Raw genomic sequence first — 72,089 nt, 5'->3', positions numbered from 1 at the left:
TTGAGACGTTCCTAAACATTCTTTTTTTTACAATAGAAATATTTGTTTGTTTAGAGTTTAACATCCAGTTACAGCATAGGTCATATGAAAATGATGTCCAAAGATGGCAGGGCAGCCTGCTCAAGCTTGTTTTTATTGTACAATGATTAACATCTTACTGAAATGTCATGAGCCGGACAGGTTGATATGACAGCCGACCCGGTCACATTAAACTGACAGCCGACTACACCCTTTCTTACTGCTAACACTATTACAAGCTGTGATGTGTAGCAATTTGATGTATTTGGTTTAAATCCTATTAACACCCAGGGTCATTTAAGGAGGAAAGCCGAAGTACCCAGAGAAAAACCACCGACCTATGGTCAATACCAGGCAACTGCCCCACGTAGGTTTCGAACTCAAAACCCAGAAATGGAGGGCTAGTGATAAAGTGTTGGGACACCTTAACCACTCGGCCACCGATGCCCCTATGTGTAGCAAGTAGAATCGTAAAGCACTTAGTAACTAAATACATTGTACATTATAAACTGTATGAATCCGCATAGCGGATTCTTACAGAAGTTTGCAAACAAAATTTGTTTCATACCCCGATGAAACTAAAAAATAATTGACATCAACGCTTATAATTAATTTTTGAAAATGATTTTCTAATTTAAAACATGTTTTATGTACAATTTTACTGGTTTTAAATGGGATTCTTTTTCTGAAATCAATACGCAACGTCAATTATCGTATTGTGACGTCACATTTTTCGCGCCATTCTCAGAATTTCTTTCATAGAAGAATGAAAAGAATTTTTCGACCAATCACATTTGAGTATTTACCATGAAAACAAAAAAAATTAATTATTCCACCATATCAAAGAGGATTTATCCTAGAAATATATTCATTAAGGCATTATTAGCTATGAAAAATAAACATGTAAAGTTGGGAATTTTCTGTGAAGCAAATTCAACATGATGTGGGTAAATATAAGTTTGTCCAATATTTATAAAGTGAAAGTCACAAGAAGCAAATTTTATAGGAAAATCAGTGCAGTCTACGTTATTTACACTTGGAAAGTCTGACAGAACAAAATGTGTACCTGTAAGTTCGGCCACTCTTGTCATTGTTGGGTATTTCCAGATGGTCAGCTGGTTCTGTGAGTAGCCATGTCCAGAGATGAGTTCTTTGTGTTCTTTTGACCATAAGATAGAGCAAACCTGAAGCAGATTTTAGAGTACAGTTGCATAAGTTCATGACTTTTTCTCACTGGTTTGGGTTGGGGCCTTTTCGTCTCATTTTGTAAATAAAATTGGTAAACAACTGGAAAAGATTTTTTCAGGAGTAAACTGCAAATTTTGGGAATTTACCGAAAATATCAAATAATTTCAGTTTGGAATGGGGCCCACTAATTGAATGGGCCCCACAAAACCCTTAGAAAAAGCCCCAAAGTTAAGATAATTTTGATATACATTTAGATTGAATTTTTTAAAATGAATACATCTGCTTTCAAGAAAAGCCTGATAAAACAAGATGTAGTCATCAACATCCCCTGTGCCACGCTCAAGAAATGGTAATAACCCATTCTTCTCTGAATTTGGTTGTTTGCATCAAGTGCGCTTTTTAGGTCTTTAACCATTTGTTTCCTTTTTTTACAGGAAACTTGTGAGAAATGTAAATGAGTCCATACCAAATGGCACCACTAGACCACTAAAACAATGCAAGGACCTGGTTTCTGTTTAATTATCTTCAAACAGTTTTGAAATTATGCTTCGGAAATGGCAACAAACACATGGGGACCAATTTACCACCACTCTGCAAACGCATTTCATGGGCAATGACTGGATGGGTAATTGTTCAAACTTTGTTACCATATTAAGGGTGAATAGACTTATCCCAGTAAATTGTATTAATGGAATCAATCACTAGTGTGTGATGTAGACAGAAAAAAACAGCCAAAAAGTAAATTATGAATGTCAGCATGAGGCTGTGCTGATTTCTGAACCCTATAAATATTCTCCCAAGGACTGAGATTTCGCTGCTAACATTATAGAAATGTAAAGGTAAATGATGATGAATCCCAGTATGACACTGTGTGCTGAGCCTTATAAATCTTATTCCACTAATTGAGATTTTTCTGTCTGAACCAAGAAAGCTTCAATATTGATGATGTAATCCTAATGAGATCCAGCTACTCTGCATCAAATTACTTAATCATTTGAGCTGTTAAGTGGTGACATTTTTAAATAAAAGTGTAAAGCCACTTTGTATTTGATAATATGTCTGACATAGGATGTAACAATTACTCATGACATTGCTCCCCAGTAGTCTTATGGTAAAGATTTGGTGTATCAAGTAGTATTCCGTTCCTTTCCAGTTTGTAGTGTGAAAGTTGGAAGTTGAAGTGGAGTTCTACTGGACTGTCTCTTGTGTTATCTAATTTGATGTGGATGTTCACATGTATTATGCATTAGGAGCAGGTGACTAGGTAAACCAGGATTTGGAGAATGTAGCAACTTCAAAGTCAGCATATGTACAGATTTACAACAGGTTTTGCTAATGAACAGTTTATACTGTAAACTGCGAAATCAATGACTTGGGAGGTGGGGCTGGGGGGCTGGGGGGAGTGCTCAGAACAGGCTAAGGTGAGCCATAGGTCGTTTAAGTTGAATAGAGCATAGGGCATAGCACTATGATTTCAATTGATAGGCCTATGTTAAATGACTCAACTTTCAGTTTGAGTAAATCAAAAAGTATTGCAAGTGGATCAAAAGCAGACTTTTTTCTACATAGAAGAAAGCACAAGTGCAGTGTTAGTGAATGTGTTATATTTTCATTTCAGCTGTTTTTGTTTAGTTTTGGAAACAGATTTACAATTAATATAGCATGATATGATAATGGGGTTATACCGGGTTAACCAGAAGAGGTACACCAATGAAAGATACCTGAGAATTAGTGTCCACAGAGTTGTAACAGGATCCAGTGGAAACATTCCAAAAACGAATATGTCTGTCTGCTGTTCCTCCTCCACTGGCCAACAGGTCAGCTTGCCATGGACACCAACTCAGCGCCTAGAGATCAACATATACCCAAGACTTGTTTGTCAAAGAACTACAAAATATTTTCTAAGATGGTTATTTGTTTCATAGAACATACCATTCAAACCCAGATATATATGAAACTGAATGTAATACTTAGAAGGACTCAAAAAGATATCAAAGATTCATTCTTTATCATTATAAATTATCATTAATAAATTCACATTTTAAAAGCATACTGCATAACAATAATGATATGGTCCAGAACAGACTTTTGACTTAAGCAGGTATAAGGTCCAAATAGGTCACAGTGACCTAACCATATTGTCTTCCCCAGATGTAACCACACAAAAATTTGGAAAATCTTTAAGAAGTAGTTGAGCAGATACTGTGTAAATAAAGCATGGACGAACATGATGGATACTATCAAACCAGTTTTTAAAGCAAGGTATCAACATCGGATTAAAATTTTCTTTTAGGTTGTGTTTGTAATTAAACCAGCATCAATTTCTTTCTAAGATTAAATTATATGAGAGTATCCCTAGTTTACATCATGCCTGTATAGCCCAGAGTATGTATCCCTAGTTTACATCATGCCTGGTTAGCCCAGAGTATGTATCCCTAGTTTACATCATGCCTGGTTAGCCCAGAGTATGTCTCCCTAGTTTACATCATGCCTGGTTAGATCAGAGTATGTCTCCCTAGTTTACATCATGCCTGGTTAGCCCAGAGTAGGTATCCCTAGTTTACATCATGCCTGATTAGCCCAGAGTAGGTATCCCTAGTTTACATCATGCCTGATTAGCCCAGAGTAGGTATCCCTAGTTTACACCATGCCCGATTAGCCCAGAGTATGTATCCCTAGTTTACACCATGCCCGATTAGCCCAGAGTATGTATCCCTAGTTTACATCATGCCCGGTTAGCCCAGAGTATGTATCCCTAGTTTACATCATGCCTGGTTAGCCCAGAGTAGGTATCCCTAGTTTACACCATGCCTGGGTTAGCCCAGAGTATGTATCCCTAGTTTACATCATGCCCGGTTAGCCCAGAGTATGTATCCCTAGTTTACATCATGCCTGGTTAGATCAGAGTATGTATCCCTAGTTTACATCATGCCTGGTTAGCCCAGAGTATGTATCCCTAGTTTACATCATACCTGGTTAGCCCATAGTATGTCTCCCTAGTTTACACCATGCCTGGTTAGTCCAGAGTAGGTATCCCTAGTTTACACCATGCCTGGTTAGCCCAGAGTAGGTATCCCTAGTTTACACCATGCCTGGTTAGTCCAGAGTAGGTATCCCTAGTTTACACCATGCCTGGTTAGATCAGAGTATGTCTCCCTAGTTTACATCATGCCTGGTTAGATCAGAGTAGGTATCCCTAGTTTACATCATGCCTGATTACCCCAGAGTATGTCTCCCTAGTTTACACCATGCCTGGTTAGCCCAGAGTATGTATCCCTAGTTTACATCATGCCTGATTACCCCAGAGTAGGTATCCCTAGTTTACACCATGCCTGGTTAGTCCAGAGTAGGTATCCCTAGTTTACACCATGCCTGGTTAGATCAGAGTATGTCTCCCTAGTTTACATCATGCCTGGTTAGATCAGAGTATGTATCCCTAGTTTACATCATGCCTGATTACCCCAGAGTAGGTATCCCTAGTTTACACCATGCCTGGTTAGTCCAGAGTAGGTATCCCTAGTTTACACCATGCCTGGTTAGATCAGAGTATGTCTCCCTAGTTTACATCATGCCTGGTTAGATCAGAGTATGTATCCCTAGTTTACATCATGCCTGATTACCCCAGAGTATGTCTCCCTAGTTTACACCATGCCTGGTTAGCCCAGAGTATGTATCCCTAGTTTACATCATGCCTGGTTAGCCCAGAGTAGGTATCCCTAGTTTACATCATGCCTGGTTAGCCCAGAGTATATGTATGCCTAGTTGAATACCTTGACTGCTGCCTGATGGTGTGTGAAGGTGTGTACTGGCACAGACTCGTGTGACATGTTGTTATCCCAGATGTTCAGCAGGTTGTCATTACCACCGCTAGCAAGATAACGCCCATCATGCGACCAGCTGAGCCCGCAAACCTCCTGTGTGTGATTGGACATTGTGCCGACGTGATGATCAGCCACTCGTACATCATGATGACGCACTATACCAGACCGTGCTCCACTATCAAAGACACAAATTGGACAAGCACATGTCAATTTCTTTTTTCTCTAAATCACAACAGCCCCCCCCCCCCCCCCCATCCCATTTCCAACCAAAATTATATGTACTCTCCCCCCCCCCCTCCCGCCTGAATTCACAACAGCTCCCCAATCCCCACCATAGTTTCAAATTGACACAATTTTTAATGCCAATAGTGTTTAACATCGTGAGCGAACCGTGGTGTTTTTATATAAACAAACTTTCCTAGTTAACTTACCTACTGAGGATGAATGTGTTCCATGCAAGAGAACCTACACGAGATGAATGACCAGGCATGGTTCTCACCAATTTCTGTTTTTCAGCATCCCAAAGCTGAAAGAGGTTAAGTATTTCAGGCAACTCATATAAAATTAGACAAAATTTCTGACACAATCAAAATTAATAAATAAATGGAAAAAAAAAAAAAAAAAAAAAACACATTAAAAAAGAGAGAGAGAGAATTCTGGCAATTAGAAGTGAGGCAGCCATGTTTTACTTCACAGTTCAAATGAATATTCTGACATAAACAAGGGAAAAGCAGTCATTTATTTTTCTGGGTATTTCTGCAATGAGCTGACAAGCCCAACTATGCAATACATAATTCTATAGTCAATCAGGTGACATTACTCTGACCTTGAGGTGAAGGTGACACTAGTTTTTTTTTCCCTGAAGATTACTAGAGTATGTTGAGATGTCTAAAATTACCCGAGTTTGACCTGAGGACTAACTTAGTTTGATCAGAAGTTTGATCAGAAGTTTACCTGAGTGTTTCCCATATTTGTGCCTACAGCCAAAATGTTTCCTTCCTTTATCCATGACACACATGACACATAATCATCAGTACTGGTCATTTCCATCAACTGGACAATGGACCCATCTGAGGCATTCCACAAATACACAGCTCCTCCCAGTGCTACGGCTAGATGGTTACTCGACCAGTCCAGCAGGTTTAAGTCTGTTCAGACAATAAACATATTTCTAAATAGTAAACAAGTATCAATACTTTCATCTTCACACAGGTGAAAAATATCATTTTTATGAACTGAACGTTACAATACACCTCCAGAAACCTAAAGGGCTTATATTGGTGTTTAAATGACATAATCGACATACACAAATGTACCCTATTCAAAAGCAAATAATTCAATATTCTCAATTTATTTATTTTTTCCTCCTTATCTAAATTTATTCATTTTAATAGCTTTTCAGTAGATTTGTGTATTGTACATCTGGATTAAATCAGTTTTTCCTTGAATCTACCAGCTGTCCCATATCCACAAGGCTTTTGGTCTCCTGTGATAAATGTAAAATGACTCAGTCACTGTGTTACTATTTTTAGAAAGAGAAAATTAGTATAATATTCTATTTTTCACAGAATGCTTCACAGAGAAGATGTCTTGTGATTCCTACCATGTCAGACAGATGGACAATGCTGTATCCTAGCACAAATCAGGGATTTACCTCACATTTTAAAACTGGGAGTCTTTGGGACTGCCAGCCAAAAATTTTGAGGGTCCATGACGAAAAAATGGGAGTCCACATATTTAACATTGCTGGGTTTTTTTAAAGTATGCATTATGTGATCATTGATAATCACATGTTCTATTGTACTATAAAAATATTCTAATTGGAATAAATGTTGTTCCTTTTTTTCTTTTTCTACAAGTATTTTAAAATTTCTTTCCAAGAACCTTGAAAATTGTTTTGAAAGTAAAAACCATAGTTCACTTTTTAAAACCAATGATCATGAAATATAATACAATTGGTGGAATCCATTTCAGAATTTTAAATATTCATTAAGATTAATCTGTACAGTGCAGGTTATTTCATTAAAAAAAAAAAAAAAACTAGATCTGAAATATTATTTATAATTTTAAATCATATTGTTTTGCTTCCCCCAGATATACCCATGTCTACTAACTGTAGTTAAATTTGCACAATTCCTTTATCATCAATAAAAACTTGAGAAAGTCTAACTCTTATCAGAGTTATCTCCCCTGGAGGAAAAAGATGGTCGGAACCATCTTCAGCAGCATGCATTTTTTCTTTCATGGATTTTGCATTAATTTCTTGCAGGTGCCTTTGTCATTTGTCTAGCACTTGATCAAAATGTTTTGCTAACAATTTACCAAGATATAATCACAAATTTCAGCTGAGGATTTGGCTGAATATAAGATAAAAAGATCGTTTTTTGAAGTTCTCTGTGAAATAATTATCCTGATTGATTTCTCAGACTTTCACTCTGTACTTTAATCACTCCTAGGATCATTGTCATTCAAATTGTACAACATTTTGTGGTACAGCCGAGTCCTCAATTTCTTAACACAAACGAGTCAAGGTGTGCTAGATCTGGGATCCACGTGTGTTCTTGTTTATGTTAGCAAGTCCATACTCAACCCCCCCTATATGCCCCTATTGAAACGGAAATGCACTTGCTGCTATAAATAGAAACAGGTATTTCCAAACAGTCGATGTATATTTTATTTATCAAGATCGCTCCAATTTGTCAAGGTTAAATGTAAATATATCATGAATCCAACAAAGACATTGTATCAGAGAAGGAACAAATATGAATAAGTGCGTCCCATGGGACGCAGAGGTATTTTATATGAGAGTCCCATGACCTTTTTTGGGAGTAATATACGCAGGAATTTGCATCCGGTAAATCCTTGACAAATCGTGTATATGTAACAGTTTGATCCCTACTGTATCAGACAGATGGAGAATGCTGTATCCTAACACATATCATGTATATGTAACAGTTTAATCCCTACTGTGTCAGACAGATGGACAATGCTGTATCCTAACACAAATCATGCATATGTAAAATTCACTGAAGGGGAACGAGGCCAAACAAAAAAATACTGTGTTTCAAGTTTGTATGCATAAAAATGTTATTGGTGTAGGTTTCTTGTATTTCACATTACACAAAAAGATCTACTGCAAAACTCCTGTATCAAGATTTCAGCAGCCTTCAACCACTTACACACTTAAGGATATATATTCAAGTTCAGGAGAACATGAAACACATTATTTTTTACTTGGCCTCAAAGTGGGCCCTAATAAGTTCATACAGTAATCGTCCAGTAGCTCTGGTGCATCCAGGATCCGGTCCGGCTGCTGCGGGATGAAACGTGTCGTGGAACACTTGGGAACAGCTGATTTACTAGAACTGTATAATACCTTGAGGTTGTTGAGATGGCCTAGAAACAAATAAAAGGCATTATCTTATATGAAATTATAGGTTAGGGCTATTCCAATAAAATATCTACCTGACCCCATGACTCCACATTAAAACACCTCTATACATGGTTGGATTGTCTTCCTATTACTTCTATGATATTTATTAAATAAATTATATGGGTGGTACCCCTTAACCAAACCTGGAGTCCTGGGGTGGGGTAGATGTCTTATGGGAAAAGCCCTTAACTGAATGTTAGTCTTTAGATTTTGACCACCCAAAATCATTTAACAGGGTTTACTGGAATTTGAAATGGAGTATGAACAATTTAACTTCAATCAATGATAGACTCTTTCAAGGACCTCCATACTAAACTGGTGCATTAGAATCTAGATAGATGTACAAGGTGAGGCAGGAGATTTAACTATGAAATGTCAATACCATGATATAACAACCAGCATTATAAACAACCTGCTGAGGCTTCTGGTGCTTTGTCCTTGAAGCTGAGCACCTTTGCATTCTGAGGATTCTGCCCTTTGCTAAGTGCCTCGTTTAGCTGCTGGTGGTAGCCAGTTTTAGGCGGTGGTGTGTTCTCATCATTCTTGTCATTCATCATAGCATAGTGACTCATGTCAATGTCTGTGGTGGCCCGGTTTGGAATAAACCTTCAAGCAGGAAATGTATTGTCTATTTATTATTACCATAAAAACCTCAATGATTTACACATCCATGTAAATGGTATACAGGGTCCAACTGTTCAATTAACATTTACAGAGTAAACCAATTGTTATTTTTAGGGATAGGGTTCAATAAAAAAAAAGTGCTAAATTTAATTTGTAAAAAACATCCCATTATATTTTTTAAAACATCATAATTATTATTCATTGAAAAATGCCAACACAAATAGTAAAAGATACAACAGATCCTAAAAAGGGAATCAGCATGGATACCAGGAACAGACTGTCACAAGAAGTTATTTCATCTCCTAATGTACCCTCAGAGAAAAACTTGGATGAATTCTGGAAAAATCTGGAGTTGAAATATCAGTGTCTTATATATAGGCTTATTTTATATTTACTATGTTGTATTTGAAAAAAAAAATAGTTATGTGGATATATAATAAGGCAGCCTGTGTCCAGCACTGTCCACTAATATCCTATTATATTTGAGGTGGATATAGACGCTGACAAACATGTTGAGTTTAATAGTATGGACAGTTTTAATCAGTTCATATATCTATTAGATAAATCTACATCAAAACTTTTAGCCAACCAACATTAATATGCTATGTGGAGGAGAACATGTAACATTACATGGCTACTTACTGTGCCATTTTTAATAGCTTGGGATAGTCTTACCTTATAAACTTTAAGCATGCAATATCTTCTACTTTATTTTATTTTACAGTGTCCAAATAAGTCATAAATGGCTGGACATAACTTACTTTTGAGAAGAACATTTTATGACGTATTTTATATGCATCCACTAATATCCTATAATATTGATAAGGATATAGAGGCAGAAATGCCTAAATCCACTAATATCTTATCAAATGGCATAAGTCGCATGACTATTTAAACAATGATGACACTTATATATATGAGAATCTAGAAAATCTTGTACTGTTATACATAACTGGTTTTGGTTTGGTTAAGTGTTGTTTAACAATTAACATCCTATTAAAAGCTAAGGTCATTTAAGGACGACTATATATACCTGTCCTGTTTTGGTTGAGGTTGTTTGCCTGGCGTCTTGTTTGGAGTTTTTGATGGGTGTTTCCCTTGGGGCTGAGTCTTCCCAGGTGTCTTGTTTGATGATGGGAATGTGAGAGTTTTACTAGGTGACAATGGCGTCTTTGGAGTGATGCCAGATGGTGTTTTGGCAGATCTTGGTTTCCATGGAGACAGAGGTCCTCCTACTCAATAATAAACTGTTAGTTATTTGAATAAAAAAAAAAAAAAAAAAAAAATTGATGTTTTTATATTACACTTTTACAAACAAAACTAAACTTATATATAATGATTTCAAATTAAACATTTACATATTTTGTTTATAGTTTTACGAGAACCAAACTAGACTAAATAAAGTATCTCACAACATTATTTTTATTACACATTTCTTGTTTTTATATACCACATGATACTGTATGATAAATCAAAATTGAACTGGAATATTATTAGCAACATATTGTTATACACACTGGGCTCAGCTCCCACTTGGAGATAAGTTAATCCAGATTCTTCAGCTTTTCTCTGCCATCTCATCTTTGGACCCTTTTTAATCTCCCCATCCATCCGTGTCACCTCCGACACCATACTATGAAACTGGAATTGCGACATTCTTGAGATCTGTGAATAGACCAGTATTGGATTTCAAGCATGTGACATTCTCTCATTCCGTCATCTTCATATATATAAATACTAGACAATTCGGAGAGCTATATGACCTTAGCTGTTAATAGGACGTTAAACAAAATAAACCAAACCAAATTATCTAAAATGGTGTTTTTTTGTGTGTGAAACAGTTACAATAATTTTATATTAGTGTTTATCTATATATGTCGTGCCAGGTTTTTTTTCTGTAAAACTATGTAAAAAGCTAAAATTAGACAGTTTATATGGTTTTACAAGAATGTGAATAGCCTTTCTTATCATGGAAATTATCAATTATAAATACAACACTATTTTGATCATTTGAATAAAAACAAGCCTGGCACGACAGTTCTAATACAAAATATGATATATTGTTACTGTTTAACAAAAAAAAAATATTTTTGATCAGCTCTCAGAATTCTGAAGTTTCTGATTATATACCAATTATAAACTATGTCATTTTCTAATTCAAATAATTTTATATTAGATCTACAATATCTGTTTTTAATGTTAACTATATAACCGTACTGTAACTAAACGTTACTGTATCCAATATAAATACAGTAACCACATCAAAACATTTGTGGAGGGGTTCATCATTGATTACAAACCGTTTGGTTATTTCTCAAACCTTACTTGGCACAACTGTGCTGAAGCACCATAAACATATTCGACAGTACACGAAGATAATTGTATTGTATATTGAAACTCTTATCTTTGGATTTTCACACGTGTATTATCAGCTGTCTTTGCCCTAGGATTCACTTCGTCAAAATACCCATTCTAACATTGGACTGGAATGAAAAAAAATAGTATGAAGTATCTTATCAATTTACTATAAATAATCAACAATTTCAATAATTGGTACATTACGTATGCTTAAAGAGGCTGCCAATCCTGCTCCACGTAAAACAGATCAACTCACTCATCCATTTGTTGCTTGAAGACTTTAAAAGTTAGCGCGTTTATATCACGTGATCTCATATCAAATCCGAAGCATCGCGTAATTCTTTGCGTTCATTGGTTAATATTAGATCAATGGCGGCGCCCTTGGTAAAGTATTTTGCTTTTGTCACGATCTTTATAACCTGTTTCTGACTGATCAAACAAATGTCACTTATCTGAAATGAAGCTTTCTATATGGAAACATAACATATTGTTGTTTTAAAACACGATTCATCTATATTTTGATTTTTCGCGACCCATAAATGCTGATTAGCTACACAGTGACCAGGGACGTAATATGAAACTGAAAGTACCTTAATAACACTATCTCCGTTATCCTGAATCACTGAATCACTGGAAGACATCGATATAAGTCTTATTTGACTTCTTTGGTGTATCTTGGCGTTTTCCCACAACTAATGTTTGTCCTTCGCGACTTCGTTCCGGTTGCACACACACTTAATAATCACAAAATTGTATACACTTAAAAAGTTATAAAATACATAATGTACCGTATACATACTCAGAGTATAGTGTCGAAGTTGGTCATAAAAAACTGGGGTATATGTCTTTACTGAGAAAGGTAGACGTTACGACTGTATACATTTATCGGTTAACTGATAGTCCAATAGTTCTACTATGGTTATATTGTATACACAGTTTGTGGAATACTTATGACGTAGTTTCCCAGTTGAGCTGGATTGGAACTCGCACATTCTACATGTACTTGTTGTGTTATTTCTGATCTTACTGTTCCAGATTTGTGAACGAGGGTTCAAATTTCAGGGGGTGGTTACGCCAGTGCTTGTTTAACCTGTCCTTAAAGCTATTTACTGTCGGACGGGGCTGAAACCACACATTCTGGTAGCGAGTTCCAGTTTAACACCACCCTGTTGCTGAAGTAGTTTAGGGTTTTCTGCTTTTTACATGTTTTTTTTTAAATAACTTCTTTGAGTGGCCACGAGTAGTACCGTATTCGCACAGTGTGAAGAGTTTATCTTTTTCCAAGTTTTCCATGTTGTTGAGAATTTTATAGACCTGCAGCATGTCCGCTCTTTCCCTTCGATATTCAAGGGTTGGTAGTCCCAGTAATCGTAGTCTTTCCTGGTATGGTTTATCTTTTAGGGATGGCACTCGTTTGGTAGATCTTCGTTGGATGTTCTCAATTGCCCTTTTGTCCTTGATGTACATAGGTGACCAGATGACGGAAGCATATTCCAGGTGGGGTCTTACCAAAGATTTATATAAATGGACTTATAAAAATGTCTTTGCTCATATAAGTAAAACTTCTGAAGATGATCCCAACTATTGTATTGGTTTTTTTCACTGTTTTTTGGACATGAACCGAAAAGTTTAAGTTCTCGTCTATTATGATGCCTAGATCTTTCTCATTTGTTGTTTTTTCTATGTTGAAGGTGTTGTTGAGTTGGGTGAGGGTGTAGTTTGTTATCCTTTGCTTAGATCCTAACTCCAGGTGTTTACTTCTACAGTATACTTCTTGTGCTCCGGAAGGGACGTTGTATTCGTGGGTCTTGTGTACAGCTAGTCGTGCCGCCATGCACGGTCAACACTCTCTGCTGATATTCGAAAAATAGAAGGTTACACAGGCATCTACATCTGGTTAGATTTATTTATAGAAAAAAAATAGTATGAGTAGCCCACCATTGGGGCTGATAATTTTATTCATTATTCATCCTATGAATGGTCTTTACCAAGGCCTTTGATAAAGTCCGTCATTTACTCCTCATCCACAAGCGAAAACATTATGGAATAAGGGGACAGTGCTGTCAACTGGATTGAGAGTTTCCTGTTGGGTAGGACCCAAACAGTATTAGTAGAGGGAGAAAAGTATGACTCTGTCAATGTAAATTCTGGACTACCACAGGGATCAGTTTTGGGACCCAGTTTATTTCTCTACTATATAAATTATATCCCTGTGGGCCTTGATGCTACAATTAGACTAATTTGCTGATGACACAATTGTATACTTGGTTGTCGAGACAAAAGTGACGCAGAGACGCTTCAGAAAGATCTTGACAAACTTTCAGTTTGCAATGTGTTATCTGTGACTAAAACCAAAGATCCCAGTCTACAACTACAAATTACATGGTCATATATTAGAGCATGTTCATTGGGCAAAGTATTTAGGAGGTTACCATCCAATCTGACCTAAAATGGGATTCCAGTATTAATACCATCTGCTTAAAAGCAAATTCCACACAGCTTTCTGAGGTGAAATCTCAAAACTGGCTCAACATTAGTCAAACTGCAGGCATGCAAATCACTTGTCCGACCATCGTTAGAGTATGCCTGCATAGTATGTGACCCCCATCCCCAATCCAACATAGACCAAATAGAAATGGTCCAAAGCAGGACTGCACACTACATCCTGAGCAAATATCGGTACAATCACCGCACATCCAGTGTCTGAAATTCTGGTCCTCCTGAAGTTGCACCCCCTAGCAGACGGATGAAGAGATGCTCATCGGACTATGTTGTATAATATCATCAACAACAAAGTTGCCATAATGAAATCTGATAGGCCAAGTCCCCTTACTAGGTATTCCAGACATAGTCATCAGCTCTCCTTTCAAATACACTATTCAAAAACCCTGACAAGAAAAGCTTCATTTTTTCCAAAAACTACACATGAGTGGAACAAACTACCACCCGACATCGTCTCCTGTCCCACCACAGACTCATTTAAATCGGCCATCTACTATCACTATACCAACACAGAGTAGAGTCAAAATGAAATAGTTTATCCAATTTTTATCCTAAAATACATAGAAAATCTTCCTCCTTTTCACTCCTCTCTGGCATTTTTCCTTCAAATTGTTGAAGTTGGCCAGTATCATATAGACATAGACAGATGGCGACGCTTGTGGTATATATATATGTTGGGTTGATATACATGTAGGTCTAGATTAGGCCTATGTACTATGTGTGTTTCAGGGAAAATTCCAAATTATTATTTGACAATGAAGTATAGACATACAAAGTGTAAGCTTGTCTGTCCCTCCATATTGGATCCTTAGGCTTTGGCAATTGCAACCCACCGCTGACCAACCCCTCTCCTTCTCCCTTTGTGTCCATAGGCTCAATCAATATTTGTGTACATCAAAGGACTTGTCATTTGTCTAATGAAGGTGACAGAGTGTAGTCACTGAAACGTCGCACTGAAATTCTACACTGGTGATATCCCAAAGTCCATTCACATTTATATTTACCAACCTGAAATATGTCGCCAACCTGAATGACATTATGTCTTATAATGTGTACAAATTGTTTTTCTCCATAGGCCAGATAACAAGAAACACATTTCTAAAAGGGAAGCTACATGAGGATGTCTGCTGATACTGGTATGTTAAACAATATTGTGTATATACATTTATATTGATTAATTCATCCTTATTTGATTTATTTCTGTACCAATTTGTGTACCAGGTAGATGTTTGTAAAATTTAGTTTGGAAAAATAATTAGTGGTATAATTTTCTTTAAACAGTTGTCTTTGTTTCTTTGTATTCAAATATTGAAATAAAATACTTGTATTCTCCCCAACACAGAACCTCCTATTCATGACATGATAAAACCATTGTCATGGCTACTTGGAAAGTGGAAAGGAGAGGGTGGTGTTGGAAAGTATCCTACCATCGAAGACTTCACCTACGATGAGGAACTAACGTTTAGTCATGTGGGACAACCAAACATTCAGTTTAGGTCTGTAGTACAGCTTTGTATTCTCTGTTGGACTAATCAGCCTAATAGGCACACTTTGTGCTTACAAAATTACAAAAGGAGTTCGCTTAATAAAGGGGGCTGTGATGGCCGAGTGGTTAAGATGTTCCGACACTATCACTAGCCCTCCACCTCTTGGTGTGCTCAATAAACTTTATACAGAGAAAAAAGGTGGGGGTACCGGTGTGCTCATATAGGCAGGTGCCCTTATTAGGTCGAATACAGTACATGTTGTTAAATGCAGTTTAACTTTCCTTAGAAAATTAAGTTTATGTTAGATTAGTGGGATAGAACAACATCAAAAATAGAAGAAATGTTGTCTTCTCTATAGAAGAGTTAAACAGAAAAAAATGTTTGATAAGAACAACTGCAAAACATTTTTGTGAAAGTTTACATATTTATAATTTCTTGTAAGCAAAAGGTATTGACATCCGTTTCAGTTTCTTTTCATCACATTCGAAGACCAAGAAGCCGCTACATCGAGAGCTTGGGTTTATACGTTTCAAGCCAGGAACGAACCAATGCGCTTTGTTGATAGCTCATAACCTTGGTAAGTTTCATTTTGTAGGTTTGTAGTGTCCTTAACCTACTCATAAACCGTTGTCCTTAAATATTGTCTGGTTTTCCTTCTTATCAGACCTTCAGTACTGAGGTCAGTTGCCTTGACCCTCATTCCTTTTGTTCTGTTTTTTCCCCATTCTCATATTTTCTTTAACTACCTTATCCAACACTTTGATGATTATCTGTCCTGGAATCTCTTATGACTAAACGTCTACGACCTTGAACTCCAATTTCATAAAATATTTTTAAGCTTGACTTTTAGGCCATAGACCATGACTTTTCCTGTCAAGACTGTTAAACATATTTTCCCACTCAGACAACCTTGACCTTCACTGAACTTCAGTAATATTTCACTGCATAGAGAGACCTGTTTTGCCCAGGCTGGTTGTATTGGACTTGCAACTTTTCAGTTTCAGAAAAAAATGCTGATAATTGTCCTTTAATTGTCCGGAAATAAGGCCAACCTCTACATTGAGTCAAAGTTTATGTGCTGGCCACTTTGCTTATTACAGGATGGATATATGGCACAATACAAATAATATAGATATGCAAAAACCTGAGTAATTTGTTTAAGTAGATGGTATGTAAAAGTCTGAAATTATTCTGGTGCTTTATCACCTGTTTTGATATCATACTGGCATCGATAACTGGACTACATATATATGGTATGATGATGTTAAAATCGGAAGATCCTTTTTCAGAAGAAAATTCCTGTTGTAATTTCAAACTATATTCTGAACATTCTGTGATGGCAAATACTGTAATATGTTCATCAAATTGACTTGCAGTTCCTAGGTAAGTTTTGTGTTTTGAAAAACCAATTTGATTTTGCTACAACTATCTGACCTGGTTTCTGTTTAGGTGTGAGTGAAGTGGAAGAAGGAGAATTTACAGACACAGAAATGAGGACAGAATCACACACAGTGGGACGTCTCTCCTTTGGTAAACCGCCAGAAACAAAAAAGGTAAATTGCTAAACATGTCCATCCATTTGAAAGATTTCAATTTCCACCATTAATAGCCAGTCTGAATACCTGTCCTGATACATTGCTTATTCAGCTCCATCAGATATTGTGGTTTGACTTTGAGATTAGCTCCATTACTCAGTCAATAGAGCTTCACACTCATGCAACCATGGAGTGAAGATTCAAGGTAGATCCCACATTTAACTCAGAACACCCCTGATATATTCCATGGCAATATTGAAGGCACGCAGCTAGCTATGTTATTGGTGTCGGGGGGAAAAAACCCCAATTGATTGCTAAGCTGATGGATTTCTTTTGAAAGTAAAAGAGGAATGAATATCAAGTCAGTCAATTTAACACAGTATTTTTTACCTATTTTAAAAGTGTGCCCATACTTTTTTAATGCATGGAAAGTGGATATTATGAATTTTAGGATGTATGAACTTAAATATATGAAACTAAGATGTTGTATTGGAATAATGCTATGAAATATTGTTCTGTCCTTGGGAACATATTTTAACTGTCCGAGAGCCATTAAACTTCATCACCGATTGGACATTGAGGAATACTTCACTAGTGTATCAAATGTAGGTCGCAGTGACCGGTATATTATATTTCACCAAGTTTAGTTAGATATTTCATATACATTGTAGTTCAATGTCTTTGGTTAAATGTTGCATTAAGTGTCATGTTAATGTTTTAACAAATATTTCTAACTACAAATATGATGGGGTTTTTTTTTCATCCATTCAACAGATCAAAAGAGTGTTCAGCAAGATTGGTGATGACCTCGAACAAGTTGTTTCCATGGAAACTGCAAACACACCAATGACAGAGCACCTTCGTATTACCTACAAAAGAGTCGCTTCCTGAATACCGTATTTGACCTAATAAGGGCGCCTGCCCTAATAAGGGCGCCCCTACCTTTTTTCAAAGAAATAAATCTTTGACCGAGTGTCAAAATGGTGTTCAAAAGTAATAATTCATGTGAAATATTTTGCTACTTTATGTGTTCAATTTTCTTCAGCAAATTAAGTAACTGGAACACATGTTTTCGCCACATTTTGTGTATTCCTACAGGCTACAGATGACATGTCAGTGCAAAGAGCACCCAAAACTAAACACACATACAAATAATAACTTACCGTCTTTATTTGAAGATAAAGTAAAGACTTCATTCTTGTTGATAAATAACTTTTGTTCAGAACAGAAAGCTAGTAAAAGACATTGTAAATCAATTATTAGGTCAAAGAAAACGATGTCTAATATGATCTGGGAAATCACCTGTTTCTATAAATAGAACACAAAAGAGTTCCATTTGAACATAAATGGTGGAACACACGTTCTCGGGTCTAAAGATCAGCTGGCATGGTTTACAAGTTTACAGGAGTATTCAAGTGATGTTTAAGCTTAAAATATGATAATGAATAAATATCTTCATCTGGAATATTTTTATGACTGAATATTTTACCGTTTCCACAGCCTTGGGTATTCTGCTATAAGGTATAGTCTGTTTCATAAAACTTCAGAATAACTAATCTTAATAAGGGCGCCCCCACTGTCAATTACCCGCGCCCTGCGCCCTTATTAGGTCAAATACGGTATTATGAGAATCATCAAGTTAAAAATTAAGTTTCTGAAGGATGACTTCATGTGTATTGGAAAGTTGTGATAAAATGATGTGTTGTGAACAAGTTGATCATGATTTCTATCCATGACATTAATTTAACAATTTTTTAGAAGTGACAATTTAGAAGAAAAAATAAAAGGGTGATAAAAGTGTTATTTTCCATAGGAGTATGAAAATAGTTTTAAGTACTGAAATACTTTTGTTTTAAGGTAAAGAATCTCCAGCAAAGCTGCTATTGGATGTTATTATCATTGCCACCAACCAAAATGTTAAAAAATCTTTGATATTTCAATAATAAAAGCACTTGTTGTATTGCCACAGTGGTGAAGTATATAAGGTTTTTATATTTCGATAGTAAAAACCCTTTTGGTTTTGTCGCTGTGGTGAAGTATATAAGGTTTTTATATTTCGATAATAAAAGCACTTGTTGTATTGCCACTGTGGTGAAGTATATAAGGTTTTTATATTTCAATAATAAAAGCACTTGTTGTATTGCCACTGTGGTGAAGTATATAAGGTTTTTATATTTCGATAATAAAAGCACTTGTTGTATTGCCACTGTGGTGAAGTATATAAGGTTTTTATTGAGTAATAAGAATTATTTTGCTGAAGATAAAGGTGATATCTTGCCAGGTGATATAATGCTGTTTGTGATGCTAGTCATGCCACAATACCAGGTCCCACAGGGACTTGGCACAGTAACCCACAATCCATATATGGATTGGAACATAACATATTGGACCATGGATTGGAGTGCCAAGTCCCTGTGCAGGAAAACATATGATTCTGGTAGATATTGATTTCATTGATTTATTTTTTTGTTTTTTGTTTTTGTTTTTTTTTTGTTTTTGCTATTTTTGGTCTCTAGGTCTTAATATGCAAATTGAGAAGATTGCTTTCCATGCAAAAAACAAATAAAAGTGATTTATTTTTGCATGCATAATTGAATGAATTACAATATTATAGAGTATGTGTGATATGAATGAATTAAGTGTAATATTTCTGATACATATGAATGAGTGATTTCCATTTTTTTCATTGTCTTATTAGGCATCAAGATAATTATAATAACAGTTTTACATGTTAGCATTTACATTGTTGTGTCATATTTCCCAGAAAAGACAGAGATGTACAACTGTACTATACATTGGATTTTCCTCTCATCAACCATTAAGTTAACTTAATCATCAAATTACTACGCAAAATTTCGCACAGGATTTTTTCCATTCAAATCCATTTTTGATTTGTTTTTTACTTATTGATTAAGATACCACGTTATCAATTGAAACTGCAAAGAGTTTTACCTTCGTTTTATTTGTTTTTGACAGTTAGTTGATGTCAAATCTGTATAATAAATAAATGTTCTAATAAAAGACATATATAATTAATAGATGTCCTAATAATAGACCTATTGATAGACTATATAATTAATAGATGTCCTAATAATAGACATAATGATAGACCTATATAATTCAATGAGGAAAAGCAAAGACATTTCTGGTCTGAAGTTACTTCCCCTGCCATCTGGTCTGAAGTTACTTCCCCTGCCATCTGGTCTGAAGTTACTTCCCCTGCCATCTGGTCTGAAGTTACTTCCCCTGCCATCTGGTCTGGAGTTACTTCCCCTGTCATTAATCGGTTTTTTTTCTGGTAGCAACATTACAAAGGCATGTGAATGGCAAAAAATATGTTTAAAATGAGTTTAAATTCAGGGACACAAATATATAAGTTATATGTATCTTATTAATTTTTTCTCGTTCTAACTAAAGTGATTGTACATTGTACTCTGTTACTTAAGTTAAAAGTGCCATTTAAACTGTTCTTTTAAGTTAAGTTGAAGAATGTTGAGATAGAACCTCAATAACACATGTCTATTTTGTTTTTCCCAAAATAGTTTGGAGTGATGTTGAAAATGTACAATGTATTATGATTTTGAAGTGCGGTTACGTAACAATGAGAAGTTCTGAATGTGTATTCTTGTGGACTAATTACCTCTGTGTATATCAACCAGACTGAATTAAATTTATTTTAAGTAATAAGATGATATAATGTATTGTGTTAATTATTTCTATGCTTTCTGGGGCATATATAGATGCTGTTCTGTCTGGAAGTTCAGGGGCCGTGGTGACCGAGTGGTTAAGGTGTCCTGACACTTTATCACTAGCCTTCCACCTCCGGGTCACGAGTTCGAAACCCACGTGGGGCAGTTGCCTGGTACTGCCCGTATGCTGGTGGTTTTTCTCTGGTACTCCGGCTTTCCTCCACCTCCAAATCCTGGCACGTCCTTAAATGACCATGGCTTGTAATAGGACGTTCAACAAAATAAACCAACCCAAAAACCGTAGTAATTATCAACAAACTTGGTCTGTACATCAGTCACACCGTGTAATAGATTTAAGGCCCAAATCAAGTGTACTAAAATCCTGTCTATGTTGATGTCCAAAAACTGACAGTCACTTATCTGTTTTCCCATTCTGGCAGAGTCTGTGATGATCTTTGTGGAAGTGACCATTTCTCAATATTTTGCAAAACGATGGATCACCATTAGATGAACCTGTCCCTCGGTGGAATATTCACAAAGCCGACTGGAACTCTTCCAACAGATGTGCACAGACAATTTTTTTTTCCGTTTATTATAATCTCAACACAGTTACAAACAATGGTATACAGGGACATGTAATATAATAGACCGTAAGATCAACACTACCAGCAATGCAGTGCGCATGCGAGAATATACAGAGGGATGAAAGTATTCAAGAGATGAAATTTGGTTTCATTGAACGATTATTATTACATGTAGTATTATTCAAGGGAACATGTACATAACTTTTTTTAGGAAAGATAATTTTTTGGACATGATTAATTTGGATGGTAAGCAACACTTTCTTTCATTTTCTGAAACAGAACATTCAGATAGATACTCGTCTCCTGTGTCTCTTTTATTACATATTGAGCAGATACGTTCATCCATTGGTATACCTCTCCAAATTCCAGTTTCAACGGAAAGTATTTGTAGCATCTTTTTTGGATGAAATATTAAGATAATTTTCAAAAAGAACTTCGTTCTTGTCGACTCTATAAATTGAAGAATTTGAAGATCCTCGACATATTTCTGCCCAGTTTTGAGTGTAGATCGGTTAGTGTAAGCTTTACCTGGGAAATGAGCCATTTGGAATTGAAAGGATTTTGATTTAGCCATATATTAGAAAGTCCACAATAATTCAAATATGTTTAATACATTCGGTCCATACAACTGTGCCACCAGTTTCTTCGTTTACAACAGTTGATACATTGTATAATAAATCACTTTTTCAATCATTTTTGCCTACGGAAAGTTTCGTCCAAAAACAAATCAAATCATCCTTGTTTTTATTTCGGGTGTCTACCGAGTTCTCCATATATCAAAATCTTGGGTAGATGCTTACAGAGGAACTAATGGTGGTAGATTGTAACGATATCGAACACCCCATCAAAACATTTACGGAGACAATTATCAATGTTGCTGGAAAAATCAATCCCCAAAAACATAGCGAGACCCAAAATGTCCCATTTCTTGGAGAAATCCTCCGATTGACATCCAAATCGTAAAGCCGTCCTGCGGCAAAACAGCAATTGCCATGCAAAAGCGAATCACAGCAGTTACAATATTTGGAGGTCAAAGATTAATAAAACAAGAGTACCGCGAACGGTACATAATACGCCCGCCATGAAAATCAACGCACAGTTTATTTGAAGGAAAGAATTAACTATAAACATGTACAAATTGGGTGTGAAAAAGGAATATTAGTGGCGCAAGGTTAGTAGGTGATTATAACATGCAGGTATAAGAGTATACATGCAGATGTGCAATGAAATGATTGTGCAAGCTGAAATGGAATAAAGTCAATTGTTGTTGGATACAGTGTGGTTACCTTTATTTACCAAGAGATATCCAAATGACTGTGTGTGGAGTAGTAAACTTCATGAATTCCACAGCTATAATCCTCCGCACAAGGAAAGTTAAAGAAAAATTCTAAAAATAGTAACAGTGATCTAGATTCGCAAACCACGACCTTGAAATTCGACTCGTCTCCCGAACTTGTTGCAAGGAACACCTGTATGAAGTTTCATTGTAATTCATTCAGTACTTCGACGGGAAACCTCCGGACAATGAAACTTATACAAGATTTCTAAAAATAGTAACAGTGACCTAGATTCACAAACCACGACCTTGAAATTCGACTCGTCTCCCGAACTTGTTGTAAGGAACACCTGTATGAAGTTTCATTGAAATTCATTCAGTACTTTGGCGGGAAACCTCCGGACAATGTAAATGATGAGTACGTACGGACAGGGTGACACCAACATACGCCTTCACGGCGGGTGTATAAAAATGACAAGAAAGCAAGGCAGCAGGAATATGTATAGATACAATACCATCAAACACATAGAAAGTATGGGACACGACCCGTAAAAACAGCGAGAAGGGACATTTTAATTGTCCAATAACGACAAAACCCTCGCATTCAAACCCATCATTGCAAATGAATTGGTAAAAAAATATAATAATATATGTTTCTAACCACTCCAATATAATTTATTATGCTTCTTACCACTCAAAAAAATTCAATCCGTCAAGACACAAAGAGAAACAAAAGGAGTTGAACTTTAAATCTGCCAACGCAGAAGTTTACATCAGAGACATAGGTCTCTGTTTACATCAAGCAAACTTTCCATTTAAGATACGTACTCTCGTAAACAAATCTCACCATATCAAACCAGGCCCCGACGACACCAAATACCAATTTATAAAAAAAAAAAATGAAACAAGTTTGATGTGTCTTTTAAACATATTCAATGCTATATATTCATCCAGCAAAACTGCCAGATTCGTGGAAGGAAGCTATTATATTCACCACCCCAAACCTGGCAAGGACGCAACTTGCCAAAACAACTATCACTGAGCACATGGTTAATGCTAGACTTATTTGGTTCCTTGAGTCAAATTAAGTTTTAGCCTGAACTGCTGATTAGTCTGAATATCGACGTTTCTAACATCTCAACCAGCCAAATATCTGACACACCTTCGTGAACAATTACAGCAACTTCCGTTCATTCCGTCGCTAAAAAGGGGACATACATCGAGAGTTTACGTTCACGCAGTATATTTTATTTTAGATGGTTTTACAGCAACAATTAAGCTTTTGTTTTAGACAGTGTGTTTGGGGGATTGGAAAACAGCTAGTTTTAATCATGAATTTTGGGTAGAAAACCAAAGTTACGCTAAATTTCGTCACCAATAGGTGATGGACGACGGTACATTTCTACCCCTTCCGTACCCTATCCGAAAAAGAATACCGGACGGTACATTTCTACCCCTTCCGTACCCTATCCGAAAAAGAATACGAAAGAAATTGGCTCTAGTGGCCTCTAGAATGTTGAATTGGCCGAACAGCCCATTGCGCTTTCTCCTGACAGAGAGACTATGAAATAAATTCATCATGACTTTACCTCTTTTGCATTGTTCTGACATAAAAGAAAAGTGTTGTTAGGTCCCATAAGGAACATGAGATCCCAGAGGGATCTTGACGCCCACCATTGAATGATACGTATCATTCAAATGAAAGACTGATCTTTTCTCTTCTTTTTCCTTCTTTCGCTCTTCTTTCAAAACATTTATTAAATTTATTTAACACGATATAGCAGGAGCAACCTGCAATTGTCAAAATCCTAGATGACTGCCTGTCTGCCATGTTGTTTTCCGATCAGTCCAAAAATGCAATATGCACAACTAGGGACCAAGGGGAACTTACATATGAAATCTGAGAAAGATCCCTTCAGCTCTTTCTGAGAAATAGCGATAACAAACTAGTTTCAATTGTCAAAATCTAAGATGGCTGCCTGTCGGCCATGTTGTTTCCCTATTGGTCCCAAAATGCATTATGCATAACTACGGACCAAGGGGAACATACATATGAAATGTGAGAAAGATCCCTTCAGTCCCCTGAGAAATAGCGATAACAATTAATCTTCAATTGTCAAAATCCAAGATGGCCGCCTGTCGGCCATGTACTTTTCCGATTGGTCCCAAAATGGAATATGCAAAACTATGAACCTAGGGAAACTTTTATACGAAATTTGATAACTTTTTGAGAAATAGCGATAACAAACTTCAATTGTCAAAATCAAAGATGGCTGCCTGTCGGCCATGTTGTTTTCGATCAGTCTAAAAATGCAATGCGCATAACTATGTACTAAGGGAAACTTACATATGAAATCTGAGAAAGATCCTTTTTGCACTTTCTGAGAAATAGCGATAACAAGAATTGTTTCCGGAGGGACGGACGGACCACGGACGCTGGGCGATTTGAATAGCCCATCATCTGTTGGTGGTAGGCTAATAATTGTCGTTCGCCATGGGCAATTATATTTCAGCGACCTGTTTATTGTTGTTGTATTGAGTATTGAAAGATGACCCGAATATTGGTGGTCGACTTAACTGTTTACAAGGATTCGAATAGTCTTTCTGGTATGTCGTGCCGGCTTTGTGACAATGCCTACATTCTTTTTCAGGCGATAGGCCTACTGAAACGATACTGGACGTTCCTACCATCAAGAGAACCCCTGCATGGGGAACAACGAGTGATTGTAAAAGCCATGTGCTTGTGTTCACAACGCTTTTTTTCTTTTAATTTATTCATGTATTTTTATGTGAATAAATAAAGCCAGGACGTTTTCTATAACTTATCCAAACGAGTCCAAACAAGTATAACTTAAATTATATTCTTTGTTTAACAATAACTTTACATTTACCCCTTCCTTTTGTAATGACTTAGTAGGGTAATTTACCTGTGATGAAACACATAATTATATAAAGGTATGTTTTTCTATGTCCAATTTTGTAATTTCAATGTAAGCATCCTTAATAAGTGACGGCATAGAACACTCCTGAGAAATTGTAAACTTCCGGTCCAGTATGACATTGGGCAACAAGTTGTTATATTACTATTTACCGAGGTAAATAATATGATTTAGGATTATTTGACGTTTATTTCACATTTTTCATATCTGAACCGATTTGATTCAAACTTTATCTTTCTCTACTATATTACATACACATGTACTTGGTAATCAAACATAACGTGACTACTGTACTGTATTAGTAGCTGAAAAAAATGATGGCTTAAGCGACAAAATAACAACTTGTTGAAGATCAGCCCTGTAAATTATGATAATTTCCGGAATTGTAGTCGTAAAATGTTCTTTACTCCTATTTTTTTCGGTCATTGGAATGATAATACTATACCAGTTTGAGTTTCACGAAAGTGAAAGTTAGACGGATGTGACTGTACTAATAACTGCCGAAGTGTTCCGAAAAGTATCATTTTCAGGCCTCGCACAACTAAATAATTTACTATATGTTATTACTAGTGACCCCATCCTTTTATTCGCTCGTTTGAAGTTCAAATGATGTTAAATTTATATCAAATTAAAGTTGGAAGTTTTTTCTATCGGATAAATGTTGTTATTGTATAGGTTTAATGGCATATTAGAGCCATTCTATTTTCAGTAGGAGTGTATATTTTTGATTTTCCAAACCTCAAGACCCTACACTTTATTCTCGTATATAGAAAGTACCCATTTCATATGTTATTTACTCAGGAAAACAGCTACAAACCTAAGAAACACATTTTCCTCAGGGACTTGGTTCCGGTGAAACACATGCTGATTGGCTGATTTAGTTGTGTGAGTCCTTTAATTCCCAACACCAATCCAACGTAAAATGTCGATGTAATAAAATTCAACTTTAAATTTAACTTGGAACTCCTTATGAGTTAAATTGAACAAAAAAATTCTGATTAGTTTGGAAAAAAAATGACCGAAAATTTCTGAAATATTTGATTGAAAATCATAGTTTCGACACAAACTTATATTAATCATGTCTGGAGATTCCCAAAGTTTAATTTGTGTTTTTGGTTGTTGTTTTTGTTAACGATCTCCATGAGATCCAGCTTTTGAAAACCACGTACATATATATTATTTTTTTATTTTAGATGTAAGGGGGTCGTCTCCATGGAATTGTGACTCAGTGATGCCTTTTTGGAATAAAAAGAAGCCTGTTCGTGACCCTTGTCAAAAACAAGCGTGCGACATCCAGGCTTGTTTGCAAGGTACGTAGTTTCTGATGTCACAATAACCGTATATCTAATTACTAATATACTATTGATGATTAAATATCAAGCCGTTATACATTAATACACTATGTAATTTAGATGCCAACACATACTATAGGATGGACTGTTGTATATATGCACAGACAATGCATTCTGGGAGACAATGTCCCCTAAAGTGGCTTGTTGTTCCTATCAATTGCAATATAGGAAAGAATTTAGATTGATATACTGTTTATGCAATTGATAAATATTTGTGGCGTTAATTTAAATATCTGTGATAATTTTTAATAATAAGGGGATATATGAACATTACGAAGTTTATTTATTGCTTATAAATTCACTGTTTATCATCTTTTGATACATACATCTTTTCTCGATTGTAGCTAAGAATTATGACGAATCCGCTTGTCGCAAATATAAAGTGGCACTAGAGAAGTGCTGTGAGAGGAATGCTGGACGAGAATCTGTTTGTTGTTCTGGTATAAAGACTTCAGGGGTCAAGTCTGAGAAGTGACCCGGTTGATGACATCACATGATTAGAGACGTATAGGGCACTGAGGTATCTTGGTTGGTTCTACAACGCGAGGAAAATGTGATCTTTCGGGAACTCTGTTTCTGAAGTGACAACTTGAAATGTACCTGTGTAAAACATTCTTGGTTCATTCAAATGTTCTATAGTGTGTGTTTGTTTTATATATGAGTTGAATTATATATACTTATCAGGAGGATGAGGAGAGAGAGAGGAGGAAAAGGGGAAGGAAGGAAGAGGATTAAACTGCTAATGATTCATAGACAGGAAGTGCTCCCGGGGCAATATAAAGCCTGTGTAACATAGCACTGAACGTGAGTGAAAACAAGAGTGAACATTCTTGGTTTACAAAGATGGTTTTTAGGTTTTTGTCCAATTTAATACATCAAATGTGTTGTATATATGAGTTTTACTTTTTTTATTAAAAGCATTACAAAATAACGCTTTTTCATTCAATCAACCCGATATAAACCCATCATCGTCGGATGTTCGTAATGCAGAAACGAAGGAGTATAAGAAAATACATCAAAACAAGAGGCACAAAGGCCTGTAAATTCGTGTGATCTGATCTTATAAACGCATCGAAATTATGATATTTAAACTGTTTTTCTTCTTTTATTTTGCGTGCTGTACTTATAAACAGAACAGATCAAATGACATGTTTGCAGGGGCACCGGGTGATACCGGAAGTTACGAATCCGACGGGGAGTATCTACCCGAAGGGCGTAAGGACATGGCTGGGGTATGTTTTATGGTGATACATGGCATTTTAACATAGGCCTACTATTCGAAATATGATGATACCCAGGGAATTCTACGCTATTTCCTTTATACATATCAGTAATTCGTTAATCTCATACACTTGCCGTGTTTGATTGATTCTCAATATTATCCGGCTGCCCTACTGTCAAACGACGAATTTGCTATGATTTTTGTCAAAAATACCCAATAATCGCGATCAAAACACGATGGACAGAGTTTTGGCATTAAACATTGACTACAATAAACTATTAGTAATCAACAATTTGTTTGGATTACATCCATAAAGTACCTTAATTGGCTAATTATAATGACACGAAAAAATTCCGACGGGGAAAATCTCAGTTAGTGCAGTGTTTCTACAACCGAAACTCGACCACACTTCAGAACTAAATGTGAAACCTTTCTCTTGCAAATGACACTTTACTAGACCATTAGACCAATATGCCAAACAGTTGTTGTGTAGATATCTTAAACGATGTTGAGGCTGGTTATATTTTGGATTTTGACTAATTGTTTCTATGGTTACAGAAATGTCACTTAGAATGAAAACACGTAGCAAAAGACACCACTATCCCTTGTTACGGGCAAATTATTTAAAATACAAACTACTCCACACCAAAAGGCGCCAATGCAAAGCGTGTTCTATGTTTTGTGAAGTTACAGCAAACGCTTTTAGTGCGGGATAACAAAACGACCCGGCATATTCCAGTAACCTAAAATCTTACCCCAATGGCAAATTGTATGTTTTCTAAACCGGAAAGATGGTATCAGTTATTGAAGTTTCATCTTCGTACATGCATTGGTATTTACTGCTCAATATATTGTGTAATTCATTCGAGTACTTATCAATTAAAAATAGTTTGGGTTCATCATTTCTCATCGAAATAAATAAGGTTGGAAACAGTTAGGTAAATAGGGAAAACTTTTGTAAAACCGTTTTGCGCACCAGTATGCTGAACTGTTGGCTGCACGAGGATGTATACAAAGCCTATTGCTTGGTTTCATCAGAGACCTGTATATCAGGGAGACTGGTAACAGTCTATATATCTTACCAAATATCACCCATGCCCTGAAGTATCGGAGTGCCTCATTCTGAAACCCAGGTGACACCGAATTCGCCGCCATATTGGCTGCATCACCTCATAGCGTTTCGAAACACACTGGGATTTAAAGCCTATTTTGTGGCGAAATAGACCGACATTAAACGCAAGTCACACGTTTGATTTCTGGTTTGGTATAATTTAACAAATCGGTATAAAGTTTGCGTTATTTCATTGATGTTATGAGAGGTAAATTTGTCTTCAAATTAAGGTCGATATACAAAAATACAAAAACTCGTATCGTGCCGTGGGTCAACATTACCCACGCGGTCCAGGATACTCCTGTTTTTCTAGTTTAGTGAAATTTAATTTGTTGAATGTTATATTTTCTTTGACATTTCATACATTGTTGTTCTTAATTTCAAATCGGTTAGACGTTTAGAAAATACTTTATTTTCTATTAGAAAACGGGCACTTTCACGGGATGAGGAAGACACCAATTAACACGTTACTAGGTGATGGATCTAAATGACCAAAACGGTCCTAAATACTGTTTTTTCTAGGGAAGTGAATTCGAAGTTGTATCTGTTGAATGATATATTTTTCCTTGAGATTTCATACAATGTTCTTAATTTCAAACTGATTATTACAAATACACCATTTTATTAAATTATATATTAGAAAATGGACAGTTTTAACACAATACTTATTCATTTACCATAAAATTGATTCATTGTGAATGTTAAAATGTGTCTCCTTGTTGCGTCCTGTGCCACCCGGTATGTACGTTAATTGACCACCTCCAGCTAGATGTCACCATATTAACACACCCATCCCCAACCAAACCCCAACCTCCTCCGGCCATGGACGGTTTTACCTACAGCTTATGGTGTCTTCCCACTCAGCCAACATATCCTATTTTAACATTGGGGGTAGGAACAATAGAGAACAATAGGCACTAATTACAGGTAAGTTATAGCCTGTTTTGGTAATTGATTCTCAGGTTACCTGTGTTACCTGTATTACCTGTGCTACATGCTGTTAACAGTTTGTAGATAATGTATACTAAATATACATATATAATTCATTTTTCTATATCTTTTATTGTTACAAATTTCACTTTATGAAATTGAATGTTAATGTTCAGGAAACACAAGTATATGATCAAGGGTATATAATTGTCATTATCCTGGATTTAATACTCCAAGTGGATAAGATGTGAAGCTGCATCACATCCATCGTGTTGTTTCGTAGTCTCATCTTGAGAGTCTGCAGAGCCAATTTAAGAAGACGCCTCATTAAGAAATACTATTGGCAAAAGCCTTCAATGTTCAAATTAATACAGTTATTAAGTGTACAAAATATCAAAGAATTAAGTCGCTTAGGCAAATTTATATTTGAAGCAAACAAAATCCGATCTTTATATCTTTAATCCGTACTCCACTTTGTATTTGTACTGTAGCATTGCTGTTCTATGCCATTATCATGTATTGTTTTGTTTATAATATGTACTTATGGGCCGTATGGCCTACAGTCAATAAAGAAATTGAAATTGAATGTATATTTTTAAAGGGATTCTTAAACATTTTCTTCACTTTTATTGTTAGTCACCTACAATGCTTCATCTTTTTGATACTTATGTCGGCAGCATTGTTTTTTATGCCTGCGAAATTTGGGGAAGCCTTAAAGCAGTAGAAATAGGAAAAATTCATCTGGAATTTTGTAAACATCTACTTGGGGTTAAGAAATCTACTTGTAACGCGATGGTATACATTGAACTTGGTCGTCAACCTCTCTTAAATACCCAACTTTTTAGAATGATTAAATATTGGTTTAAATTATTAAAATCCGATAATTGTATCCTAAACGAGGCGTATGATTTCCTTTACAGTGAAACTTTAAAGGATCATCCAAAGCATAAATGGCTAGTTTATCTAAAACAGAAGTTATTTGAGCTTGGCTTTGGATATGTCTGGATTCGTCAGTCTCATATGGATGTCAATCTTTTACCTTTAATTAAACAGAGAATTATGGATCAGGCTAATCAATCCTTGTTCAATTCAATCAATATGTCGAACAAATGCGATCTTTATAAGCACATGGTTGACAAGGTAATGTTACAATCGTATTTAACTAAATCTCTTCCAAAACAGTGAAGAATTATGATAACCAAATTACGACTCACATCACACAATTTAGCAATCGTATCCGGAAGATACAGGAATATTGATAGACGTTTTAGATATTGTTTAAATGTAATGTTTTAGATGTTGAAGATGAATATCATTTTCTTCTTGTATGCCAGTGCTACGCTGATATCAGGAAAAAATATATCAAAAATTATTTCTGGGATAACCTTCAGTTTTGAAGGTTATTGAATTATTAAAATCAAACAATCTAAAGGAATTAAACTTGTTAGGTAAATTTATTATTGAAGCTTTCAAGCGTAGAATTGTTTAACTTAATCCGTCAATTTGTATTTCATTTCACATAGACACGGCTTTCTGACCGATCAGTAATATTTAATGTTCCCGTTCCGGACAGACCACTATTTATGGAATCTTAACAATAAAAATGTATGGTTTAGTTGTTTATGATTCTGTTATTACATGGTTCTATACCTTATGTTCTGATTATGTAGATGTATTACAGAAAATATTGAATGTAATTTTTGTACGGATAATAACTCTAAGTAACATTCGTCTACACATTTGACTTAACTAATTTTTGTCATATTTTGCGTTCTTGTAAGTCATATTAGTATAGTTACTGCATGCCATATTTAGTATTATCGATGTTATAAATGAATTCTGTATATACTGATAGGCTGTATGGCCTAAAGTGAATAAAAAAAAAATTGAAAAAATTGAAATCGAGTCCCATGTATACGTATACTGAAACAGACTATACCTACATTTTCCACAGGTAAACGCAGGTAATGTTTATATAGCAAAAACAACATGTTGGCTGAGTGGGAATGTATCTTCAATGCCGGTACAGGTAGGACTGTGATCTAAAGTTCTCTGGCTGCAGTTCAAAGGAATCTTGCAACTTACCTGTGATAAAATTCACAACTTACCTGGCTGTGATCGGGTGACAAGTTGACAAACTGTGATGAGTACACAAGCAAATTCACACCTTTGGTCGTTATTTACTACATCTTTGTAAAACAACGGGTATTCAAATTATAAATGGTCGTACCTCTGGCGATCTGGATGGTAAATTAACATTTGTTAATTCGAATGGCTGTTCTGTTATAGATTACGCATTGACGGATAATGGTTCAATGTCGTCTATTAAAAGTTTTGAAGTAGGTGGTTTTACGGAATACTCCGATCATGCACCAATATTTCTTGTTTTAGATTGTTTATCAGATACCTTTCTATGTAACTGTTGCCAAGGTAATGATACGTATACCACTATAACAAAGGTAAGATGGTCAAATGAGGCCAGTAGTAGCGTTACGAGTGATATATTTAACGCCAGACTTTTAATACATAGCTGTGTTGAATCACTTGATTGCTCGAAAGAAAGTGTCGATATATGTCTCAATGATTTTGTTTCATGTAGAATCTACACGCAAATTGTTTGATAAATTTTGTATTTCCAACAGTAAAGTTATTGATTGTTCATGTTCTTGTCATATTGGTACTTCGGCTAAAATGGAAACGGATAAGCCATGGTTTGACAACATTTGTAGAAATTTGTATAAAAGATATAAAAGAGCTTTATCTGAGTTTAATAGTGAGCGGTCCTCGGCTAACCGAACTACTCTCTCTCTCATGCGGGTGGGTGATATCACTTTAAAAAGTTCTTAAGTGATATCACCTATTCGAATAGGTGATATCACTCATTTGAATAGGTGATATCACCTATTTGAATAGATGATATCACCAAATGGGAATAAATAGTAAAACGGCGCCCCATAGTCTTCTATGAAAGTGCCCGGGCCCTTATATTTTCCTCCGAGGTATACACACATATAATCATCATTTGCTAGAAAATCAATCAAATGACCAAAAGACGGGGCAATTATGTATTTTTTTCCCCCGAAATCTGCTTTTGAAAGACAAGCGACAAGAAACCTAGAAGTTGGTAGAACACGCTACCTTAAAATGTGTATAACACCATTCTGTATCGAATGCACCGACAACGGAAAATCCGCAAAAGCACTTGATGTACGCAGAGACTAAATGGCTGACATTATGTCAGTATCACTGATGTTTCCACACGATTATGTTAATCAAGCGTTTCGTTGTCATGATGTTATTTCATAGTCTTGTCCCAAAGGCTGTTGTACGGACAGCTGAAAACTACCTGAAAACCGGAAGTAGATTTAGTCAAGTTCGGCAAATTGGCGGGACAGGTAGAAGGACTTCGTACCGAAACATCGCAAACTCTCCACTAGGACACTGCAAAATGAAGAGAGGTGCGCTGATCGTTTTTGAAGGGGGAGACCACAGTGGGAAAACGACACAATGCAGCAAACTCGAGCAGGCGTTAACATCAAAAGGAGAGCGTGTTAAACTGTTAAAATTTCCAGGTACACCATGATCACACAGATCAGAAAACCACAGGTACTTGGGATAAGAAATTATATATTGTATATATTTATTATAGGCCTATAGCCTCGTATTATTATATAAAGCTCCATTTTATATAGTAATATGAGGCTATATAGTATATGTATAGATCTAGAATCTACAATATATAATTTCTTGCCCCAAGTACATGTGCAGTAAACGGACCAGTCCAAGCACAGGAGAGTGTTACTCCAACAATGTTAGAGGTTTTACACGGCGAGATACTTTTGACAGGCGCCGTGTAACAGTCGGCAAAATCATATCCGATAGAAAAATAGCCGACCAGCGTCCTCGTATGTTATAGGAGTAAGGAGAGTGTCTAGTTTTATATTCTAAAATATAGCCAGAAATACCCATAATGTCATGCCCCCGTGATCCATGGGTGAAAGTTGGCCCTTACGTTACAATTCATGTCAAAGTTAAATGGCATCCAAAAAAATATCAAAATAAATGTATCCTTTATAGGCCGAAAAACAATATAGGCCTGTATATATGTCTCTGGTATTAGTGTGAAGACAAAACAAGAAGAACAATTTTCATCGTTGAAGAGGTCCCAATGAAGAAATTGGTATAATTTTAATGGCTATTTAATCATCATCATAACTTTTGATTTTATTTCAGACAGAACCTCTACCATTGGCAAGATGATTGACAACTACCTTGGCAACAAAGTTGAAATAGAAGACCACTCTGTCCATCTCCTCTTCTCTGCCAACAGATGGGAAAAACAGTGAGCTGCCGCCTGCCTTCAGGATATTGTCATTTTAGCTCACTATCATCGAATGTTGGCAGCTATAGCTATAGTTCCAATCGCCTTTCATCTATGGTCCATCTTTTATAGTCCATCAATAAACAAACATTTTTACCAATTTTTAGGTCACCTGAGACGAAGTCTCAAGTGACCTATTCTAATCGCCTTTTGTCCGTCTTCCGTCGTCCGTCCGTAAACTTTTTACATTTTCGACTTCTTCTCCAAAACCACTCAACAAAATTCAGTGAAATTTGGCAGAAAGTTTCTATGGCTGAAGGTCAACCAAAATTGTGAATTATATGGTCCCCACCCCCCAGGGGCCTGAGGGGTGGGGCCAAAAAGGGTCAAATTGACTAAAACTTCAAAAATCTTCTTCTCTACTCTCAGATATGGTGGAGTCAAACACTCTTTATAGATGAAAGGGTCTTGTGGTGCTTTACCAAAATTGTGAATTGCATGACCCTGGGGTCTCACGTTTGCCCCTGGGGAGGGGGTAAACTTTACTATAGTTTATATAGGGAAATCACATTTTTGACTATTATTTGTATTGGAATTCATTCTAACTTGTATCAAATTATCAGCATGGGATGACAGTTTGATGTTATGTACATGTTGGCCCTAATTGACCCCCAGGGGCTGGTGGACGGGGCCAAAAAGGGTCAAATTGACTAAAATTTCAAAAATCTTCTTCTGTACTCTCATATTTGGTAGAATCAAATACTCTTCATAGATGGATCAAATACTCTTCATAGATGGAAGGGTCTTAAGGTGCTTTACCAAAATTGTGAATTTCATGACCCTGGGGTCTCACGTTTGCCCCTGGGGAGGGGGTAAACTTTACTATAGTTTATATAGGGAAATCACATTTTTGACTATTATTTGTTTGATTTCTATTGGAATTCATTCTAACTTGGTTCAAATTATCAGCATGGGATGACAGTTTGATGGTATGTACATGTTGGCCCTGGTTGACCCCCAGGGGCTGGTGGGCGGGGCCAAAAAGGGTCAAATTGACTGAAATTTCCAAAATCTTCTTATCAACTATATGTTAGAATCAAATACTCTTCATAGACTGACCCCATTAGGACTGATGGGTGGGGCCAAAAAGGGTCAATTTAGTTGGCCGAAATATTTCAAATCTCAGGTGACCGTTAAGGCCCTTTGGGCCTCTTGTTCTATGGAGTACTTCGAGGATCTTTTTTCAAATTTCATAATTCACAATTGTCCCTACCAGTAAATGTGCATGTTGAACAATTTTGAGAAAAAAAATTGAGTCTGACCAGGAAAACAAAATGCCTTAATAGCCGACAGGTAGGCCTGTGATTTCGACATTTTTATGTTGTCACTTGAGAAGTATTTTAAGAATATTTCTCAAACTTCTTCTGTCCCTAGATCTGCCATTTCAATTTTTAGTCAAATTGGAACAACAAAATGGCACAGTCCATCTTGGGTTTTGACAGTTTAAGTTTGATATCACTATTTCTTCAGAAGCACTGGAAGGAAAACTTGATATGTCGGCTATCCTCCTTCTCAGAAAATTCTTGATGGATCTTTTTGAATGATCGAGAAAATAAATAATGCAACATGTAGCATGTTGATATTTATTATTTCTATTTCTCTGAAGTTCTTCTTAGATCTTTCTTAGATTTCATGTGTTTTCAAGTTTGTGGATGGCAGTGTAGTTGATATCATTATATGTCTTTCATACTTACAGGCCACATATTATGGAACTGTTGAACTCTGGAACAACATTGATTGTGGATAGGTACGCTTTCTCAGGTGTTGCCTTTACAGCTGCCAAGCCAGTAAGTAACAATTTTTTTTTAAATCAAATTGATCTCTCTTTCAAATTCTCCATTACTCTCCAGTTTGTTGGAAAGATTTTTGTTTGTGATTGAATAACTTATTTTGCTTTACCAGTACGTTGCAGGGGTGAAACGTTCTACTTTGTTTAATAACCGGGCAAAACATCCAATATTCACTATATGGATTGGGAAGTATTGGTTGGCAATATAGCATGTTCTTATCAGCTTCAAGCTAGTAATCTCCTACCTTATATTCTATACAAAGTCTTTTATATATCAGATGTGACTCTTTTTTCTCACGTTTTCACTGAGTGTCTTTTTATGTCATATTTATGTGAATTTTGAAATTTATTGTTTTGCAATGAATCTATATTAACACGTGTATGTTACATTAATAGTGTGCTTCTATACTTTTAGCTTATGAATATTAGATGTTTTGATTATATCTGGAAGAAATGGAGTTATAGTTCAGTGTTTAAATCTTGATGCAGTGTAAGGACGAATCAGGACAGGCAATACCTATAATTCAAAGTTACCTCCCTTGTTAAAAGATATCGTACCAGGTATGAGATAAAGGTAAAAAATTTTTATAGATAACAGTAAAGGAAAACAATAGGCAGTTTCACCACATTGGTACATAGTTAAAGTTTAGTACCTACAGTATATATTGTCTTAAATGCACTGTGGACTATATTCCCAGATTCTATTTTTCTGTGTCTTTGCAGGGCTTTGATATCGAGTGGTGTAAACAGCCAGACATAGGACTTCCAAGGCCAGACCTGGTGTGTTTTCTCACACTGGATACAGAAGCAGCAGCGAAGAGAGGCACATTTGGGGGAGAGCGCTATGAACGGACCGATTTTCAAAAGAAAGTTCTGAGCAATTTTGAGAAACTAAAGGATTCTACTTGGAAGGTGAATTTTTCACAGCTGATCTTTTTAACTGGTCAATTGATTAGGATTTCTTACAGTGTAGATTGATCAAGAATTTGGAAAATGACATATAATTAGGAATGAAATCCTTTTGAGGAATTAATGATTAAGTAGGTGAAAATGGTGATTTGAAATAGGACTTTGAGGTAATTGTTGAAAACGGCTGGGTTTACAGTTTCTGAATTTTCAACTTAATTGGAATTGGCTGCTCATTAATTTCTTGAGTCTAATTTCTTGAGTCTATGCCCATAAACATTATTTAATAATTGTGAACCTTAAACAAGAGGTCCATGCCTAACAGTCACTGGAGTTTTGAAATATTTAAGTTAAGTTGACCCTTTTTGGCCCAGCCCATCAGCCTAGGGGGTCAGTCAGGGCCAACATGTGCATACCATCATGCTGTCATCCCATGCTGGTAATGTTAACAAATTAAGTTAGAATGAATTCCAATAGAAATCAAACAAATGATAAGTCAAAAATATGAATTCCATATATTACCTATAGTGAAATTCACAATTTTGTTAAAACACCTAAGACCCTTCAATCTGTTGAGAGTATTTGATTTTACCTTACTTAGGTCTTGAGAAGATGTTTTTTGAAATTTCAGTTAATCTGACCCTTTTTGGCCCTACCCTTCAAGCCCATGTGGGTCAGTCAAAGCCAATATGCATGTACTATTCAACAGACAGATAATTCTAATAAAGGTGCTGTTGCAGAACCGCCCACAGCGATTTCTTGAAATTGACTATATTTTCCAGTAAAGCTATGAAAAATACATATGGAACAAGATGTTATTTTCCACTTGACCCATAAGCGCGCCCATAGCACCATCTACTTCACTTTTTCGTTTACAAGCATACCTGTGTTTTTCACAGACCCATAAGTGGTATTTCTGTTTGTCACTGAGAGGTTTTCTCACAACTAGGTATTGTACATACATTGTAGTTTAAAATGATAAACAGTTGACCATGAAAAAACAAACGAGTTTAGTACAAGATGACGTAGAAAACCAAAATTCGAAAATTTTCATCAAATTCAAAATACCATTTTTAAAATCAAGCGGCAAATTCGGCACGATAATATGCGAGTACTATCAATGTTAGTGTTTTAAAAACATATTTGACTATCCCTCTGTATACCAGCAAAAGAAAGTTGTGCCGAATCACTGGATCAATGTTGAAAAATGTATGTGGAAAAAATGTACGGGCGATACAAGTGGTCCTTGTCGTACACAATAATACAACGTATTGATTTATTAGCTCACCTGGTCCAAAGGACCAAGGTGAGCTTATGCCATACCGTAACGTCAGTCCGTCAACAATTGACTTCTTCTTCATAACCAATGATCAGAATTTGACCAAATTTGGTCAGAAGTATCTCTATGGGGTGGGGACTCAAAATTGTACAAATGGTGGGACTGACCCCCCAGGGGTCTGAGGGGCGGGGCCAAAAGGGGTCAATTTGGCTCTATTAATATTAATGACTTCTCTGAAACCGAGCAATGGATATCGCTCATATTTGCCTGGTAGCATCATTATGGGGTGGGGATTCAAAATTGTACAAATGATGGGGCTGACCCCCCAGGGGCCTGAGGGGTGGGGCCGAATGTGGTCAATTTGGCTATATTGATATAAACGTCTTCTTCTCTGAAACTGAGCAATGCCTGTCACTCATATTTGCCTTGTAGCATCACTATGGGGTTGGGATTCAAAATTGTACAAATGATGGGACTGACCCCCTGGGGGCCTCTGGGGCGGGGCCAAAAGGGGTCAATTTGGCTCTATTAATATTAATGACTTCTCTGAAACCGAGCAATGGATATCGCTCATATTTGCCTGGTAGCATCATTATGGGGTGGGGGTTCAAAATTGTACAAATGATGGGACTGACCCCCTGGGGGCCTCTGGGGCAGGGCCAAAAGGGGTCATTTTTGCGCTATTGATATAATCGACTTCTTCTCTGAAACCTAGCAATAGCTATCACTCATATTTGCCTGGTGGCATCACTATGGGGTTGGGATTCAAAATTGTACAAATGATGGGACTGACCCCCCCAGGGGCCTGAGGGGCGGGGCCAAATGTGGTCAATCGGGCTATATTCATATAATTGACTTCTTCTCTGGAACCAAACAATGGATATCTCTCATATTTTACTGGTAGCATTACCTTGGGGTAGGAATTTTTAAATTGTACAAATGAAGGGACTGACCCCCTGGGGTCTGAGGGGCGGGGCCAAAAGGGGTCAATTTTACAGAATTGATATAAACGACTTCTGCTCTGAAACTAAGCAATGGATATCACTCATATTTGCCTGGTAGCATCCCTATGGGGTGGGGATTCAAAACTGTACAAAAGATGGGGCTGACCCCCAAGGAGTCTGAGGGGCGGGGCCAATTTGGCTCTCTTAATATAAACGACTTCTTCTCCGAAACCAAGCGATGGATATCGCTCATATTTGCCTGGTAGCATCACTATGGGGTGGGGATTAAAAATTGTACAAATGATGGAGCTGACACCCCAGGGGTCTGAGGGGCGGGTCCAAAAGTGGTCAATTTGGCTCTCTTGATATAAATGACTTCTTCTCTGAAACCAAGCGATGGATATTGCTCATATTTGCCTGGTAGCATCATTATGGGGTGGGGATTAAAAATTGTACAAATGATGGAGCTGACCCCCCAGGGGCCTGAGGGGCGGGGCCAAATGTGGTCAATTGGGCTATATTGATATTAGCGACTGCTTCTCTGAAACCAAGCAATAGATATTGCTCATATTTGCCTGGTAGCATCACTATTGGGTGGGCATTCAAAACTGTACAAAAGATGGGGCTGACCCCCAAGGAGTCTGAGGGGCGGGGCCAATTTGGCTCTCTTAATATAAACGACTTCTTCTCCGAAACCAAGCGATGGATATCGCTCATATTTGCCTGGTAGCATCACTATGGGGTGGGGATTAAAAATTGTACAAATGATGGAGCTGACACCCCAGGGGTCTGAGGGGCGGGTCCAAAAGTGGTCAATTTGGCTCTCTTGATATAAATGACTTCTTCTCTGAAACCAAGCGATGGATATTGCTCATATTTGCCTGGTAGCATCATTATGGGGTGGGGATTAAAAATTGTACAAATGATGGAGCTGACCCCCCAGGGGCCTGAGGGGCGGGGCCAAATGTGGTCAATTGGGCTATATTGATATTAGCGACTGCTTCTCTGAAACCAAGCAATAGATATTGCTCATATTTGCCTGGTAGCATCACTATTGGGTGGGCATTCAAAATTGTGCAAATGGTGAGGCTGACCCCCCCAGGGGCCTGAGGGGCGGGGCCAAGAGGGATCAGTTTGGCTGAATTGATATGAACAACTTCTTGTCTGAAACTAAGCAAGGGATATTGCTCATATTTGCCTGGTAGCATCCTTTTGGGTAGGGATTCAAAATTTTATACAGGAAGGAACTGACCCCCACTCCCCCCGGGGTGCAGAGGGCGGGGTCAAAAGGGGTCAATTGGTTTAAACAACTTCTTTTCTGAAACTAAGCAATGGATATCACTCACATTTGTGTGGTAGCATCCCTATGGGGTTTTGCCAAAAGTTAATTTTATTTCATGGATTAATGCATTTTTTGACATAAAATCCTCACGTACCCATATAAGATGCCTATGATATATTGACATAGCAATACCAGTGACAATTATACTTAATCATCATTCTTGTTTCATATCTCATGAAATCCAGGTGAGTGATACAGGCCCTCTGGGCCTCTTGTTTATGTTTGATGTCAAATTTCACAGAAACTAACAAAAAGATTCATACAATCGATATCCGATTACGTTGCCCGATATATAAATGTAATTTTAGTACAATTTTCCTTACAACCAAATAACATTTTAACCTTATAAATACTTGATAAAGTGTGCTTGTGAGTATTTACGACTTTGGTACAAATTGGCCTCGTTCTGGCATGTCCGGAACGGAACAAGGTTTTCATATGTACTATCAGATGCCCCATGGATATGTCTATCCGGGCATTAGGTAAAGGATCGATTTCCTTCGTGGGCGGTTTTAGAGCATTCCTGCAACAGCACCTTTGTATTATTTCCAATAGCAATCAGAATAATGCTCAAAACTGTTTTCCCGATATTAGCTATAGTTAACTTTACCCCCTCCCCAGGGTGAAACAAGAGACGCCAGGGTCATGAAATTCACAATTTTGGTAAAGGACCTAAGGCCTTTCTATCTGTGAAGAGTATTTAATTCTATCGTATCTGGGAAGTAAGAAGAAGATTTTTGAAGTTTTAGTCAATTTGATCCTTTTAGGCCCCACCTCTCGGGGCCCCTGAGGGGTGGGGACCATATAATTCACAATTTTAGTTGAGCTTGGGCCATGGAAGGTCACTGCAAAATTTCATTAAAATTGGTTCAGGGGTTTCTGAAAAGAAGTCATAAATGTAAATTGTTTACGACGCCAGACAATCGCAATAGGTGTACTGAGACTGTCTCAGGTGACCTAGAAGTACAGTAAGAGTAGTGTACCTACCACCCTGGTTAGCAACACATTCGACACCTTTTGTACAGAAAGTTGAGAGTTCAGTTGAGAAAATTTTATGCATCAATTTTTAAAACCTTACTTTCCAGAAAATGTGAAGGACATTCACAACATATTTTGACTCTTAATGTTTCATTGATACATGTAGTATAAACCAGTCTCAATCTAAATACGACCACTGAGTTTTCGCACAAACTGCATGGCAAGCTAAATTGTTGGTGAGATGGGTAAGATTGACCTGTACAATGAATGGTATATTGTTGTTTTTTTGCAGGAAATTAATGCTGATAAGAGCATAGAGGACTTGCACAATGAAGTCTTGGACCTGGTCACAAGGACAATGGTCTCTGTGGGGGAGAAGCCAGTAGGAAAACTTTGGATGCCAGACGACATGGGAACCCAATAAAGAGTGCAGCAATTGAATAATGTACATTTCTGTTTGAATGTGAAAAAAATTAATTTATTTTATAATACTATCACTTTATGATTTTATAAGAATGTGCTGTGTTTATGTACAAGTCCAAAACGTTATCTTTAAGCTACTAACTTCAATGAAATATGATAGTTATGCTTGAAGATTCACCTACTCTTTTGACTGTAAATCACTTATATTTCGTGTGGGATTTATTTTCGCATTAATTCGCGAGGAGAGTCAAACGTGAATTCAAATCCCTCGCGAATATTTATATAAGAATGACAAGAATAAGTGACGTCCATTTTGAATCTACCGTAATCTTTAGTTGGTGAACAGACATCGCTGTTAAAGTAATGATAGAATGATAAATTATAAACTTATATCAGAGTGTAATTTCATATCACAAAACACTACATATGAACGGGCGTGAAAGCTTTATTTACATTGAAAACAACTCAATTCACTCTCAACATGGAAATATCGCTGACCTGTTAACTTCATTCGTGAATTTAAAGTCATTTTGAGATCAGAATTCGCGAAATTATGTATTCGCGAATAAGTTGAATGAGGTGAGTTCACGAAATTAAGTACTCGCGAAATTTAAGTGATTTACAGTATAAGTTTGCTTTTATGTTGTCATGTCTCAAAAACAAGTTCAATGTTATTTGAAAGATTTTGGTAAGACTTGACCACTTTCAAAATAAAAGGCTCAAGAAAAAATTGAAAGGGGAGTTAAGGGGTATGTAATGTATATCTATGTATTTATCAACCTTTTAATACCTAGATGTCTTGCCTTCAGATTGGTACTGTTTTGCAAACTGGTATTAAATTCTAAAGTGCTTTCTTTATATCTGAATTATAGCTACATTGTATATGTAAAGTCTATTGGCCATGTGGGCATTTATCTTCAATATTATCTGTGATTTGTAGAAATTCATTATGTATTAATTATATTTTGCCAATTTTATTTTTTAATACTTTATTCATAGTTCACGTTATACACGGATTGTCCTTGTTTTGAAAAAGTCATATTTGTGGCACGTTTCCAATCACTAAATAAAAAAACCTGAGCACATAACAAAAATATCCCCAGTGACCATTCATTAAAGTCCCTTTTTCATTGTGAATATTCAGCTCATCATCATGAAATTGCAGACTTGAACCTCATTCAAAACATTGTTATTGCTATATCTTGTATAATATATATAAAATATGTTATAAATTCTTGATATGATGATCCAATGCCGTAGCTTACCATTATGAAATACCTAGGAAATATTTTTTGAAGTAGGAATCCTCTTGAAATAAATATCAGTATTATATATATATAAACAAGAGGCCCAGAAGGCCTGCATCGCCCACTTGGATGTGAGAGTAATTATATCAAATTACACTAGTTTAAGTTATATTTCATATTATATCAAAGGGCAATAACTCTGCAAATTATGGTAAATAATTCCCATTTTCAATCTCATCCAAGATCTTGTCCATATATGACTGCATCCAAAGTTCTTCAAACTTTGTTGATATTTACTGAAGTTAACATTGTCACAAAAGTATGGTTAACAGACAGCCGGATGCCACATGTGGCATAAGCTATTAATGCAGTATCGCGAGTAAATAATGGTATTTTAAGTTCCATTTATGTTATACACTGTACTGCTGAGCATACAATTCTACATGGTAGCGGAGATTCACAAATATTTCAAGCAAATAATTTGATGCATGTACATTCAGACATTTTCAAAAATTTTGTCAAAAGAAATTACAGCCTGGTAAGAATTTACGGAATGATTTGCTCAGTAAATCCATAATGTGCATGGACTTGGATTAGGATTTACCTTGAATAGCTATGTGTTTTGGCTCAACAGCAGTGCTATGCTATTAAAATCCATCTTCGCTATCAACTGCCCATAAGAACATGCCTCCTGTATTTTGCTTTATAATGTTGAACTGCAATATTTGAATGAATGTGATTTTATATACATATTAGATGTATAACATGTTTTCCTAATGGTTGATATTAAAAAATAAAAGGAGAGTTATGTTGTAATTTATCACAATTATTTTAGACTGAGATTAGTATACCTCATTTACCTGGTATGTTGAAATTTTAAAGATCATATGTAAAAAAAAAAAATGTAACAGAATATAATAGGGTCATATATTAGATCTCCTTAATAGGATTGAAAGTTATTTAAAGATGCTACATCTCGGACAAAGAATATGATTGTTTGAAAATGAAAATAGGCTATTTTACGAGGGATGATTGATATGTTGTGAGCCTTGTATTGAAGGAGGTAGCTCGAGGATGTTCTTTTTAAGTCCTACTTTTCTCTGACTATATAGGGCTGTGTACCCAAGGACTGGTCTCATTTGGTAATAAGTTTATATTGATTAGGTAGCACTCCAAAGTAAACAAGACAAGCAGCTTTTGCAAAATCGGTGCAATGAAACTTGATGGCAACTACAAAACATCTGTTGCCTATGTCAAGTCTGCAATAATCACCATTGGTTTGTCTCGATTCCAGGTCTATTTTGTCTTCAAATGCTGTCACAATATTTTGTGTTTTATTCCTTGTCCATTTTCTGTTTCTGATACTTGTTTTTTTTCTCTCTTTCATCAACAATCAAGGGAGCGCATTGTTCGTCACATTGTGTTTCCATGTTTCCTGTACGTAACACTCTTAATAACATGTTCTGTTTTGTAATGTTCTTCTCAATATGTGATGTTGAATGTCTGTGAAGGTCCTGTTTATATAGACTGTAATTATGTTGATCTGAGAGTCTCCTCCAATGCTATATAGTTGATACCTTATCTGGACGTGGTACCATATCTGGACGTGGTACAATATCTGGACGTGGTACCATATCTGGACGTGATACCATATCTGAATAAGGTACCGTATCTGGACCTGATACTATATCATGAAATGACCTGACACAACACTCTGTGACTCTTAAGGTCATGACCTCTTGACCTGACACTATACTGGTATCATACATACACACTGCTTCTGACCAAGGATCTTTCAATGAGAAAGCTTTCTTCAGAGATTTGACACTATGGATTTTTAGGTCACCTGAGACGAAGTCTCAAGTGACCTATTCTAATCGCCTTTTGTCCGTCGTCGTGCGTCCGTAAACTTTTTACATTTTCGACTTCTTCTCCAGAACCACTTAACAAAATTCAATGAAATTTGGCAGAAAGTTTCTATGGCTGAAGGTCAACCAAAATTGTGAATTATATGGTCCCCACCCCCCAGGGGCCTGAGGGGTGGGGCCAAAAAGGGTCAAATTGACTAAAACTTCAAAAATCTTCTTCTCTACTCTCAGATATGGTGGAGTCAAACACTCTTTATAGATGAAAGGGTCTTGTGGTGCTTTACCAAAATTGTGAATTGCATGACCCTGGGGTCTCACGTTTGCCCCTGGGGAGGGGGTAACCTTTACTATAGTTTATATAGGGAAATCACATTTTTGACTATTATTTGTTGGATTTGTATTGGAATTCATTCTAGCTTCTATCAAATTATCAGCATGGGATGATAGTTTGATGGTATGTACATGTTGGCCCTAATTGACCCCCAGGGGCTGGTGGGCGGGGCCAAAAATGGTCAAATTGACTAAAATTTCAAAAATCTTCTTCTCTACTCTCAGATTTGGTAGAATCAAATACTCTTCATAGATGGAAGGGTCTTAAGGTGCTTTACCAAAATTGTGAATTTCATGACCCTGGGGTCTCACGTTTGCCCCTGGGGAGGGGGTAAACTTTACTATAGTTTATATAGGGAAATCACATTTTTGACTATCATTTGTTGGATTTCTATTGGAATTCATTCTAACTTGGTTCAAATTATCAGCATGGGATGACAGTTTGATGGTATGTACATGTTGGCCCTGGTTGACCCCCAGGGGCTGGTGGGCGGGGCCAAAAAGGGTCAAATTGACTGAAATTTCAAAAAATCTTCTCTACTCTCAGATATGTTAGAATCAAATACTCTTCATAGATGGAAGGCTCTTCAGGTGCTTTACCAAAAGTGTGAATTTCATGACCCTGGGGTCTCACGTTTGCCCCTGGGGAGGGGGTAAACTTTACTATAGTTTATATAGGGAAATCACATTTTTGACTATTATTTGTTGGATTTGTATTGGAATTCATTCTAACTTGGTTCAAATTATCAGCATGGGATTACAGTTTGATGTTATGTACATGTTTGCCCTGGTTGACCCCCAGGGGCTGGTGGGCAGGGGCCAAAAAGGGTCAAATTGACTGAAATTTCAAAAATCTTCTTATCTACTATATGTTAGAATCAAATACTCTTCATAGACTGACCCCATTAGGACTGATGGGTGGGGCCAAAAAGGGTCAATTTAGTTGGCCGAAATATTTCAAATCTCAGGTGACCGTTAAGGCCCTTTGGGCCTCTTGTTTGAGGAAGGTCAACTTTCTTGAGAGATTTAATTTGTCACTATGAATGAAACATGGATCCATCATTTTACTCTCGAGGCCAAAGAACAATCGAAACAATGTAAGCACCCTGGCTGTCCCCTACCATAGAAGGCAAAGAATGTTCCATCAGCTCGGAAGGTTATGGTCTCCATTTTCTGGGATGCAGATGGTATTCTGCTGGAAGATTTTTTCCAAAAGGGACAAACAATCAATGGCACATAATATGCTTCACTTCTAAGGCAGTTACGGGAAAATATTAAACTTTAGTGCGGTGGAAAGCTCAACAAGAGGCCCAATGGGCCTGTATCGCTCACCTGGCACTACAGCAACTTTGAAGTTGATTTAGGTTATTTCTGCAGATACTATGCAGATAACTACTTTATTCAAATATCAGCGAGGCTAAGTTTCTTCCTGTCAATAAATTTTCTAGTTCTTCATTCCAGTACACAACTGGCCTAATATCGGGTCTCTTTGCTAACGAGAAATCATTGTTTAAAGAATTCAGGCTATTTGACCTTGAATGTAGGTCAAGGTCATTCATTTTGTAGCCTTTCACACCACATGCTACAGGCCTAATATTAAGTCTGTGGGCTTCTTGGTTATTGAGAAGAAGTCGTTTGAAGATTTTAGCCTATTTGACCCATGTGACCTTGAATGAAGGTCAAGGTCATTCATTTGTACAAACTTCGTAGCCCTCCACCATGGCAAGCTACATGCCTAATATCAAGTCCCTGGGCCTCTTGGTAATTGGTAAGAAGTTGTTTAAAGATTTGAGCCATGTGACCTTGAATGAAAGTCAAGGTCATTTATTTGAACAAACTTGGTAGCCCTTCATCCCAGCATGCTACAGGCCCAATATCAAGTCCCTGGGCCTCTTGGTTATTGAGAAGAAGTTGTTTAAATGAAAAGTTGACGCCAGACGGACGCCGCACCATGGCATAAGCTCACTTGCCCTTTGGGCAGGTGAGCTAATAAAGGTGTTATTCCATCAGGACAATGCTCCTGTTCAGAAGTCTTGTCATTGCCATGGCTGCCATTTACGATTGTGGCTTTAAATTAAGCATCCACCTATATAGCTAATTCACCTGATCTTGCTCCATCAGAATTTCATCTATTTCCAAAACTGAAAACAGCTATTTCAGGCACCCACTTTCAGTCTGATGATGACGGACTTTCTGAACAGCCAAGAAAATGAGTTCTATAAAAGTAGCATTGCATGAGGCCCTTAAACACAGCTGGCAAGAGTGAATAAATACTGAAGGGGATTTATGTTGAAAAATAATACAATATGTCCGGCAAAATTCAAATCCTTTTTTTTAATGGTGGGCTAATCAATTTGCCTTCTGTCATCTGTCCATCTTTCTGTGAATTTTTTTTGATCCTTCTGAAATTTTATATATCTCTTGACATGTTGAACTGAGCCCGACTGGAAAACAAAACAGCTGACCTGCACCTATTTTGACATTTGAAGTTAATAACCACTTATTCTCTGAAAGTACTCGATGGGTCTTTCTCAATTTAAATGTCTAGTTAAACAGATGCAGTGGTCTTACTGTTGTGAAAACTTATGTATAACACCAATACCTTCAAGTCTGCAGAAACACCAAACGACTGTCCTTATATATAAACAAAATTTTATTTAAAAATATAAAACAAAAATTCAACTTAAAGATTCTGCTGTGAAAACAATTTGACTTGTATCAAAATTTTTTAACAAAAATAAACATTTTGAACATAATTTGTGATGAATCTCTTCAAAATCTTGAGAACATTTAATAAGAACACAACTGTAAACTCAAGTGTAAGGAAATATGATAGAGGATGTTTTCTTTATGAATGATTATGACATTGAAGAAATGAAAGTTAGGTTTCCTGGCTCAATCAAGAGATGGGCTAGTCTATGTCCGGGACATTTATTGATTTAAAATTACTTTGGGCTATTCCAATAATATATATCTAACGAGAGGACTCTAGTAATAAAGAAGTTCTATGCACAGTGGGTGTTGGAGAAAATGACTGATAAAAAGTTAATAATTTCATTAAATCACTTCTATTTTACAAATCTGGAGTCCTTCCATTGAGCAATTTTTCACTGGAATAGCACTTGAATTTGTATGTATTATGGTTCCTTCCCAACCCTGGAAGCAAAATAGTACAGGAATAGGATTTCAGGGAACTTTGAAATCTCAAGTTAAAATATTTGTTAATGATGCTGTAACAGTCAGAAATATATTTACATTCTCAATGAAAATGGTGACTTTAAAATCACCAGTATTACAAATTAAAGACACAAAAAATCTTTACAATATTGTCGTTCAAAAAGGAAGTGTGATCATGGCACAAAAATACATTATGTACATCTAACCCTGCAATATTCTAGTCTGATCTAGACAACATGGTGTGCTGTGTATTACCAACAGACTTGTACTATAGACCAGATAAAGAGAAACAAGAATTGTTTCCTTATATAGCAGCTATTTTAACAGTATCAATACATCTTTAAAAGCATGATTTCGATTCATAATATGTTTTCTCTATGTACATATTTTGTAACTTCAAAACAAATACTAAACCACATAGAGTGGCAATGGTTCTTAGCATCCACATCTAGCAGTATATTAAAGTGGATAGATACCAAGATTCTATTGGACTAAACCAAATGGAAATGCATTTTATAAACTACACTATTTACAACTATAGCTGCGTTCATTGAGCTGACATCAAATGACATGATCTCCATATGACAATATCCTTCATAACATATATATTTTTTTAAAATAACATTGATATAAACACTATATCTGTATATAAAATCTGTTGTACTTATCTATAAACAATCTATCATTCGATAATCTTTCAACTGTATTATTTGGGAGCAATATTAACATTAATATAAGAAATTCAGATCATTTGAACTTTTGAACATTTGAACAGATCTTTACTATTTCAAATTATTATATGTACATTATAATGAAATTCAGGCAGCAACCCATGCTTACAGGGATTACTGTAAAGGTACTATATATGAATTTGTTCCAAACCTTCAATTTCATTTCTTTCATACAATGTACTGGATTTCATTTTTCTAATCCAATACAAAACAAATCCAACATTTATACCCAAGCACATTATTAAACTGATAAACTAAAAAGCAACCTTGGACTTCATTTGAGGATTTCAGAACCACAGAAAGCCAATGAGATTATGCAATACATATATATATATATATATATCTGATATTGAGAAGCCTATCAAGAGCTTTCATTTTCCAATTTCTTACCACTAACAATTCCAATTCAAGATGATGTAACATCAGTTTCAACCAAGATTTTTGAAGTGGTACCTAGTTGGTAGGAAAGGGACACTACAGTAAGACTCTCGGTTTCCGGTAGAACTTTTTAAGCACATTTTGATAATCAAATATTAACTTGGGTAATTGCATTATCAGATGTTTGTAAAAATAAAACATTTCAAGGGAGACAACTTAAACATACATCCACTCGCATATTAAAATCTAGTACACATGCCAACACAAAACTTCATTCTTTACAACTGTAAATTGTCAAAGAGAATAAAAATCATGTACAAAAACAGTTCAGTATTGATGTACAATTTCGACAAAGTCTAAAAATACAGATATGTCAAGTTTAGTGCGAATGTGAAATACTATTATAATATATAAATTGTATGATGCTATGGAACTTGCATGTTTAAATATGTAAATAATATGTTTTGCATTATCAAAATTATCTTGGACTAGTACCATTACAAAAAAAAAAAAAAAAAACGTTTCATGTGCTTGTTCCCCAAATATGAAACTAAAATTGTACATTCTGAATTCAGAAATACATTCACAATTATATTATATTATGATATATATTATATGCCCAATGCCATGATTTGGGTCAGAGGTAATATTTTATTCCTCTAGGCTTGCTGAATGATACTACAATAATTTCTGTTTTTGAGTTGGATAAAATAGAGTTGGGGAACATTTCATCATAGCTCCATCCAATTACCTCCCCTGATATTAAGTAAATGCCTTATCATCAATTTCCTGCCAATTCATCACTTATCTTTCCTTCTCTTCAACAATTTCCATGATTTCATTAGATTTGCTCTCTTTCCTATCGACTGATTATTCTGTTTTCTTAAGCTTCCTTTATTTTTTCCCTTTCCTCCTTTCTCTCTATTTGTAATTCCACCTCCATATTAGAGATGTTTTCTTCTTTGTTATTCTCCATTTCTAATTCAGTCTCTACATTCTCTGAGATTTCCACTTTCTTTTCTGCTACTACTTCTTTTTCTGTGTTCTCTGTCTAGTCTGAGTCGTTGTCCTTCTTTTCTGCATTTAACTCAGTCTCTACATTTTCTGAGATCTCTTCCTTCTTTTCTGCTTCTACTTTTGTCTCCGTGTTTGATACTTTCCCTTCAACTTTTTCATTTTCCTCTGTCAGTGTTGTTTCGATATCCTCTTGATTGTCATTATCTGACTTAACTGATCGACCATCTTCACTTCCAAGACAACTTGTGGTAGACGATTCTTGTGATCCAAAATGGCTGCCAGTTTCATCAGAGTCAAATCCTGAATCACTTTTACCAGACTCTGAGAATTTGTCGGACATTACACTGTCCTTGGAAGGGCTTGCCACCTAAAAAAGTACAATGTGAAAGTAAATGTTATGTCTCTGCTGATTATATAACAGGGATAAAATCTACCACCTGATTTGTATGGGATTTAACATGTATGCTAATGAACTTGCATGGTTTGCTTGCTGGGTTTATGGCCCCGTGAGCAGCCTGGTTTTTTTTGAGGTGGGTTCATCTTGTAGTAGTTGGTGACTGCCTCACTGAACAACAAATGGATGGCCCATCATATGCCATCCAGAGCAATTAAGGTAAAGTGTCTTGCCCATGGACAGCTTATTCTCTGCTTCTCGAGAAACATCAACCGACATGGTTAGGGAGCGTTGAACCTTGTGAATCATTTCCCGAGATTAAGAGGCTGGTGCTTAACTATTGCCCCCCCCCCCCCCCCCCCCCCTCAAACTTCAAGGTGATTCAATGCAATGAAACCAAAAAAACAGTGGTGGATTCAGGAATCTCTAATCATATTCAGTTTTCACCTCAGTACTTACATCCAAGATTGTCCATGGGGGTGGGGCTTGATCTGAACATCGCTTCATTGCAAATTTCCACACCAGGAACCCGGACAGTCCAGCACAACACCAAGCCTTCTCCACCTGATACAAACCTGTCAACAAATAATCACATACACATCAGGCAAGGTGTTAACAGTGCAATCTGTATTTTGACATGCATGAATTTTGTTCAAAGTTGAATTAGTAATCACATTTGTAAACAGATATTTCAACCTCAAGGGGGCTTGGAGCCTCTCAAAACTATTTGTCATTCCTATTAACTTCAAAGCAGCACCTTTGACACAGAAAAGCAATCCCAAGCAAGCACTTTTAAAAAGCACTGTATTAAGTTTGAGTTTGATCGGCCCAAGGAAAGTTATTGCATGGAAATGGAAATAAAAGTGCAGACGGACAGACTGACAGCCAATTTTGTATTTGATGACTGGAACTTAGTATAAGATATTTTAATAGAACGATACACCAAGCCTAACGTAGCTATGTACTGACAAACAAAGCAACGAATAAACCAAATACTTTCAATAAAGCCTTTATCAACAACATGTGATAACAGACTATTGCTGTTACACATCTATAACCATAGTCAATATAGAAAGCTCACCATCGTATCGGTATCCTTCTTCTGGGGCAAAAGGACTTTTCAGTTTATATCCGCGGATCACACGGACAGGATGGCCACTTGTCACATTGTGACTTAAAGCCAGGTTTCCACGTGTCAACTCCTGATCTTTTGACTGTGCTGCAGTCCGTAGGTTCTACATAACAAAAAAATTTCAATAATATGAAAGTCCATTCCATCAGAAAATCACAAAAAAATGCTCTATTTTTAATTTTTGTTTTATTTAGGTCCATATATATAATCAACTTCAACAACAGTTTGACAAACCTACATTGGAATTCAATACCACTGTCTTTGTGCCTATCAAAGGTAGAAGAAAATGGCCATCTTATATCAAATGTCACCTACAATACAGGTAAATCAATTGAATTATAGTGTTCACTTCTTGTATAAAAAATAACAAACCTCAACAAATAACTTATGTGATCATAATCACTTTCAAACAAATACTATGGTCAGTCATTAGAGGAAGTATTTTCTTCTAATCTATAGAAAAAGCTGTTGGATCAACAAGAAATTGACAGAAATGAAGCAAGGTGTATAGTAACCAAAGTAGGTTAATTTGTAAATGTAGGCCATAGCCAACACACTAGTACCTATCATACAGTAGTAACGTTCACCTCAAAGGTGAATCTCATACAATCGTTCATGTCAAAAGAATATAATGCATCACAGAAATGAAGCTAAAATCAAAGTTCTATTTTAGATTTTTGATTTGATTTAAATATATTGTATTTGCAAATATAGAAATGGAATCAGACACATGTTTAAAAACTCAAAACTTAATCTTCTCCTGTAAAACATATATGATAAAATATACAAATGACCACAAAAAAACAACGAAGAATTTTTTTCTCAAGTTACGTGGTAAAATTGTCACGAACAAAAACAACATAGCAAAAAAGAAAGAATAAAATAGAAATTAAGATAAACAAAATATACATAGCAAAAAAGAAAGAATAAAATAGAAATTAAGATAAACAAAATATACAAAGACATTTAACTCGAGAGATGAGTTGAGACACGAGGATGGACAACTTTTAATTGCTCAACCTGAGATTGTTTTTTTTTTATACATAGTGTAACAGGAAAGTGAGTAGTGTGCCCCTGTCACCCCCACCAAGGATTTAACCTGTGATCCGGAGTGACTGCTGATCAAGCTAAAGGTTTTATAATAGCCTGGAGCTAGACGACAATCGTCTGTACAATTATGTACGATAAAAACACACATAGTAACATAACATAATACCCAGTTCATACCTTGGGATTAGCTTTCGTTCCCTTCAGGTCTCTTCCTCCTAAAACAAAATATTTATACTGGATATTTGTTCAACTTTGTATGGTTTAAATGGAATACTTCAACATACATAATTGAATGAATTCATTCAAAATATCTCAACACAAATTGTACAATTGATGGAGACACAAACAGCATCAACTGATATTGGGTCAATAACATCACATCGTTAATTTTTAAAAACACCACTCTGATATTTGATAATGCAAATAAAAGCAAAGTGAGCCGACATTAATATACTTCCACCATCCATGAATAAATAGTGAACATTGCATGTGATTATACATGATATAGAGAAGAGGCCAATAGGCCTGAACAGTCATCTAAGTTCCTAACTACTTTCAATTTGGCCTTTTTTGGCCCTGCAAAGCAGTTATCATACAAACATCGGTACCAAGTGGGTAAAAAGTGTTTCCCACCATGGGGTGATACATACCCTCCCCGGTGTAGGTAAAGCCTTCCCCAAGGTCGACATTGTCGTCGTAGCCTCCAGAGAGAGCTATGGAGTAAGCTCCTTCTGGTCCTGCATGGATCCCTGCTACAGTCGGTCTGTACTCAAATGAACAGTACAACACAAAATATAATTCAAATTTTAAAATTAAGACAAACATTCCCTCATATTAATGGAAATTCAAAGCTCAAATGACTGAAATTTATATAAAGGCACAAATTGTTGAACTTTCCTGAGACCAACAGGCTTGATACAAATTTCAGCTGATTATATTGTAACTTGTAGCTGAACCTTAGTTATTTTAAATACCTTTCACAAATTTCCAATGTGTACCGTATACCTTCCCCACAAAACATACCTATGATAATGTGTACCGTATACCTACCCAACAATACATACCTATGATGTATACCTACCCCACAAGACATACCTGTGTATACCTACCCCACAAGACATCCCTGTGTATACCTATCCCACAAGACATACCTGTGTATATCTGTCCCACAAGACACACCTGTGTATACCTGCCCCACAAGACATACCTGTGTATACCTGCCCCACAAGACATACCTGTGTATACCTACCCCACAAGACATACCTGTGTATTCCTGCCCCACAAGACATACCTATGTATACCTACCCCACAAGACATACCTGTGTATACCTACCCCACAAGACATACCTGTGTATTCCTGCCCCACAAGACATACCTATGTATACCTACCCCACAAGACATACCTGTGTATACCTACCCCCACAAGACATACCTGTGTATACCTACCCCCACAAGACATACCTGTGTATTCCTGCCCCATAAGACATACCTGTGTATTCCTGCTCTACATGCCTCCATTCGAGTTTCCCAAACTGTTCCTACTTCCACACCTAAAACAGAGTTTCTGTTATTATCACATATTTTCAGGGAATCAAAAGATAATTTCATGATCAATTTTCTAGACAACATGTTAAGACAATGGCAAAGAGCGAGAAAATCTGATTCACAAGTTCACAACCTGATGAAGCTAAGCAGGCACATAGAAATTGTGAAGTTCCCTTTAACAATTTTTGGTTTGGTCAAATCAGGTTATCAACAATGTTAACGGAACAATGACCTTTATAACCTAGAGATCAATGAACAATTTCCACACAAAAGCTGGTTTTGCCAACTTTACATTTCAACATGCTAGTTTGGTCAGAACTCAACAAAAGGCTGTATTATCAATCTTTTTTCTGATTGTATATAACATTTCTAGGAACAAGTGTTTTCATTATTTTACATAGCTGGAAAGTGTTTATCATGAATAGAGCTACATCAAGAAGTTATAACTTACCATCTACAGGCCCATGAAAGTTGGGCCTATTCTTATCAACAGGGCGATGTCTGTTCTCTGACTCAGCCTCCTCCCATTCATCCAACTCATCCTTGAGTTCCTCCTTTGATGGAATATCCTGCATACAGATAATGCAAAAACAAAACATTTATATGAATATCCATATTAATCCTGCACACAGATAAAGCAAAACAAAACATTTATATGAATATCCATATTAATCCTGCACACAGATAAAGCAAAACAAAACATTTATATGAATATCCATATTAATCCTGCATACAGATAAAGCAAAACAAAACATCTATATGAATATCCATATTAATACAGCAATTCTAACATCATTGTACAATATTGCATTTAAATAATTTTCAAGAGAGATAACTCATGCGACACTATCTTTTTCCATATTAGTGGTATTCATTTCAACTGAAAATATATAAGTTTTGAAATGTGCCTTCAGGATCATTGTATCAATGAAGCTGTGATAATGTAGCTCTGGATGACAGATGGACGATATCATACAGATGGTTGTCGTCATGCATATGGTATGAATATATTTATTAAATTACAGTAGATTTATCACTGATACTGTACAGACAGCATTCAGGTATTGAGCAAGTGTATCCCATGTAGGCCTTGTCATGTTGTGTACATCATGTATGTTAAAAATTGATAGCCAATAAGTTAACGAAAATTGTTACTCCAACACATATCATTTTAACTAGGAAAGCATCGACACTGGAAGTGATGACCACCTTTCCTTGAAGTCGAGCAGATTTCCTTCTACTGCCCCTCAGGGACCCAGTGTTTTCAAGATTTTCTACAATCCTCTTTTTCGCTGGACGGGCTGGGTAATCCTCTGTTTTTCTTTTGTTAGTTCTGCTAAAGACACCCTTCTTGAGAGAGACCTTTGGCAACCCTTTGAACTGTAAAACAAATATTTGTTTTAATTACTAATACAATTATCCAAATGACCATTTGAAATTGTTGCTATTTTGTGCAAGACCTAATGTATATATATAAATCACAGTACGTATTATATGGACTCCTTTTTTTCACCCTGGAAACATATCTGCATACAATTATCAAGACTGGATCCCCCCGGATCTAATTATCAAATTTAAGCACAATTTTATAAAAGAATCAATTACAATACTCTCTATATTTCTATAGTATATATTTATCCTACATTTTAAGACGGGATTGGGAACAAAATTTGATCTCTGACACTCTGGACCTGCAGGTGACCTATAGCTACATCACTGGCACTTGTATCTGGTAAATACATTTAACACCCAGAGTTAAAATCCAATATTCTCTATATGTACTGTTCTTAAATAGCAACTGTTGTAGCATAAACAAATATATATATAAGTTTCATATGCTTTCCCACTACCATGTATTTTGTACCATAGTGAGGATTCAAGATTTTAACTCTGGGTGTTATAGCAGAGACATTATATATATATGTCTCTGGTTATATATAGATATGGACAGCAGTATACTCAGAGTATGAATATTCGTTCTAGGATACCACATGTACCCGTGGCTACATATGATAGATATAGCTTTAATTATTGGTAATGTATAAGTTTGTGCCCTGCCCCCTTAATTCTATATTTTAAGATGTATAGCGAGCTGTTCACATTATTTCTAGTTTTCCATACCTAATAATTTTCATTGAAAATCATCTCAGTTTCAGTGCAGGCAAATTAGAATATATAAGACTTACGTAACAAAATAATGCCGATTTTTGCTGAATACTTTTTTGATCAGCAAAGTTCGATCGTTTTACCATTAATCCCTTTTGATAGAAAAAATACTAGGCCAAAATACTAAGTTATAAATGATATGATCAAACGTAAAATTTCAAAAAATATCAAACCTACAGGATTTGCCAATCCGATCTCTGCTAAGATCCTTCTGTTGTCTTCTAAATTCTTCTGTCGTAACTTTTCGTACTGCGTTACCATCTTGAGTTTGTTGTGATAAACGCTAACCACGCTGTTATTTCCCGCCGTTTGATCACATGACTACTGTATGACCTTGCGACACAATTTTAATTATTCGTAGCGATCTACAGTAAAGTCTAGAGTGGCTACGAACGTTAACCTCACGTGACTTCACCTAGATCATGTGATGGTACAAGATGGCAGACATAATGAAAGTAGCGATATTTGTGTTAGTGTGCAGTATTTGCAAAATAAATGCATATATGCCGAAGTTTCACCGCGGTCGGCCGAAAGGTGGGATGCTGGGAACACCCAATGTAAAATCAAACCATGCGCTTCCTCCTGATATGTGGGTTACACAAAGATTGGACCACTTCAATGATGCTGACACGACCACTTGGCAACAGGTGAATAGCGAAACAGCCGGCTGTTGTCAGGCTTTAAGGCCTTACGACTCCCGCCGCTGTGTTCAAAGAATCAGAATCTTACTGTTATATGTTATAATCTAATCAAATGTAATGTAGACTTTATTTCTTTATAAAATGACGAAACAAGTTGGTAATTGTGGTTTATATTTAAGTTAATTCAACTTGTTACAGTTACTATACGTACGTGACTATACAAGCTGCTATCATAGCAGAAAATTGTTTTACATTTTGACGTCTTTTCTCTGCTTAAAAGCCTTTTCTGCAGTAGAAAATTAAGCACTCTTGCTGGCCCTGATGGATTTCGAAGTGCTCGAGGGGTAACCTGTTAGGTCAGGCATTTGATTCCATACCTTTTCACTTTCGACCAAAGAGGAATCAAACGTTAACTCTGACCATTTAATAAGGTGAAAGGCAAGTGTGTGTAGCGGAACTGGACTGGGATGAACACCGGCGACCAGGTAGCTCAGTTGGTAGAGCACCTGGCAAATATTCAGAGGTCCCATGTTTGAACCCCTTTCTGGGGTGCATTTTTCCTCCCCTATTACAAAATAAATGTACATATGGTACCAAATTAAATACACACAAAGGTTGTATAGGTTGTCTCGTGTGTGTCTTCTGGGTCAAAGACTTTGTTGAAGGAGGGAGGAATGTAGCAGAACTGGACTGGGATGAACACCCCTGACCAGGTAGCTCAGTCGGTTGAGCATCCGGCTAGTGTTCGGAGGTCCCAGGTTTGAACCCCTGTCTGGCCGTGCATTTTTCCTCACCAATTACATATGTTACCACTGTGCCACCCTACTACCCTCGATCAAAAAGGTGTTAGGTGTTCATGATTTTAGTATACACAAATATGGCTATGTTTTATATTATAATTAACAGGCTCTTTGGTCTTAACTATGTACATGTACATTGATGTGAAAATTCAAGATGCTTAAAATAGTATCTATACGAGCATATACCATCAAATTGCAATACTTACTGGGAGGAAATACATAATATGTGTTGGATGATTTTTCATGTGACTACCTTTAACACATTTATGTTGAAATTTTAACAAAAAAATTCAAAATCTTAGTTGGTTTCCAGTCTACAAGGGTAAAAAATATGTGATGTTTTGTTTGAAAGCAATCAGAAAATGGACGTGAAAAAAATGGAGCATATGGACATTTAACAGTGAATTTGTAAATCTCAAACAATGTGAAATTTATTGTGATAGTTCCTGTGAAGACAGATTTTGTGAAAGCAATAAAAAGAAATTGTACATGTTTTTAGTAACCTGATAACCTATAGCATGCATTTGGTTACATATAAGATTGAAATAGTTGAAAATCTTTGTTATACATAAGTTTGTATTTCACCTTTCTATTTGTAAATGATATATGTATAATGACTGTTTCAGAGATATTTTGTTAATGACACATTTTACAAGAAAGGCGGTCCAGTATTTGTGATGATTGGAGGAGAAGGAACAGCAGATCCGATTTGGATGGTTGAAGGTGCATGGATTGACTATGCCCAAAAATTTAATGCTTTTTGCCTGCAACTGGAACACAGATATTATGGGAAAAGTCACCCAACAATGTATGTGAAATCTATGAATGCATATACATGTATGTAAACTATCATTTTGTATATTTGTGTACTTTCTGCATCAATTTCGACAGTATAATGTGTATCCATTTATATAAATTACATCTCTTATATTAATTTTATGTACCACCCAATGGCAGCGCTAGTACCCGGGTAATATGAATTTAAAGCGCATTCTTTGTATATATATGTCTGCAGATGTAAATATCAGCAGATTGTAAAATCATATTATTCACAAACTAAAACACACTGTTTCAGTTGCTTACCTGTGTAAATGTATGTATTGTACAAGAGAATATTTGACAACATTATGTAAATTTAACAAATTTATCAGTATCACATTGTTAATATAATTGTTGGTATTTCAGTGATATGGGAACAGGGAACCTTATATTCTTAAACAGTGAACAGGCTTTGGCAGACTTGGCTTACTTCATAACTTATGCAAAACAAAAGTTTGGATTAGAAAAAAATAAACTAATCACATTTGGAGGCTCATATCCAGGTAAGTACCAGTTGACTGTAACAAGATATCCCAGAATCTTCTTACATTTTAGAACATTGCTAACTCAGTCTTTTTGAAGGCTTGATTACTGTGATTAGTAATTCAGTGAAACCTGACTTTACTAGCAACAGGCTTTAATGACATCCTGTAACATGACTAACATCCAACCTTATCCAACAGAATTGCTAGATGCTCCACTGTCCTTGCCAACACTGACTTTACACACTGTCATATTGGACACATTAACTCTATGAGTTCACCTGTGAATAACAAGGTGTATGCTGCTAGTGCAGGTGTCTTTAAACATTTGTAGTAACTTATTTGCAGGGCCTATGAAATATATTTTACAGATAAATGGCAAAATCAGAAAAGTACAAAACTAATCATATATACTTTCCCCTACCTTGTCAAATCCTGAATAAGTACTTTGAAAAGGATTGACTTATGTACTTTCCCCACCTTGTCAAATCCTGAATGGGTAGTTTTAAAAAAAACTGACTATTTAATTTTGATTATTATGTGTGTAATTTTTGCTAGGTTCTCTGTCTGCCTGGTTTAGACTTAAGTACCCACACTTAGTAGACGGTGCTGTTGCCTCTAGTGCCCCGATCAGGGCTGTACTCAACTTTTATGGTAAGTCTTGGGTAAATACCAAAAAATAATTAAGTTTCACTAAAAGAATCCTTATTTCATGATACTGTTTTGAGTGTTTTTAATATATTTCATCTTGATTGATGTACATCAAATATTTATAACTTAACTGAATTTGCAATATACTTCCTACAGTATTACATTCAAAATAAATATTTTGTAAATTATAAAATTTATTATCACTACCACCAGTTTTTTCATGCAGCACAAAGTCTTACAGATTTCATGTATTTAGGGATTTGTACCTTATAATGTGTGAAATCAATCATGTGAATTAATTGAGGATTTTTTGTGTGTGTAGAATATCTTGGTGTTGTGACAAATTCCTTGGCAACCACTGGTCCAAATTGTAATAAAAATGTGGCAGCAGCTACAGAGGATCTTGGGAGTAAGCTACAGACAGACACAGGTCGTAATACACTCAAGACTATGTTTAGGTGAGTAGGTACTTCTAGCCTAATGTCCACCATTGTAGATATGTCACAGTTTACATTAAATACAGTGTATCTGGATGTAATCAACATTTGGAAATTGCATTGAAGGTAAAAAAAAAGATAAACAATTCTGGTAGCATTATATTGGTGTATGTTTCATGACCTTGACCTCTACTTTCTGTTATTCAGTATTTATGGTCTCACCTTGACTTTTTCCTATATGTATAGGTCTGGGGCCAATTTCCTAAATAAGGATATTAAGTCTAAAATGATGACTTTGACCTTTCATTTATATTCCTCATTTTGTGTGTTGAACTTGACCTTTATTTTCTATGTGTTAGTATGTGTGATGACCTTGACCCCAGTAGCCCTGACTACCAGTTAGATGTGGCTAACCTGATCAGTAATATAGCGGGTAACTTTGAGGGTGTTGTCCAATACAACAAAGACAACCGGGCCTTTGAGGTGGGTATTTGATTTCTAACTTTTCTTTGATCATTTTTTATTATTGAAACCATAAATTGATATTCTTATATATCTACAGTTTAAAATTGATGTCTAAAGTACAGATTTTATGTAGGTATGATAATAACACTGGTGTAGGATTTATAGAGTAAATTATGTACCAGCAATATTAGGTATTTAGAAGCTGTTGCTATAGGTTACCATAAATTAATATGTTGGGGGCTGATGCTATAGGTTGACAGATATTACTATGTAGGGGGCTGATGCTATAGATTGACAGATATTACTATGTAGGGGGCTGATGCTATAGGTTGCTATATATTACTATGTAGGGGGTTGATGCTATAGGTTGACAGATATTACTATATAGTGGGCCGATGCTATAGGTTGACAGATATTACTATGTAGGGGGCTGATGCTATAGATTGACAGATATTACTATGTAGGGGGCTGATGCTATAGGTTGACAGATATTACTATGTAGGGGGCTGATGCTATAGGTTGCTATATATTACCATGTAGGGGGCTGATGCTATAGGTTGCTATATATTACCATGTAGGGGTCTGATGCTATAGGTTGCTATATATTACTATGTAGGGGGCTGATGCTATAGGTTGCCATATATTACTATGTAGGGGGCTGATGCTATAGGTTGCCATATATTACTATGTAGGGGGCTGATGCTATAGGTTGCCATATATTACTATGTAGGGGGCTGATGCTATAGGTTGACAGATATTACTATGTAGGGGGCTGATGCTATAGGTTGACAGATATAACTATGTAGGGGGCTGATGCTATAGATTGACAGATATTACTATGTAGGGGGCTGATGCTATAGGTTGCCATATATTACTATGTAGGGGGCTGATGCTATAGGTTGCTATATATTACCATGTAGGGGGCTGATGCTATAGGTTGCCATATATTACTATGTAGGGGGCTGATGCTATAGGTTGCCATATATTACTATGTAGGGGGCTGATGCTATAGGTTGACAGATATTACTATGTAGGGGCTGATGCTATAGGTTGCTATATATTACTATGTAGGGGGCTGATGCTATAGGTTGCCATATATTACTATGTAGGGGGCTGATGCTATAGGTTGACAGATATTACTATGTAGGGGGCTGATGCTATAGGTTGACAGATATTACTATGTAGGGGGCTGATGCTATAGATTGACAGATATTGCTATGTAGGGGGCTGATGCTATAGGTTGCCATATATTACTATGTAGGGGCTGATGCTATAGGTTGCTATATATTACTATGTAGGGGGCCAATGCTATAGGTTGCCATATATTACTATGTAGGGGGCTGATGCTATAGATTGACAGATATTACTATGTAGGGGGCTGATGCTATAGGTTGACAGATATTACTATGTAGGGGCTGATGCTATAGGTTGCTATATATTACTATGTAGGGGCTGATGCTATAGGTTGCCATATATTACTATGTAGGGGGTTGATGCTATAGGTTGACAGATATTACTATGTAGGGGCTGATGCTATAGGTTGCTATATATTACTATGTAGGGGGCTGATGCTATAGGTTGACAGATATTACTATGTAGGGGGCTGATGCTATATGTTGCCATATATTACTATGTAGGGGGCTGATGCTATAGATTGCTATATATTACTATGTAGAGGGCTGATGCTATAGATTGCTATATATTACTATGTAGGGGGCTGATGCTATAGGTTGACAGATATTACTATGTAGGGGGCAGATGCTATAGGTTGCTATATATTACTATGTAGGGGGCTGATGCTATAGATTGCTATATATTACTATGTAGGGGGCTGATGCTATAGGTTGCTATATATTACTATGTAGGGGGCTGATGCTATAGGTTGCTATATATTACTATGTAGGGGGCTGATGCTATAGGTTGACAGATATTACTATGTAGGGGCTGATGTTATAGGTTGCCATATATTACTATGTAGGGGCTGATGTTATAGGTTGCTATATATTACTATGTACGGGGCTGATGCTATAGGTTGCTATATATTACTATGTAGGGGCTGATGCTATAGGTTGCTATATATTACTATTTAGGGGCTGATGCTATAGGTTGCTATATATTACTATGTAGGGGGCTGATGCTATAGGTTGACAGATATAACTATGTAGGGGGCTGATGCTATAGGTTGACAGATATTACTATGTAGGGGGCTGATGCTATAGGTTGCCATATATTACTATGTAGGGGGCCATTGCTACCAACATAACCGTAGACACACTGTGTGGAGTGATGAATGATGAGTCTGTGGGAGCTCCTCTCGACAGGTACGCTAAGGTCAACAAGATGATCCTGGATGCATACTCAGAAAAATGTCTGGATTTTAAGTACAGAGCCATGATAGAAGATTTACAGAAGACTGCCTGGAACAGCAGTGCTGGGGAGGGAGGTAAGTTTGGTCAACATAATCAATGTGTCAGATAAATCAGAATCCAGTTTGGGCAGGTTCCAGCATAATTTGCTATTTCTATATTAAAATTACTAATTTTGTTATTGTTTTCAAGAACGTTAAGTCTATCAAATAGTTGAATTTTTGGTAATGAATAACCACTACTTTTATTCCATGCTTGTGTTGGAATAAATACAAAATATTTGAATTTTTTAGCAAATTAAAATTTCATAAAAAATTATATAATGAAGTTAAACATATCAAATGAATTTAAGTTAACATTGTATCATACAATTACAGCATTCTGATTGTAATCTGGTTTTTATTAACCTAACAACAGAGCCGTATTGACCTACAACTGTTCACTCTAACCAATATGACTTTTACATTTGATACATTATGATGATAAGAACACATATGATTTGTGTGTATGTGTGTATGTTTTACGGCCTTGGTGTCCAGTAGTAGTTGTTAGTCCACACACTACCATATTTGACCACTATATAATATAACACACCCTCTTCATGTTAATGCCTCCTCCCACCTTGTAAAATAAGATTGTCCAGCTGTTGTAAGGTTGTTGAATTACCGTTTCCCACCTAATACCTGAAACATGTTTCAAGAGGGAGCTAATATGTGAGGGGACGTTATTTGTGGTCATAAATGATATTTATAATAATGGTACTTTATTATCACACAGGTCGACAGTGGACATATCAAACATGTACAGAATTTGCTTTCTTCCAGTCCTCGGACTTGAGCAATAAAACCCAACCCTTTGGAAGCTTTTTCCCTCTTAAGTAAGTATGTATATATCACTTGATAAAACAATAGTAGCTAGTGTAGAGAAGGCTACAAAAATGGTGTCCTGCTTACTCAGTAATTTTGCTGAATACTTATCTGACACCCTGTGGGACATAGCATATAGGTCATATTAACCTGTATAATCTGACACCCTGTAGGACACAATACATTGGTCATATTTTTCTGTCTAATCTGACATCCTGTAGGACACAGCATATAGGTCATATTAACCTGTATAATCTGACATCCTGTAGGACACAACATATTGGTCAGAGTAACCTGTCTAATCTGACACCCTGTGGGACACAAATATTGGTCAGTTTAACCTGTCTATTCTCAGTGTTCTGACACCCTGTGGGTCAGCATATAAGTCAGATTAACATGTCTAATCCGACACCCTGTGGGACACATATAAGTCAGATTAACCTGTCTAATCCGACACCCTGTGGGACACATATAAGTCAGATTAACATGTCTAATCTGACACCCTGTGGGACACAACATGTTGGTCAAATTAACCTGTATAATCAGATGGATTGACACCCTGAGAGACACAACCTCCTAAAAAGGATGTCGGAATACTTAAGTTTAACTAATAACTTAAGGAAGGTTATTAGTGCTAGTAATTTTTGTAGTTTTCATTTGCAATGTTATTATATGGGTTGGGTTAAGTAAGATTAATTTTCGATGCAGTTCACATAGACTGAATTAGCTATTTTCTGTTTAGTTTCTCAGTACAGCAATGCATTGATATCTTCGGATCCAAGTTTAACCGTGACCTCATCCAGGCTGGCATTAACCGAACAAACACAAATTATGGAGGCGAAAATCTCAAGGTCACCAAGGTTGCTTTTCCAAATGGATCAATTGACCCCTGGCATGCTCTCGGCATCATCGACAATTCTGTGGCTGGATCTACTGCCATCTTCATTGACGGTAGGTTATTGGGAAAGTTTATTAAAATACAACAATATGTATAATTACATTAATCCAACATTTCATAAATAAAGAATTAGTGATAAAATTATTTTTTCTATTCATTTATTTATTTATATGTTTATTTTTACCAGCTGTAAACTACCTAAGATGTTTTCGGACTAATTATAATAGGCCTTCGGTGAATTAATTATCGCCCGATGGGATCATTATCACATTCATAACGATATTGTTCGTTGTTTATCTACTGAACTTGTGTAACCGTTTCATGTTCTATGTCTATATGTGTTCGTATGTAATTTACCTGTGTCTTGATAAAGGGGCAGATTGCCTCGAAAATTTGACAATTTACTTGTCTGTACTGTCGTTATTACTATGTGATCAATATATATATATAAAGAAGTATAACTGAAGAAACACTTAGCATAATCTTAAAATCTTCATGCTTTATTAACAATTGTTTCTTATATTATACGTTTTTATAAGTGTATATACAATGTACACACTTTTTTTTCTTATTGAAAGTTTTTGTTAGAATATAAAAATATAGAGATTAATGATCTTTCCAGGAACAGCTCATTGTGCTAATATGTACCCTTCCCTGGACTCGGACCCCGCTGAACTTACCAAGGCAAGACAGGTGATCACTGGACTTATCTCATCTTGGATCTCCTCATAGCCACCAGGGGGCACTGTGAAAGGATGAAAGTTGAATGATACTGCTTCTGAGAGAGCATTACCATTAATGCAGTGTGATATACCTCTGTATTTCAATTTACCATACATAGATATTTAATTTGCATTTTTGCAGGAAATTTGAAAGTAAAAGTGTATCGATCAATACTAATAATCATTGATGAAATAGATGTACTGGCATTAAAAACAATAAAAGGAAGCTATATTAATTGAACTCTAAATGCAACTGAGTGTGATAGATTGATATTTGTAAAATTTGAAAAATAACGTTAACTGATTTTAAATCATATAATGTGTCATAGATTTTTTGAATTCTGTATACCTGGTATATATATATACTCCATACATTCTACAACCTTTGACATTTTTTGTGTTGCATGCATGTTCACCTGGTTTTAATGTTTGAACAATCATTTTCCTGACAAGTTTATAAGGTATGAAAAATTAGGGAAAGAATACATTTAACAATGCCTATGTTACCATTTATATGTACATGATGCAGATTAGCATTTTGGTTTTTTTCAAAACAAGTGTTTATATTACATATATACATATGTGTTAGTTAGAAATAGCCATGTGATGCAGGGTAATCCATTGTTAAAGCATAGTTCTACATAAACAAAAATCAAAAATCATTTTGTTAAATTTCATTCATTCACATGGTTAGTACAGGTGATGAAGGGTGCTGGAATTTGGGGGTCGGGGTTGAAAAAGTGCTGCAATTTGGGGGGCAGTATTGAAAAAGTGCTGAAATTTGCTCAAAAGTACTTAAAAAGTACTGGAATTATTCTTTTCAGATTCCTTAAAAATGAAATATTTCCCATGAGAAAAATATAAGAAGTAATGAAATTACATGTCTTTTATTAGATGAAAGCTAAACAAACAAATTTCATGTCCGATTCTGGGCCACAAGTCAACAGTTATTGGTAACAATAATGAGTTTTAAAATGTTAATGGCAGTGTACTTTTGTTATTTCAATCCCATTGAAGATGAAAAATTACCTCAATTCCCTACAGGTTAAGACAAAAAAAATGTACCTGGAAAATTGAGAAGTGTAGGAAAAGTACTTTAATTTTGGTATGAAAATTTGTACAAACCATGAAATTCAGAAGTGTTGTCTAGTCATTTCTATATAAAAATGACTAATATCACTGTCTCCCTACTCACATCTGCTTGGCTTATTGTCAGTATCATGTGACCATGTACCTTGTTACCAGAGCGTTTTCAGTGTGACTGTAAAGTGGTCCTAATGTGGCCACTTCATCTGTGGGTATTACTTCATAACCTTTGTTGTTCTGATGACGAAAATCCTGCTCACATTTATTTTCACTCTCACCATCTTTATATTTATCCAGCAATAATTCCATCCATACCTTTTGTTGAGCTGTACATATGATGAAAAATGCTGGAATTCGGGGTCAGTGCTTGAGAAGTTCTGGTCTTTGATAATATCCAGATTCCAGAGTCTTGTTATTTAAGCAATTATCTTGCACAATACAATTTTGTTATTTTTAAAACATTAAAGATAAAAATTACCCCAATGCCCTATAACTTTGTACAAATCATGCACCTGAAAAAAATAGAAAAAAGCTGAAAAATGCTTAAATTTGTACAAACATTGTCGAAAGATAAACCCACCCTTACCCTCAGACCACCGCCCCCTAGGTTTGTATGGAGAAATTGTCTCAAGGTGCTGTGCCCCATCTCTGTGACAGTGTTTAACTTGCAATCTTTAACTTATGCTTCTGCATAAGGAAGTATAACTGACGTTGGGTTTTTTTTGGTTACATAATGCTTTTTTAGAGATAAAAAACAAGTCATGAACATCCATGAAAATAAGATCTTAAAAAATCATGTTACAGTTGCTAAGAGTGCCATATTCATAATGAGAAATCATTATTTTACCTGTGTCTTTCATCATCATGGTCATGTCATTGTTCATATATATCAAAGAAATCAATTTGTAAAATTATTTTCAAATAAAATAAATGTTATTTTCTGTCAGTTGCCTTTGAGTTGTAATAAACTACAATACTAGAGAGAGAAAATGAGTGGTTGATACTACTTGATGACACACATTTAAAATAATCTAATATACACCTTTGATTTTTGTGTCGCCTTTGAAAAAGGAGACATATAGGTATTACTTTTCGGCGTCAGCGTCGTCCGGAAAATGGTTTTCGTGCGATAACTTTAGTAGTTTAGAACGGATTAATTCGAAACTTCATGGGAAGGTTCATTACCATGATAGCTCGGACAAGTTCGATAACCAAAATTATTCGCACTTTTTTAAAAGAGTTATAGCCCTTTAATTTTTTGCGAAAATGGTTTCCACTCAATAACTTGAATAATTATTACAAGATTAATTTGAAACTTCATGGGAAGGTTCGTTACCATAATACTGTGGACAAGTTCGTTAACCAAATTTATTCGCACCATTTTAAAAGAGTTATGGCCCTTTAATTTTTTGCGAAAATGGTTTCCACTCAATAACTTGAATAATTATTACTGGATTAATTTGAAACTGCATGGGAAGGTTCGTTACCATAATACTGTGGACAAGTTCGTTAACCAAATTTATTCGGACCTTTTTAAAAGAGTTATAGCCCTTTAATTTTTTTTGCGAAAATAGAATGTTCGTTACCATAATACTGTGGACAAGTTTGTTATTGTTTTTTTTTATTCAAGTCCTAATTTTAAAGAGTTATGACCCTTTAATTATTCGCATACACAGGCGACACCTCCACTTCCGTGGAATTCTTGTTTTTAAAAAAGAAAGAAAGAACAAATATGCACAATGACTAGATTTTAAGCGCTCACACCTGACACAGACTTGAGTGTAAGATTCCATTGTCAAAGCTTGATGATTACAGCCGTGTGAGCTTCGTACCCATGGCTAAAACGAAGATTCTAAGCGGGATACCTTGATGGAGTTTATTGGGTTTGGTTTGTTTGGTTTGGTTTATTTTGTTTAATGTCCTATTAACAGCCATGGTCATTTAAGGACGTGCCAGGTTTTGGAGGTGGAGGAAAGCCAGAGTACTCGGAGAAAAACCACCGGCCTACGGTCAGTACCTGGCAACTGCCCCACGTAGGTTTCGAACTCGCAACCCAGAGGTGGAGGGCTAGTGATAAAGTGTCGGGGACACCTTAACTACTCGGCCACCGCGGCTCCAAGAGTGTATTGGGTCCTTCAGATTTTCCGGGGGTTTTTTTTGGGGGGGGGGGGGGGGTATCTATAGAAATGAAAAACCTGTAAATGCTTACGTACAGTCCTGGATTTAATATAGAATACTTCTGCCGTAACTTCATTTTTGAGAGGATTTTACCCGGAATATATGTGGTGTATGTCTACATCTGTTGGCACAGCGTCAAAACAGGGAATTAATAACTGCGTTGGGTGCAGCAATTCTACACTAACAATTAACCAGACATGTGGAGGTTCCAACTAAAGCTGAATTCAATGTTCGTCACAATATGGGGTGTGTAATGTAACACAACAGATAATTAAGTTCGCGAAGACCATATGCAGAAATGAAAACAAATACTCGCTATAAAACACGGAGGGAAACATTGTACGGCAGATACTTTTTTAGCTCACCTGGTCCAGAGGACTTGTACCATTCTGTGGCATGCGTCGTCTGTCGTCCATCTGTCCTCCGTTGTCGCCCGTCGGGCAACAATCAACTTTTTCATAACTGCTGAACGGAATTGAACAAAATTTGACTGGTAGCATCATTATGGAGTGGGGATTAGAAATTGTACAGATGGTTCGGCTGAACCCCTTGGGGACTGAGGGGCGGGGCCAAAAAGGGTCAATTTGGCTTAATTGATATTAAGGACTTCTTCTCTGGAACTAAGCAATGGATATCACTCAAATGTTCTCTGAAACCAAGCAATGGATATCACTCAAATTTGATTTGTAGCATCCTTATGTACAAATGTTGGTACTGATTCCCCTGGGGGCCTGAGGGGCAGGGCTAAAAGGGGTAAATGCTAAAATGCTTTTGACGTTTAATTGTCTGGAAGTAAGTGATGAATATCTGTCATACATATATTTGACTGGTAGCATCCCTAGGGGGTGGGGATTCAAAACACAATAAATGGTCCAGCTGACCCCTAGGGGACTGAGGGGTGAGTCTAAAGGGGTCAATTTGGCTAAAGATATATAAACAACTTCTCTAAAACTAATTCATGTACATCGCCCATATTTGATTGGTATCATCCTTATGGGGTAAGGATTCAAAATTGTACAAATGGGGCTGACCACTTTGGGGGCCTAAGGGGCGGGGTCAAAAGGGGTCCATTTGGCAATATTGATATTAATGACTTCTTCTCTGGGACTAAGCATGTATGACATTGATATTTTAGTGGTAACATCCTCGGGAGGTTGGGATTAAAATTTATACAAAATATGAGGCCCCACCTCAACCCCCAGCCCCTGGGGTTTGGGGTCTTTTTCCACCCTTGAAGACTTATTTCTTTTGTTTTTTCCTTGAAACCATTCAAATCCGCACCCCATAATCATATATAGCCTTGCTGGGCATCAAAAGATGAACACAATCCTGAGGAAAACAATAGGCCCAGGTTCTTTCCCCACCAAAAGGGACATAAAGTTTCTTTAAATACAATCATGTTTAATCTTGACTTTGTTTCTGGGTTATATCTTTGAAGCAGTTGAGAACAAATAAAGCTATTAGCAAATGAACATAAACATGATTTTGACGTTTACTCAAATAAACCAAGTGAGCGATACAGGCCCTACGGGCCTCTTGTTTTTCACAAATTGTCATGTCCAACATGGATTAACACATTGAAATCAACTTATAATTCAACGGTAATAATGACAAGGCCTTAGAGAGCAGTATAACGATTTGCTCATCGTGTATTAGTTGACGTTGATATTGTAGGTTGACTTAGCGAGTTCGGTCAAAGTTCTAGTTTCGTTCGGATTTCGATAACTATGGGCGGAAAGTATTGTTTTTCTTTAGTCCAACTGCAACATTTGTGGTCCGTCTGCAAAGTCTATGATTTGGATTTATCTACTAAACATATTAATATATATAATAACAATAATCACGCCAATTAACCTTGTAAAAGAGAAAACGTAGCAGCCAGACTGGGGTTCGAACCCGGGAACGCTAGCTGAATGTTCTGCCTACATGTACAATGTACTGAGCTACCTGGATGCCGATGATCGACCCAGTCCAGTTCTGCTTTTTCCTCCCTCCTTTTTCCAGGTTTCGCCCCTGAAGACTACAAGTTCGGATATCCCATTGCTAAGCATACTACCATTGCTTTAAACAAGGGTTGGCAAGCTCGTCAATTATGTAACAAGGGAAGAGAAAATTCAGCATCCAGACCGGGCTTCGAACCCGGGGCCGCCGAACGTTCTACCTCTTGAGCTGCCTGATCGCCGATGATCAACCCAGTCAAGTTCCGCAAACACTTTTTGTGGCTCCTCTACTCTATGTTGATATATATATTATATGTAACGTTTGTTGCCCCATACTGGGCCGAAATTCGTCAATAAATAAATTGGTTTGTATACTTCAAATAGATCTTCAAATATTTGGCTTGACCCGTTTTAGAAATATGAACTGATATGCATTACTGGTGTACAATACAAAATTAACCAGTTAAATTACTGCTATAATTCATGGAAATTGAATAAAAACATTGGTAAAACAAAGATTATTGTATTCAGTAAAGGAAGAAAGGATGATTCGGAATATATTCCATTGTAGTGACGAAGTGTTAGAGTTAGT

At 36.3% G+C, this 72,089-nt stretch overlaps 5 protein-coding genes and 1 long non-coding RNA gene across 11 annotated transcripts in view; 4 read left to right on the top strand and 2 right to left on the bottom strand.

Annotated features, from left to right (window-relative positions):
• LOC117342320 (cell division cycle protein 20 homolog) overlaps positions 1-11,731 on the bottom strand; it is a 12,979-nt gene extending 1,248 nt beyond the window's left edge. The window contains exons 1-10 of the mRNA XM_033904441.1: positions 11,647-11,731; positions 10,602-10,749; positions 10,118-10,316; positions 8,873-9,066; positions 8,295-8,423; positions 5,982-6,175; positions 5,459-5,553; positions 4,977-5,202; positions 2,928-3,053; positions 1,085-1,202 (exon numbers count right to left, since the gene is read on the bottom strand). Coding sequence (XP_033760332.1) covers positions 1,085-1,202; positions 2,928-3,053; positions 4,977-5,202; positions 5,459-5,553; positions 5,982-6,175; positions 8,295-8,423; positions 8,873-9,066; positions 10,118-10,316; positions 10,602-10,740 — 1,420 coding nt within the window. The 5' untranslated portion in view covers positions 10,741-10,749; positions 11,647-11,731. The remainder of the gene's footprint in view (positions 1-1,084; positions 1,203-2,927; positions 3,054-4,976; positions 5,203-5,458; positions 5,554-5,981; positions 6,176-8,294; positions 8,424-8,872; positions 9,067-10,117; positions 10,317-10,601; positions 10,750-11,646) is intronic.
• Positions 11,732-11,796: 65 nt separating this feature from the next.
• On the top strand, positions 11,797-20,638 carry LOC117342321 (THAP domain-containing protein 4-like). 5 transcript variants are annotated; one of them, XM_033904443.1, is made up of 8 exons: positions 11,797-11,826; positions 15,020-15,080; positions 15,287-15,440; positions 15,899-16,008; positions 16,881-16,984; positions 17,741-17,858; positions 18,587-19,131; positions 19,192-20,638. In XM_033904443.1, exons 2-6 carry the CDS (start codon positions 15,059-15,061, stop codon positions 17,855-17,857), a joined length of 507 nt encoding a protein of 168 aa, XP_033760334.1. In that variant the 5' UTR covers positions 11,797-11,826; positions 15,020-15,058; the 3' UTR covers position 17,858; positions 18,587-19,131; positions 19,192-20,638. The 5 variants fall into 5 exon arrangements, with proteins under 5 accessions (XP_033760334.1, XP_033760336.1, XP_033760337.1 ...); XM_033904445.1 differs by lacking the exon at positions 11,797-11,826 and adding an exon at positions 13,298-13,316; XM_033904446.1 differs by lacking the exon at positions 11,797-11,826 and having other exon boundaries at positions 13,630-15,080; positions 18,587-19,011.
• Positions 20,639-25,537: 4,899 nt separating this feature from the next.
• Positions 25,538-27,566, top strand: LOC117342319. 2 transcript variants are annotated; one of them, XR_004535789.1, is made up of 3 exons: positions 25,538-25,610; positions 26,648-26,764; positions 27,151-27,566. It is a non-coding gene; the product is annotated as an uncharacterized LOC117342319 (long non-coding RNA). The 2 variants fall into 2 exon arrangements; XR_004535790.1 differs by lacking the exon at positions 25,538-25,610 and adding an exon at positions 26,256-26,339 and having other exon boundaries at positions 27,151-27,560.
• Positions 27,567-33,235: 5,669 nt separating this feature from the next.
• LOC117342318 (thymidylate kinase-like) lies at positions 33,236-44,166 on the top strand. Its single transcript, XM_033904440.1, has 5 exons — positions 33,236-33,641; positions 34,303-34,411; positions 36,147-36,237; positions 36,963-37,151; positions 41,981-44,166. The coding sequence occupies exons 1-5, from the start codon at positions 33,335-33,337 to the stop codon at positions 42,110-42,112; spliced, it is 828 nt and encodes a 275-aa protein (XP_033760331.1). The 5' UTR covers positions 33,236-33,334; the 3' UTR covers positions 42,113-44,166.
• Positions 44,167-48,190: 4,024 nt separating this feature from the next.
• LOC117342317 (E3 ubiquitin-protein ligase UHRF1-like) lies at positions 48,191-57,480 on the bottom strand. The gene is made up of 9 exons (XM_033904439.1): positions 57,324-57,480; positions 56,190-56,360; positions 55,432-55,549; positions 54,925-54,985; positions 54,086-54,198; positions 53,613-53,650; positions 52,335-52,488; positions 51,713-51,828; positions 48,191-51,226 (listed from the first exon to the last, which is right to left on the bottom strand). Exons 1-9 carry the CDS (start codon positions 57,405-57,407, stop codon positions 50,894-50,896), a joined length of 1,188 nt encoding a protein of 395 aa, XP_033760330.1. The 5' UTR covers positions 57,408-57,480; the 3' UTR covers positions 48,191-50,893.
• Positions 57,481-57,547: 67 nt separating this feature from the next.
• Positions 57,548-68,325, top strand: LOC117342316 (putative serine protease K12H4.7). The gene is made up of 10 exons (XM_033904438.1): positions 57,548-57,793; positions 59,214-59,395; positions 59,773-59,909; positions 60,447-60,542; positions 60,862-60,997; positions 61,336-61,459; positions 63,683-63,884; positions 64,585-64,684; positions 65,416-65,624; positions 66,194-68,325. The coding sequence occupies exons 1-10, from the start codon at positions 57,584-57,586 to the stop codon at positions 66,301-66,303; spliced, it is 1,506 nt and encodes a 501-aa protein (XP_033760329.1). The 5' UTR covers positions 57,548-57,583; the 3' UTR covers positions 66,304-68,325.
• Positions 68,326-72,089: the final 3,764 nt, after the last annotated feature.

This window comes from Pecten maximus, chromosome 14 (assembly GCF_902652985.1).
Source record: "Pecten maximus chromosome 14, xPecMax1.1, whole genome shotgun sequence".
Taxonomy (NCBI): Eukaryota; Metazoa; Mollusca; class Bivalvia; order Pectinida; family Pectinidae; genus Pecten; species Pecten maximus.
The sequence above is the reverse complement of the archived record's forward strand: the minus strand, read 5'-3'. Positions and strand labels throughout refer to the sequence as shown.

What these genes read in the sequence shown, in the direction of transcription:
- LOC117342321 (XM_033904443.1), top strand. Translation starts at nt 15,059, where the DNA reads ATGAGGATGTCTGCTGATACTG. An exon ending in CAACCAAACATTCAGTTTAG is followed by an intron (nt 15,441 to 15,898) that starts GTCTGTAGTACA and finishes CATCCGTTTCAG; the next exon opens with TTTCTTTTCATCACATTCGA. An exon ending in GTTGATAGCTCATAACCTTG is followed by an intron (nt 16,009 to 16,880) that starts GTAAGTTTCATT and finishes GTTTCTGTTTAG; the next exon opens with GTGTGAGTGAAGTGGAAGAA.
- LOC117342317 (XM_033904439.1), bottom strand. Translation starts at nt 57,407, where the DNA reads ATGGTAACGCAGTACGAAAAGTTACGACAGAAGAATTTAGAAGACAAC. An exon ending in GAACGAAAGCTAATCCCAAG is followed by an intron (nt 52,489 to 53,612) that starts GTATGAACTGGG and finishes TTTGTTATGTAG; the next exon opens with AACCTACGGACTGCAGCACA. An exon ending in AGAAGGATACCGATACGATG is followed by an intron (nt 51,829 to 52,334) that starts GTGAGCTTTCTA and finishes ATTTGTTGACAG; the next exon opens with GTTTGTATCAGGTGGAGAAG.
- LOC117342316 (XM_033904438.1), top strand. Translation starts at nt 57,584, where the DNA reads ATGGCAGACATAATGAAAGTAGCGATATTTGTGTTAGTGTGCAGTATT. An exon ending in ACACTCAAGACTATGTTTAG is followed by an intron (nt 60,998 to 61,335) that starts GTGAGTAGGTAC and finishes TCTATGTGTTAG; the next exon opens with TATGTGTGATGACCTTGACC. An exon ending in AAGACAACCGGGCCTTTGAG is followed by an intron (nt 61,460 to 63,682) that starts GTGGGTATTTGA and finishes ATTACTATGTAG; the next exon opens with GGGGCCATTGCTACCAACAT.
- LOC117342318 (XM_033904440.1), top strand. Translation starts at nt 33,335, where the DNA reads ATGTTAATCAAGCGTTTCGTTGTCATGATGTTATTTCATAGTCTTGTC. An exon ending in GCCAACAGATGGGAAAAACA is followed by an intron (nt 34,412 to 36,146) that starts GTGAGCTGCCGC and finishes TCATACTTACAG; the next exon opens with GCCACATATTATGGAACTGT. An exon ending in CCTTTACAGCTGCCAAGCCA is followed by an intron (nt 36,238 to 36,962) that starts GTAAGTAACAAT and finishes GTGTCTTTGCAG; the next exon opens with GGCTTTGATATCGAGTGGTG.